Consider the following 72089-nt stretch of genomic DNA (forward strand, 5'->3'; position numbering starts at 1 on the left):
AACATTAGGAGTTCTACAAGGTCTCCATTATCTTTTGTCCTGAGAGCAAACAAATTCACTAAGAAAAAAAAAGTCTTAAAAAAATGTCAATGCAATACAGAAAGTCCATCTATGGCATTAAAATACCTCTACTAAGTTTAACTAGCATTAGGTATAATAACTCTGTAGCTTAACTGACCTGCATTGTTTGCTCTTATTAAAAAGAATGCATATGGTTTGTAATGCCATCAAGCTTATCAATGCGCTGCTCTAATGGAGAAAACAGGAACAGGAAGGTAAGTCCTTCTTGTCAGCCAATGAGGTAAAGTGCCATGTCACTTCATACTGTCTGTTTTACATTTATATCAAAGCAACATCTTCTGAGCTTCAAAAGACCAGGAGCTTCCTCTAAAGATGGTCAGGCTGTGGATGGCCACTATCCTTCTCTCTGAAGTTTGCGAGTAGCAAAAGTTCTCCATAGTTATACTTATCCTAGAAACTATCAGAGAACATGCAACCATCAGGGACCTGCAGCATTTTTTTTCTGGAAATATTTATTTATGTATTTGTTTAGTTAATCTATTTGTACATTTTTTTTAGTTAGTCGTATATTAACAATAGTTGTTAAAACGATATCAATTTAAAATGTAAATGCATTCTAATTCTTTTTTTTCCCCTCTCAGACACGATCATAACAACATCAGCTAGTGAGAAAATTCTCTTGATTACAGCTGAAGTTGGTGACAAAGTGACCCTCCCATGTTTTTTCTCAGAGTTAAATGACTTTGTGTTCTGGTACAAGCAAACAGTTGGACAGATGCCATGCTGTGGGGTTATTACAAGGAGCTTTGGTTCCCCAGTTGTTCAGTGAGTTCAAGAACTCACGCTTCAAATTGGAAAAAAACAAGACGAGTGTTTCACTAATTATCGAGGAAGCTGCTGCATCAGATGAAGGCAGTTACTTCTGTGGCACACGACCCAATTTTCACATTGAGTTTTCCAGTGGATTTCTTTTGGTTTTGAGAGGTGATCATTATGTCATCAGCGTATATGAAAATAAGTATAGATATATAATATATAATAACAACTTAAACAACATAAATATGTGTGAATATACTGTAACAGAGTTCTGTTACCATTATTTCCTGGGCTGGTACAGGGCATGCTGGGAGTGGATTTCTGTTGTGGTTTCTATTGGTAAAAGAGTTCTCTTGTTGAGATTGTGCATCGTTCTGTAATGTTCTGTACTGTTCTGTACTGTTTATGGTGTGTACTTGTTGTCTGTGGTTATCAACTGGGGAATGTCTGAGACATGTTGTGTCACCATTTTGTAGTTCAGTAGAGCACATGGGTATATAGCAGGGATGTGGTCAAGACAAGGCAAGTTTGTGATGTCAGATGCTGATATGTTGACATTTGACTGAGTGAAAAGCTCTCATCAATAAAAAGAGCTGTTCAGTCATTCTTACCCAAGTCTGCATTCCTGACCATTGTTACACTGGTGTCAGAAGTGGAATGGCAGATTCTACTGAATTCAGATCTTGGTTATCTGCTGTTTTGAAGCAGAATTTGAAAGATGAGAGAGCTGATGATAAGACCCATGATGCCAGTGAAAAAATTTTATTTGCACCCTAACAAAAACGCTTAAAGACAGAAGTCTATCATCCAGATGAGAACAACAGCGGTGGGGAGATCTGGCTCAGGTCATCCATGCTCCAAGAGAGAAGCGATATGGCGACCTTGGAAGCTGAGGTTACACCGTTGCTGGGAGCTGGTGAAAGCGCAGCACAGAGGAGGACGGGGCGTGCTAGCACCCAGAGGGACGGCACGCCCCAGCAGCAGGCGGAGATGGTACAGCGCCTGCAGGAGCAGATTAACAAGATGGAGCGTGCTCTCTCACGCCTCATGCTGCCACCAGACCACACAGTGAACCCCAGCCTGAGGTATCCTGAGCCGCCAACAACATTTCCAAAACTGGGGCGGTATGACGGTACCAGCGGCTGGGAGGCGTACCTTTTTCAGTTTAATCTGGTGGCAGCTGCCGCGAAATGGACTGATTCCCAGAAAGCAGCTAGCCTAGCTACAGCACTGGAGGGGCCGGTTCACCAAGCTTCGCTGGACATTAGCCACCAAGGAGAGGTCTCCTATGCTGAGATGGTGGCAGCCCTGCAACGGCGGTTTGGCGAGCCTGTATCTGTCCTGGGTTTGAGGGACCAGTTTCACCAGCGCAGCAGGCAGGATAAAGAAAAACTAGGTGTGCTGGCCGCTAATGTCTTACGCCTAGCCAGCTGGGCCTACCCTGAGTTACCTCCAGAATCGGTCCAGAGCCTAGCATTGGATGTGTTTTTGAGAGGTCTAAGGCCAGGTCAGCTGCAGCAGCAGGTGCGCCTGGCCCATCCTGCAACACTAGAAGAGGCACCGCACCAAGCAGAGGAGATAGAGGCCATCTTGATGGATGGGGCCGGATCAGCCATGCGTCATCCTGTGGTAAGAGCAGCAACCGAGATGCCAGACTGTCACCCTGTAGTGAGTGCAGCACATCCAAAGGAGCTAAAGCGGTGCTGGGCCTGTGGGGAGCTTGGACATCTGCGACGACAGTGCCCCAGGAACCGCCCTCCCCCAGGGTCAGTGCCGGGAAACGACAACGGGTCAGTATAACCGGGGACAAGCTGACCCGTATGCCCCCTCCTTCCCCGGAAGAACCAGAACGACTGAGTGTGGGCCGGCTGGGCCATGGAGGCACCCTGCGAGTGATGTGCCGTCTCCAAGGGGTGCACTGCAGGGCTCTTGTGGACACTGGGTCAGATATCAGTCTGGTGAGGCCTGGTGTGTTACCTCATGTTGAGTTCCATCCAGCCACTAGGGTCATGGAGACAGTGACTGGTGATCTGGCACCAATGCAAGGCTGGTGCACCTTGTCACTGGGTTTGGGTGATAGCCATATAGAAGCAGAATTCTGGTTGGCTGACATAATGGAGGACTGTATCTTAGGGGTGGACTGTTTGGAAGCAGTGGGGGCTGTAGTAGATGTGAGGAGGCGCATCTTGTCAGTGGGTGATGCCCTGGTAGCACTCAACACGCCAGATCCGGCATCTTGCACAGTGAATGCTTCCACGACAGTAGAGAGTCTAGGCATGGATGATGGACCTACCTGGGAGGATGTTTCTACAGAGGCCGCAGCCGCCTTGGAGGACCTGTTGAAGCGGAGCAGAGAGGGTCTGACACCAGAAGAGCAGCGGGAGCTCAAAAGCCTGTTAACGGAATACTGGCATCAGTTTGCAGCCACAGACGGTGAGTGAACCCGTACCAATATTGTGACACACAGCATAAATACTGCTGATGCTGCTCCAATACGACAACGTCCCAGATGCCTACCATTAGCAAAATTCCAGGAGGTAGAGGCCGAACTAGCAAAGATGGCAGCAGCAGGGGTGATTGAGCCAAGCGACAGCCCATGGTCGTCACCTGTTGTGCCAGTCACAAGGAAAGACGGCCGATTAAGGTTGTGTGTTGACTTTCGACGTTTAAATGAGGTGACACGGAAAGACTCTTACCCAGTTCCCAGAGTCGATGAGGCCCTCGATTCAGTAGCCGGGTCATGTTGGTTCAGTTCGCTTGACCTTAGAAGTGGGTATTGGCAGGTGGAGCTGACTCCAGAAGCCCGACCCAAAACAGCATTCTCCATTGGCCGAGGCTTGTGGCAATTCACAGTCATGCCATTTGGCCTCTGCAATGCCCCGGCCACCTTGAACGCCTCATGGAGAAAGTCTTGAGCCCTCTGTCACGCTCTGCCTGCGTGATCTATCTGGATGATATTTTGGTTCATGCTGCTGACTTCACTTCTGCACTGGACAACCTCTGTAAAGTGTTTGAGTGCCTCAAGATGGCAAATCTCCGCCTTAATCCCAGGAAGTGTACCCTGCTGCGAAAAGAGACACGCTTCCTGTGGCACATAGTGGGGCCCCACGGAGTCTCAACAGATCCCGACAAAGTCAGAGCAGTGCAGGAGTGGCCCATCCCCAGTAGCAGAAAAGAGGTTCGGGGGTTCTTGGCCTTGCTTCATACTACCGCCGATTCATCCGGTCCTTTGCTGATGTGGCCAAGCCATTGCATAGGCTGCTGGAGAAAGGGCGAGACTTTCAGTGGGACTCAGACTGTGAGCAGGTGTTCCTAGCAGTCCGGCAAGCCTTGGTAAATGCACCCATTCTGTCCTTACCCAAACCCGGCCAGCTCTTTATTTTGGACACAGATGCTAGCGAAAACGGATTCGGTGCAGTTCTGTCACAGCGTACAGATGGGGAACATGTGATTGCTTACTACAGTAAGTCTCTGAGCCCAGCAGAACGAAATTATTGCATAACCAGACGTGAGCTGCTGGCTGTGGTGCTTGCTGTCCGACACTTCCATCCCTACCTGTATGGCTGTCACTTCCTACTGAGGACTGACCATGCTGCCCTCCGTTGGCTACTCAGTTTCAGGGAACCGGAGGGGCAAGTAGCCCGGTGGATTGAAATTCTGCAAGGGTATGACTTCCATATTGAACACAGAGCAGGACTGCTACACCGTAATGCAGATGCGCTCTCACGCCGACCCTGTGCAGAAGGGGCCTGCCGACACTGCTTGAGGCTGGAAGAGAGGGAACAGCACAGGGGGCAGGTAGCTAAGGTGAGAACCCAGCACACACCTAGGCCACTGGATGGAATGTCAGTAGAAGAACTGCGAGAGCTCCAGGAGGCAGACCCGGACCTGGGGCCAGTGGTAAGGTGGAAACAGGGAGGGGTGAGGCCTGGATGGGAGGAGAGTGCACCAGTGCCCCCTGCCATCAGTGATCAGTGAGAGACTGGCTCTCTTCCACAGAGCTGTGTCTATAACCTCTCCAAGAACAACCTCAGCCTCTCTGATGCTGGTGCTTACTACTGTGCTGTGGCCACCTGTGGGAAAATTTTGATTGGGAACGGGACATTGGTGAACTTCTCAAAGGAACAGAACAAAGAAGGTAGTTAAAACCTCTCATCTTAAATGACAAACTAATGTACATTAGGTTCATTAAATGACCCTATCTAAATGTATACGCTTGCATGATATTTGCCTGAACAGGCCTTTTTTTGCCCCAAACAGATCAACCAAATCCTCTTATTCCAGTGGTGACTGCTCTATGTACAGCTCTCTGGATTTTTGCTGTCTGGATCATTTTCCTTCTTTCCTCCAGAAATAAGAACATGTCTTATAAGCACTGCTGTATTCTTGATACTGAAAAGATACTTGCAAAGTGTAAAGGTAGGCTTGACACAATCTGCTGTTATGGGACAAAAATGCAGTTTGATATTTTTTCAACGTGTAATGGACAGCTTTTTCTTCTTCTTCTTCTTCTTCTTCTTCTTCTTCTTCTTCTTCTTCCATGTGTCTATTGTAGTTAGATATCAGTCAGCTTCTTTCTATGAAATAATATTTCAAATATTATATGGAGTATAATATTACTAAGGAGTATAATATTATGGAGCACATCACTGTTTTATGACTTTTGAAATATATAAAAATATTTTCCTTTCTCTTGTTACAGCTAATCTGCCACTCAAGGTCTGTAACACCATGAAAGACAATTACTAGTGGTGTGCAGCTGGGTCACTGTTTGTATCCATATGTTTATTTGTTGACATGTAAAATTATTTGTATTTGGTTTTAAAATAGTATGTGTGGGGTTTAAAATGGAACTAGCTCAATCAGTTCAACCATCTATTTTTATATGTAAATGATGATAGTTTTCACACTTTATATGTACCTTATTCTAATTAAAAAGATTAGAAAAATTTCTCACATAGTAAAGTTAAACAAAAGTAGACTAAACCCTTATGTTAAGCTATGGTACACAAAAATATGGAAATGCTGAACAAACAGAAAAGGTTTTTTTTTTTTTTGTAACTGATGAATTCTCTTGAGATATATATAGTACGCACATTGACACACCAACCACCATTACCACCATCCTCACCTCCTACATTTTGGAAGTCTGAACTAGCAGATAACAAAATGTGTTTATAATCTTACAATGCCTGAAAAAAAGACCTTTATTTATTTCTGTCAAATATTGAAAAGTTGGTGAAATATGCAAACAACACCCCTCAATTGTCTACGTGAGGACAAAATGAGTAACATTAATTGTCTGGCCTACCATAGTATCAGAAAACTAGAATTAGACATGCCAAGTACAAATTAGGCAAAGTATGGTCTCTCCATCTTAATACTGCTTTTGGCAAATTTAGATTTCAGAGACGCAGGTGATGTGAGACAGTCCCAGGTGTCAGCTTACTCTGTCTGGGATATAATTACACACTGAACATTTGTGGTTTGCAGAGCTGGCTCTAATGTCAGGTATTTGCAGGGAAATGTCAGACTTTGATAGTATTGACTTGATTGCCCAAATAAATTTACAGTGATTTGTAATTTTGGTTTAATGTCGAAATAAATATCACCATACTCATTTCTGCTACTTCAGTCTTCAGTCTAATGTCACTCATATGCAGCATACACATATGCTTTTGAGTTATAGTAATACTTTTACTGAACTCATATGCCTTTAATTATTGAGCTAATTATAATATCTTTCAGCAGGTGGAGACTGACACAACTCTTTACACAGCTGTGGCCTTCACTGGAGAGAAAACCCAACCCTAAACACGCTAATGTCAAACGGAATTTCTGTGCAGAATTTCTTGTGTCATTGACTCAACATTGTTCACGTTTCATAAGTGTTGTTTGTGCATTGGCTGCAAAGATCTTCTATCTCTCTTTCTCTCACACCATTTTAAGTGAACAGCTCTGACATAGCTCTTGAAGATATTTTTTAATTTTGATTTCATTAAACGCTTTCTTTATAGCTGGAATACTGCAGTGCCTGTTGTCAGCTTGCTCATTTGATCATTGCTTGATTGTTTTCTTTGATTGTTGGTTGTTTGGACAGTTCTTGGATTGATTTAAGGCATATCGCTGCTTCCTCTCTAATTTTGTTCAGCAAAACATCAGTATTTGTGGAAAGAAAATACAGCAACACAGAACTATTCTTATCATCATATTACTGAGCTGAAAAAAGGTGATGCTCAGCCTGAGTCAGTCAGAGTAGTGCGAAAAACATATAAACATATACACAAATGCCTTCATTGCCTCTAAAGATAGAAATGTATCAAAATACTGCATTTCTTTTTGTCCCTTGAATATTCTGAGTTGTCTCCAAACATTAGAGGACAGGTTTGAAAAGCCTGTTTGATCACAGTTTGTTTATAAGTTCATATTTATATGTTACTTTTTGAGTAAATAAGTTTTTTGTACATGTACATGCCCCAGTCCTTAACACTGCGTGAAAAGTGGTGTATCTGGAAATATCGGGACAAAGTAAACTTCCGCCAAACCTGCTGTTTGCTGGAGGTATTCGGATGCCCGCAGAACTTTGTTATGCGGACCTGAAAACTCCCGCAAATGTCCGAATACAGCTGTTAGACGGAGGTTTTCAGGCATCTGCGTGACCACAGTCGTTAGCTGATGGCTTGGCCTTTCAAATGCTAATAACAGTCAGTGGTCTGGGTGGGACTGGGTACAGAAGCCTGCCCCCCTTCCTCGCTGAAACTTTCTATCAGTTAGTCTATATGTAATATCTAGGCTATATTTTGATAACCACAAAAACTTGTTAGGTGTTGCCTTGTGTATAATATAGCAGTGGTAGGCCCATATAGTCTTTGATGTCATTGCACTGCCGTGCAGCTAAATTAAGATGGACTCTTCAAATGGAGCACACAAAAACACACTGAAAACATAATTTAAAAAAAAGTCTAAATGAGAGGTTCATTAATTACATATTTGATGGTTATGCAACTGACCTTTACTTGGGATCAGGTATAGGGTGACCAGATGCAAACAGACCAAATGGGGGACAAGTAGTAAGTTTGTGTGGGACAATGTGGGACATGTTACCAACACTGAGAGAGAACGTAAAACTTAGATATAACGTCAGTCTAACTGAATAAGAAACACTTGTATACACTTGTATTGATAGACATCCAACATGCATTGGCCATTACCGGCCCATCAAAGGCAAATGTACTTAAGCAAAGCAGCAGGCATCATGCAGCTCAAGTCTTTCAAGTTAACCAAATGCAACTATAAGAATAAATAAGGCTCAGAATAAAAATTACATAAAGTAAAACAATTTCAATGCAAATCTTTATATCAAGCCAAAATCTCTACTGGATGAGTAGCATGGTCAGAGGGCATAAAAGATCTTTTTCCTTTCTTTTTGACCATGATGTCGGCTGACAGCATTTACCTTCATATCTGTAAAGTTTTACTAAGTTTGGTTTTTGTGACGTATCAAATGAATTCATCGGCCCCAGAGCCATGTACATGGCTCTGATTGGCCCCACAGCTGCACAGTTTGATTGACGGCCGCCACAGCCTCTTGATGACCGCCCTCAATGCTCTCCTCTCAGCCATTGGGTGAAAGCAAGGCTTTTAAAAAGACTTGGCTATGTTGGATTTTTACTGCTTTTGACGTAGCGCTATTAAATAGATTAGAAACTATGCCGCAACGGCACAAGAGGCTCATGTTCCGGGCAGGTTAAAGAATGGATCCATTTATTTTTATTTCTGACTGTTAAAAACCAAACGACCAGCGAAAATGCGGAACATTATCTCAATATGAGGGATGCGGGACAAAGGGTACAGGAGTTTTTGTTGTTGTTGTTGTTGTTGTTCCTCGCTTGTTTGCTTGGCATGTTTCTCCTCAGTACGAGGACGCGCCCCGTTTTCAAACCACCCACTCAGAATCTAAGGTTGAGTCCTGTCCAAGCAGTTTTCTGTGCGTGCATGGCGTAGAGTGACAGTAACCAATAGCATTGTGTGCAACTGCAGCGCGAAATTTGCTTTGGGGAAGGGGTTACCTGTACGTAGGAAAAGCAAGTCACAGAAGGATTACAGAAGTTGTACTCCGTATTCTGTCGATAGTGTGCATTTTGAAGATGACTTGCGAAAGAACATTTGAGTTTTCGAACGGACAGCGGAGTGGAGAGGCTACTCGTGCGCTACTCGTGCGCCGGGAATATCCCATTTTTCCAACGCCGAGTCCGAACGAAAACAAACAACTGGTGTCCCCGTTAAATGCATTTTTAAGAAGATGTCTGAACAGCAGTAAACGTTCATGGAGAATGTTATTCGGCGGTTGGACAGGATGGAGTCCCATCAAAGAGGCGCAAGAGGAGTCTGCCCCAAAAAAGAAGACGAGCGGGAAATAACTCTGCTTCGGTAAGTTTATTTCTGTAGCCTTCTGGCTTTCGTCTTTGACTGCCGCGCATTCTTATACGTTCACATTTCTTTATCTGCTTTATCCCTTAATGTGGTTGAATTTAACTCTTGTATTAATTTTGCTCCTACAGGAAGCTGTGCGGAGAATGCGTAATGCTGAAAACAACACGCGCAGATATGATCCCCGGACAAGGTAAGACAACGTGTTTTGTTGGTAGACTACATCGTCGCGATTGTTTCATAGCAGTGCTTGGAATTCTAAACAAATTTTTAATCAATCTTCCTTTCCTCTCCGCTTTTTTTCTCTCTAGCATCCTGCAAGACCTATTGAGACTATTCGAAAGAGTTACAGGATGAACCAAGAAGGGAATCTACACACCAAAGAAGGGGACAGGATCGCCACTCGAACGAGGCGAAGGAGGAGAAGAGTAAGTCAAAACAATCATTTCCCCAGTAGTTCTTAGACTTTTTCTCCATTTGCTATTTTCAGTCATCTAATTTCTGTTTTCACTGTGTTTTGCAGCGGCACAAGGCCAGGGCAAGGGTTCTTTAAACTGAGGAAGAGGCTGAGGAAGACCGCATATAGATATAATTTCTGAAGAGGAGGACGCCATCTTGGATGGAAGGCCAGCCTGGGTCTGCAGAATAGACTGAGTTGTCTGCACTGTGTGGGGTGCTACAGAATAGACTGGACAAAGACCAAAAATATGTTGTGAATCACCATGCACAAGTTGGTGCGGATAGATTCACAATGGAGACCACAGAAGCTGGGTTGTTCTTGGGAATGCTCAACATTTAGAGTTTCATTTATGTTCCCAAAAAGCATTTATATTATATACTATGATATTACAGTATATTCTGTTCTAATGTATTCTGTTCTGATATATGTTGTACATTGATTATATATATATATATATATAAATTGTCAATTTATATGCCTTATCATTTATATTATAAGGCATACACTGTATTTTCTTTATAATAAAATTTGTGTAATTCATTTTTGTTTGCCAGACTATCTATACAATCTACCTATGAGCATAAAACAACACCACCAATAATAATAATAATAACAATAATAATATTAATAATATAAACCATATGAAATCATGTCTGGGGACACACAATGGACCAATGGGGAAGGGTTTTAGAGGAGGGGCAAGACATTGCTCCACCAATCCAAAGTAAGATTTTTGACCAATTGCAGGATACCTGGTGGCCCAAGGTGTGAAGTGCAAACGTTCCCTTGCAAGCACTCCCAAGGGATTCTTCACCATGGCAACTAAGGGCTCTAGGCAGACCCCCAAACCTGGTACATATTCAGGAGTATTCCATTCCGCGTAACAAAGCTGCCGGATACAGCCGATTATCTGTGGAGTATCCGGGAATATACAGGAGCATTCCAGTCCGGATACACCTCTTTTCACGCAGTGTAACAGTGAGCTACAAGCTACAAAGCAGGGTGATCATCAGATTCAATGACTGACTTCATCATAACTGATACAACACCACCATTTAATGTCTGGTAATGAGCAATATGGGCTGAAGTAAAACAAAGGAAAAAGGTTAAATCACCACTCATAGGGACACATTACTTTATTCATTACTTAAGGGTCCAGTATGTTTGCTTATGGTACTTGTGCAGTTTTATGATTTGACCAAGCTTACCAATGGTTTTCAGGTGTAGACATATCCACCGGCTTTGTGCACCCCTGATGCAAAGTTTAAGTTGAAACTGGATAACAGAGTTGTATATTCAATCCTGTGGTAATTTTTTTGTTTAGCAGTTTTCTTGCTTATCCTTGTCCTCTATCTTAAACTTGCGACCATTGTCCTTTAATAATTCAGATTTTCCCTGTGCACCATATTTGTAGAATACAGGAAAACCATGTACAAAATATTAAAATGTTTTAGCTTTGAAAGCCACTTTGTTCCACTGTAATTGAACTGGTCGGTGACAGTACAACATGAGCAAATTGTCAGCGTGCTGCTGTAAAAAAAAAAAAAAAAAAAGTGAAATCAGACAAGAATAGAAAAAAAGAAGTAAACAACACAAAAAACAGAAGCCACTAGGGTGACCTCTATCATCAAATTTTAGGTGAAATATGATTAAATGTTAGTGGGGATGTCACATGGAATTATTAGTACTGTGGTCTATTTATTGTACTTACTACAGCTCTGCTGAATCACTAGAAAATAGATATCACTTGTATTATATCATACACACGATAATCTAAATACATTTTTTTTTCATTTTATATAAGGCTTAAACTCTATTGACAAATGTAACAAGATGGGTAAATGCTGTGTTATGTTCAGAGGTGGGTGGTAACCCCTCATGTTTACTCCGTTACACGTACTTAGGTAACTTTTCCCAATAAATTCTATACTTAAAGGAGTAGTTTTAATGCATAATACATTTCACTCCTACTTGAGTGCATTTACAATAAAAAATGTACTTATACTCCATTACATCAGACTACACACTTCTTGCTACTTCCTTTTATGCAAGGTGTAGTTAATTTAACTACATTTTGGGTTAGTTTATCATAATGGATTTCTCCAAACCACCTGGGAGCAGTATCGGTAGATCCATAGCAATATTGTGACAGTAGTTATTATCTTGTATTCCAAGAATTATTTGATTGCTGACACCCTCAGTCGAAGATGGCTGACGGTGGTAGCCATGCACAAAATGCTTCAGACATAAAAAAAAAAAAAGCAATATATAAAATATAGTCTTTATACTTCAGAAACCAACTGTCCATGCAACAAAGGAGTAAAAATGGGTATGAAGCCACAGCTGACTATAAGGAATATCATGTCTTTTTTAGGTTATGTTATGGATATAAGCTCAATTATTTAAAAAAAAAAATCAAAACACATATTTTAGAAACAATAGAGAGGAAAAAATCAAAGTGATATTAAGAATTGCAGTTTGATCCAGATCAATCAGCAGATTTGAGCTTGGAGTAGAGCTGCTGGTCCTGCGCATTGAAAGGAGTCAGTTGAGGTGGTTTGGGCATCTTGTCAGGATGCCTATTGGGCGCCTCTCTGTGCAGGTATTCTGGGCACAACCAACCGGGAGGAGACCCAGGACATACCGGACATGCCAAAGGCTGACCACCCCCAGTGTCATACTTTGTCATGGGGCCTGTGATTCTTGGTGGTGTCCCTAGCAGGACTCTGCTGACACCAGTTTAAAATACTTTGTAACATAATGTAGATTAGAACTGATCATAATTGATATAGATTAATACAGATTATAACTGACACAACTAATGGTATCTTTGCTAACACTAAAATGAATCTAACTACATAATCCACTGAATAATGCAAACAAGATCAAACGATTATATATTAGCATCTATGACAAAGGATATTGTTTTAGTAAAGAGTGCTTGCAGTTTCCTTTGTACTGCTGCATGTGGTTTTTGTGTGATAAAAACATCTATCTCACTTCAATTCTCCCATTGTAATGATAACTGTCACTGGTGGCAATTGGCTTCTCATTTCTAGATGCACTATAGCAAACCAAACCCTAATTACATTGTTTGTACTTAAAATGAATGAGTTTTAATTTTAATGACCTGTAGTTAATCATTGCAGTACAACAGGAACTTAAGTCCTTCTAGTCAGCCAATGAGGTAAAGTGCCATTTCACTTCATACTGTCTGTTTTACATTTATATCAAAGCAACATCTCCTGAGCATCAAAAGACCAGGAGCTTCCTCTAAAGATGGTTAGGCTGTGGGTGGCTACTCTCCTTCTCTGTGAAGTTTGTGAGTAACAAGATCTCTTCATAGTCATGCCTATCCTAGAAACGAGAACATGCAACCATCAGGGACCTGCAGCATTTTTTTTTCTGGAAATGTTTATTTATGTATTTATTTAGTTACTGTATTTGTACATTTTTTTAGTTAGTCATATATTAACAAGTGTTGTTAAAACAATATTAATTTAAAATATAAACGCACTCATTCTTTTTTTCCCTCTCAGACACGATCATAACAACATCAGCTAGTGAGAAAATTCTCTTGATTACAGCTGAAGTTGGTGACAAAGTGACCCTCCCATGTTTTTTCTCAGAGTTAAATGACTTTGTGTTCTGGTACAAGCAAACAGTTGGACAGAAGCCTCATGCTGTGGGGTTATTACAAGGAGCTTTGGTTCCCCAGTTGTTCAGTGAGTTCAAGAACTCACGCTTCAAATTGGAAAAAAACAAGACGAGTGTTTCACTAATTATCGAGGAAGCTGCTGCATCAGATGAAGGCAGTTACTTCTGTGGCACACGACCCAATTTTCACATTGAGTTTTCCAGTGGATTTCTTTTGGTTTTGAGAGGTAATCAGCGTATATGAAAATAAGTATCACAGATATATAATAACAACTTAAACAACATAAATATGTGTGAATGTACAGTGATTTTAGTGGACAAATGTAAGAAATTTGCCATATTCCAAATATTTTGTGCAGTTTGACACTTTTTATTCTTAGGTCATCATCAGTCCAGTGCCACATCAATTCTTCAGCACCCAGTAACTGAGTCAATTCATCCAGGAGACTCAGTGACCCTGCAGTGTACAATACTCACTGAGAGAAGTTCAGCAGAACTCAGTGTGTTCTGGTTCAGACCCACTTCAGGAGGATCTTATTCAGGAATCATTTACACCTATAAAAACAGGAGTGATCAGTGTGAGAATGGCTCTCTTCCACAGAGCTGTGTCTACAATCTCTCCAAGAACAACCTCAGCCTCTCTGATGCTGGTGCTTACTACTGTGCTGTGGTCACCTGTGGGAAAATTTTGATTGGGAACGGGACATTGTTGAACTTCTCAAAGGAACAGAACAAAGAAGGTAGTTAAACCCTTTCAATTCATGTTATAACCGTGTATACATCAGCAATCAGTGATTTTGACATAGCAATGATTTAGTTTTTGAGTACTTCATGATTAAAAGTATTTGTTCAAAATTTCTGATTTCTTTTTTTCTCTGAGATTTTGCAGATTTCAGGTTGGACCCTGTAGTCTTTGGGCTGATAGTGGCTTTGATTTTGTTTGTTGTCATAACTGTTGTTGAGGGATGTGTGATCTACAAGTTGAAAATTAGAAAGCAGTGCATAGGTAAGTCATTGTTAAATTGATATTTCTGAAGGAAATAGTTTTTTGTTAGCCGGTAATTACCAGTTTTTGCCTGTTAAAATTTACAAAAAAAAATGTTCAGTTAAAAACTTGCTGGTAAAAATGCCCAGTAATAATGCTCATACAAAATGTAGCTATGACGAAGGCTATCTCTAAACAGGACATTTGTGTTTTGACCGTGAAACGGCCTTGCAAGCTGCAAAGTCACATTGGACTCCTTTGATTTCAAGTCGGCAGCAGAGGACTTTGCCGCATTGAAAAAAAAGGAGAAAATAAAATGTTACCTAGTAGCCAATAGGCTAGGCTACATTTGATGCCATGCAGGTTACAGGCTACAGATGTCACAGGTTAGCCCAAATTTTAGCAGCTAAATTTTGAGGTTTTGCTCAATTGTTACTTTTCGTTTGGCTTAATCGTAAGGCCTACTGTTCATTAAGTAGTCAAACTGATTTGAGGTCGTTTTCATTATTTCGTCAGTCTAAGTGTATGTTATATTTGCATTTGCAACATAGATCATCATTGAAATGTGACAAGCAAGTTTCAGATTTGTCCGGATGCCTGATCGCCAAGAGAAAATCCTAGCGGAAACCCTTATATATAGGACATTTGTATTGAGGCTGAATTCATGATTTGTGACAAACTTTTCATCCCAACGTTGTTCTTGATTGATAGTCAAAATGTGAAAATACCATCCCTATGCTTTATTTATTTCAGACAACTCTTTAACAATATTCACAAATAAAGTTTTAAAGCATTCTGCATGCTACAGTATTAAGCATTTACAAAAAGAAAGCGTAAAAAAAATGTTTGTCATCATGATGAAATGACAGTTCTTTACAATTTGGATGATATGCATGGTAATACATGTTTACTATCATTATTATTCATATCAAGACTTGGTCTGTTTCAGAATTATTGGCACTGATCACAACATGAGTTCATTTGAATTGAAGCTGAAATTGAATTAAAAGTCTTACATTATAATTTCCTCTTCTAATCCCGAACAGGGTCACAGCATGTCAGACAAAAAGATCCGGTTGAATCACAATACATTGCACAGGTATGTGAAGAACATATCTTAATCTGCTGATTTATTGACAACTATTTAAACATCTTAGAATCTCATGTTCACATGATATGAGAATCTCATGACTAAGTTGTGATCATGGAATCCACTGAATGCTCAGAGTTTGGGCATTCTTCATACCCATTTTCATATTCATATTCTTTGTAAATCTGCTCAATATGGCTCTTTGTTGAAGTTTATCTATGTTCTCTCTGCTTCTCTTTAGGTTATTGATACAGGCGAGTTAAATTATGCTGCCTTGAACTTTCCTGAGAAAAAAAATAATAGGAAATGCAAGAAACGAGAAGAGCCTCAGCAGTGCGTGTACTCAGATGTGAGACGCCCCAGGATGTGAGTCTGTTATAAAGTTTACCTTTCAGATGATGAGAAGAGCTAATGTGTTGCATCCACAGTTATTTATACAACAACAAAAAAAACAATACTTTCTCAGTCATGGCTGTGACTTGTACTATTTAGGATAGACAACATTATAGGCAGTGCTCTTTTCTATTAAATTCTGCAGTCTGAAATTAGTGAGTACTACTTGGTATTTGGTGTAATATATTATGAATGACAGGCATAAATCATTGGTTAACATATTGAATATGAAGCTGTGATGGTGTGTGTAAGAGGCAATAATGGTGGCTGTGGAAAGTGTCTCTGTGGTTGTAATGGTGATGTAGTGTAGTATGTTGAGCATCTGGGGATTGTATTATAATTTATTTACATGGATGGACTCAATGGCCAAGGCCAAGTGGGTCTTTTTCTTTTTTTTTCTTTTTACCCGTGCTTGGGCTAAATTGGTCATGTTACTGCTTTTGTTGTTGTAATGTTCTTTTCTTCTTGTGCATTCATATAAAAAATAAATAAATAAAAATAAAATTGAAAAAGGCAAGATTTCTGTGTACCCAATATGTTTATATTGAATAAATAAATTAATAAGTAAATAAATATTTAGATTCCTTTTCTGACTATTCTTAATTCCCTTTGTCTAATGTGTTCCATATTAATGTGTATAGAGACAGATATTGGTCACATTTACATGTGTATAGTTGGCAGAGCATCTTACTTTTCTTCTTACCAAAAGAAAACATGTCATAAATGACTTACTCATGCATTTTTGTGAATTTAAATTCTTGTTAGAAGGTCACTTAAAAAAACAAGGGAAAAAAAAAGAAAGAAAGCATGTCATAAATGAAATGTTATCTTTTCAACTGGTCTAATGAACCACAATCAAAATGAACATGACCGTAGAAAACAAAATTTAAATTTTTCATCCAACTGATACCTAGGCAGTTTCTAATTACCTTGTTCTCCTAAAATACAGTACTCTAATTTTGCAGCAATCTTGGCCCATAAAGGTGTTGGGCATCAACGTGTTAATGTTAAAAATAGTAAACAGGCACAGTGTTTTTCAGTAGTAGTCTTCTCTATTAGTTCATTGATAATACAGCTGAAACAGGAGCAGAGAGGAGAGAAGAGCGAGCTCTCCTGCACACTGTGCACATGATGTTACCCAGACTGAGTCATGATGTTACTGATTAAAGAAAACAATTTCTCATTCAAAGATATACCCATGCTCCACAAGGCCTTTGACCTTGTCTGCTACAGATAACAAACACCTTTAACCCAAATCTGAGAGAAAATGAGTGATTTCTGGTCTTTGCTATGAGTGAGGGTAAAGAATTTGTGAGGACAAAGGCATGTAATTACGTGTGTGTTTATTCTTCTGACCTTAATACCACAGAGAGCATTCTGCTAGGCACTGCAAAGGTAACCTTTAGCATAATATACTGTGATTCTGATATTTTCTAATCAACAAATACAAACCACCATTTCATATGTACATATGGGCCAAATAATGAAAATAAATGTATTAAAATTTGCTTGCACAACTTCAAAAACAAATAAACAAATAAAAAACATTTTGTCTTCGTTCTGGTTTTATACAAGTATCCTCACTGTTTCCCACTCCAGTGGACTGGTGGCTCAGGAGTGGACGTGAAAAAACACATGCCTCTAAAATCTTGACTGACATGACCAAGTTTGTACTTTGTAGTCCTCTGAGGCCCTTTTGACCCAAGAATAATGCAATGTGGGTTTCCTAACAACTCTTATGAACTGTTATAAACACACTGTGAGAATGTGCACAAGACACAACATTGACAAAGACTCAGGGAGAAGGAGCCTTTCGACAATGGACACATGGACACACAAGTGTACACCGACACACGCACCTGAAATAACCTAAAGAGAACTGTCACTTTTGAAAATGAAATGACTTGAGAATCTCTGTAAGACTTCAGAGAGTATTTGTAGATTACAAAACATCTATTTCCTCTTCTTCACAAGCTTAACACCAGATGTTCAGTGACTCATTTAAGCAATAGAGCTTGATCCCTGCATATTAGCCAAAATGAGTATGGTGAACTCAAAATAGATTTAAAAAAGATGCAAGTATAAACTAGTGAGTGTTTGTTATTTAACCTCACACTGAAAACAGTTGATTGCTTCAATGGGTAGTACAGAGGAGGGCCACAGAGGGTGTTGTTTCTCATTGTGAATTTCCCGAGCTATATCTGTATTTTGTTATAATGCAGTTGAATGAGTGGCTTTGAGTCACAAACGTTACACACATTTCACTTAACTATCCCAAATCAAAGCTGAACAGTAGAGGCAACTTACAGTTTTTCTCTACTGAGAGGAACAGATAATATTAACTACTTAATGACAAAAGTTTTTTTTTTTTTTTGAGGAGGGGTCTACATTTCATGCATACAATAAAGCATACAATACATACAATGAAACTTCTTCATATCTACATGTTAAGTGCTGTGTGACCTGTTTGTGCCTATTTTTAGTTGTTTTCAATCTAGGGACTGACAGACATTTTTTTTTTCTTACAAATTTTACCTCATACTTCATATTTCAATACACATGCAAGCTGCACTATAAGTTATATATGTTTTTTTCTGACTCTCTGAATTGAATAATGAACTAATCAGTTAACCATCAATGATAGCTGACTGATAAAAGGTGTTTTTTTTTTCTTAATAATGCTGAGAAAAAGCAGAAATACTTCATAAGAGATATCAGAAGCATGTTCTCACAGCTTCACTTGGACAGAAATAATTCATCGACTCAGACTAAGATTTATCTATTGAAAATACTTCTTTTCCCTTTACTTTTCTTTTCTTTTCTTTTCTATCTTGCATGAACAGCTCCTCACATGCCTGACATTGAAAACAAGCTGGTTTCTTTTTTATGATATTTCAGTGCCATATCGATGCAGTTTCGTTACGCCATATATTTTTTTTCTTTTTGCATGGCACATTATCCTGAAGGAATCTTGACAGAGTTCTGAGACAGTAAGCAAGAATACATCTCTACAGAATATTCCCCCTGCAATGTTCACTAAATGTAGAATGATATGTGAAAACTAATATTGTTCTGACGAGTTGTGCTACTTTGTCAAGAAATGCTACCACAGCGCGAATCAATAGCAGAGTCTAACCCCGCCCCCAACCCTAACCCTAATCATAACCCAAGACTGTGCTCTAGGTAGCACATACCGATAGGTAGCACAACTCGACAGAACAATACCCAAAAGTGTTCTTATTTGCTCTCTGAAAAAGTATTTTGTGTGAAAATGACTTTGTGTCATCATGTCCCATGCTGTTTCTTGTTGAGTTTGCGACATCGTCTTATAGAGTATTATTTAGGTTATTGAGAAATGATTTATTGTGTCAAAGATCAGAAGACTGTGTGTGTTTCAAACAAAACATTATGCAATTGTCAGGAGAGTTATTTTATTTTCAACCTTAATATCATTTTATTTTGTCTCAGTATCATCCAAGAATATCCAAGCACAGCATATTCAAGATTTCATTACAGCTTAAAAACAGGTCAAACTTCATATATGGAATTAACGATTTTAAGAGAATTTTGTCCTCCTAAGACAAACTCAGATCTAATGTAATACCAGTGTACATGCTTATCTGAGGACTAAATCATTGCAAATAGATGTGCTAAGCTAAGCCCAGTGCCATCAGAATAAATCCACTGTTTGAACTCATGCTCCCAGTTGTGAAGCTTTACTATAATTTGAGTGACAAAGAGAGAAAATACAACTACAACTATTTTTGCACCCCAAAGCTTCAAGAGCAGTTCTTGTACTATCTACATCAAGTGGTTTCAACTGTCCATAAAGAAGTTTTTGCTCACACTGTACATCAGTATCACTTTGCTTGGGTTTTTTCAGCAGTGAAGGCCACAGCTGTGAAAGTAATGAGCCTATCTTCTTTTGCTGAAAGAAATAATAATTATCTTGTCAATAATTAAAGTGTTCACATGCTGTTGTGGAACAATTTATATAATTTTGTACTCTTCAGTAATATTTTAGTGGGTCTATGTGACGTTAATAGTATTGTACATGATGCTAACAGTAATATCTGGTGTTTCTTACACTCAAACACTTGACAAACGGAGCAAATGTTTAGATTTAGTCCATAAGATAAGATAAGACAAGACTTTATTGATCCCCAGGTGGGGAAATTTGGGGAATGATGATTTGATGACGATTTGACTGGTTAATCTTTAACAAGGTCAACATTTATATATTTTTATGATATAAACACTCGAGGAAGTCATTAGGACTGCAATTAAATTAGAGGTACTTACAATGAGTTCCATCTTTGCTGGAGCACAAGAGGAAAATGATCCAAACAGCACAAATCATGATGATCGCAAACTGAACACCAACCACTGGAATAAGACCATTCATTTCCTCTGCAGAGGGAACTAGGACAGAATGTAATGCCAGAGAATTCTTTGTCAAGTTTCAAAGTTATATAAACAGTTAGATTTATACACCTGTTGCTTAGCAAAACCATGGCACAGCAAAGCCATATGTCTGCTCACAAACACATCTGAATCTCTGCAGTCTGATTTGATTAAATGAATGGTAATTTTCTTACTCACATCAACACAGTAACATAGTATTAGTTATCTCTATTAAAGCAGCAACTCATTACTAGGCAAGGGCACCCGATAAAGGAACACTTTAACAGTGCAGAGGCATGTCCTATGACCAGGAGTCAATCTTCACTTGCTTTCTGCAGCCACAAATCAACAGTATTGCTGAGTGTACCCTTGGGCAAGTGAGTTGACCAGTTTCCCTCTTGTCCTTTCTCTGAAGGGTGGTAACAGACGGTTATGTACCTAGGGAGAGCTATGCAGCTCAAAAATGCTGCTCAACTGAATGGGGGCTTTGCGTATAATGAAACATGTGTTAACCTCACTCACTGGAACTGAGCTGATTGCTCTCTGAACAGGCGACCTACAGGAAATTTGTGCACTTCAAAGTGTTTTAAAGAGAGAAAATAAAACAAAATTTCAGAGTAACTGCAAAATGTGTAAATCTGTAAATCCGTCCATGGCACAGTTCTCAGAGATTTGCTTAGAGACAGGACTTTTTCTGCTGATGCTAAAATACTTACCAATGTTCAACATAGCTCCATCCCCTATTACTATCTTTCCAAGAGTGGCCACAGCACAATAGTAAGTACCAGCATCGGAGAGACTGAGACTGTTCTTGTAGAGATTGTAGACACAGCTCTGTCTAGGAGAACCACTCTCACACTGATCACTCCTGTTTTTATAGGTGTAAATCATTACTGGACGAGATTCATATGAGGTGGGTCTGAACCAAAACACACTGAGTTCTGCTGAACTTCTCTCAGTGAGTACGGTACACTGCAGAGTCACTGAGTCTCCTGGATAAAATGACCCAGACATCGAAATTTGTTGAACTGATATGTAGCTGGATTGATGATCGCCTAAAAACAGGTAACCCAATCAACAAAGTTTGTATTAAACATTCAGATTTTGAAGCCAAAATATTAAGAATAAATTTTATTAGTTTCTTGCTAAATGTGAGATAATAATTACCTTTCACAGCCAGAAATGTTCCATTAGAAAACTCAGTCTCATACAGGGATCTTTTTGCACAGAAGTACATTGCTTCATCTGATGGAACTGTTTTTCCGATTGTCAAAGACATGCTTTTCTTTGTTTTGTTTAATCTGAAACGTGAGTCCTCGAACTCCTTATAAAACAAGGGATTCATAACTTGATTTGTCACCACCACAACTTGAGGCTTGTTTCCCACTCTTTGTTTGTACCAAAATAACTGGTCATTGCTGGTTTCTTCTGGGAAAAAGCAGTGAAGAGTCACAGCATCACCGAGCTGAGCAGAAATCACTGTACTTGTCTGATAAACACTCATAGCTTGTGCCACATCTGAAAATAAGAGAGGAAGCACAGACAAAAGATACATCTTCATAAATTTACCATATGTGTTTCCTGAAAAAGTCATCATGAAGTTGAATTACAGATCTTGAAGAAATGGTGTCAGAAATGGTAAGAATAACAAGAGAGGTACTGGTAGTACTACTGCTAGCACTTCTATTAATTACTCAAATGTTCATTTGTAATATTGTTGTCAGAGTTTAAACATAACAAATTAAAAAAAAAAGTGTAAGTAAAGAAGTCAAGAGAAATTTTATCAGTTTACTTTAACTGTTTTAATTGTTTCTGGACCACTATGGTACTTACGCATTTTCTTGAGAAGTAAGATGACAACCCACAGTATGGCCATACCGATATGAAATCCCTGTTCTTTTAGAGTGCTTCATGCATATGATTAAATCTTAACCAGAATCACACGAGAAACTGACAGATTACACCAACTTCACAGCAATGCCTCACATCATTGGTTAGAACAATGAATGATACTTCCTGGTAATGGTATGCTTAGCTTATACTACTACACTGTTGCTGTTACAAAACTGTAGCAACTGATGAATCTGTTTAATTTCAATTCAATTAGAACTGCAGAACAGCAAGACAGTTTGAACTGTGGTGGGCAAAATTACAAAACTAATCTCATGTTAATATTATACAAGTACAAAACTAAAATGTAGTTAATATACACTCCATATTGCTGCAGTAGAGCTGTGGACTATCTTCACTTTACATCAAATCCTAACCCTTTATTTTATGTTTTCATTTCCTGTTTTCATTCCACTAAACCTTAACTAATTAATTCTAATATGCTGTTCTCTGATGCCGTGCTATTATTATTATTATTAGTAGTAGTAGTAGTAGTATTATTATTATTATTACCACATGCTCAGATAAGGATAAAAAAAAATCTAATTTTATAACATTCATTTAAAAGCTGCACTGGATCTTCATGCACTTATTGCTTTGAGGACATTTGTAGTGTGTCTTTTAAATGATGCATTTAGACTGTTTGCACTGAACTTTCCTTGTACATTATGCATTCGTTCTTGAACTAAACAATGCACTGTTTAGTATTCAACTTTGTTGTATTTTTGTATTTAAACATGACCCTCATTAGTAAGAGTTATGGTGTAATGCGTCAATATCCCTTCTTTAACTTACTAAAAAATAACCCTGTTTCCCACATTAACAATAATGTTTGAATAGATGATGTAAGCTATTGCCCAAGTTAGATCTCTATTTTTACTAGCCCCTCTTTGCTTAGTAATGCTGATATTTGTGGAGCATTGAGATGTCCAGCAGGAATATGATGGAGACTTTTTACGCAGCAATTTATACTGGGCTGTTGATTGTGAAACTAAATGTATGAAAATCACACAGGCTACACCCATACTCAGCCTCCCCATGCTTTATACCCAGCCACAAGCCCAGAGATTGATTTATAACAGCCAGAAGTACCCTATCTGTATATTGTCATGCCCAAAAATGACTACACTCATCAAGTTATCATCGCATCATCTGCACCATCTGATCGCAGTGTGCTCCCCTCCTCAGATCGCCTTAAAGGGCAGCACAATGGCGAATTGAGATCAGTGGTGACCACGATTCGAATTACAAATTCCTCCACTCACACAGATCACACACATAGCAAAAAAGAAAAATCAACCCAAGCGACACAAAGAATTAGCATATGAACTTAGTACAAACCCCATGATCGCACTTGACCTTGGAGTATTACAATTTCCATTTAAATACGGCATTTGGAAGTATTCTAAATTAATTAATGCAAAAGTACTGTGTTTGGTGTCTCTAAAATGGATGTTGTGGAACCTGTTATGCTCATGCTATTACATAGTTCCTAAGTTAAAACAAGTTATTTAGAAATATTTAGACAGAGGTCCAACTGACACGTCTCAGGGGGAGACACACACAATGGGATAGCAACCCCACTTTCTCAAATCAGTTGAAAACCCAACATCTTGTTATACTTATTAGAGTTGTAAGAGCATTCAACAAGCGATCAGTTTGCTTTGTCCTCGATTAGTCCCCCTAATTCTCTTCCTTGCGAAGAACTATCACTGCAGCCTCTTACTGGTTTTTATTTCTTGGTTCTGGTGTATGTTGTGGTTTACATTTAATTTACTAATCTATACTAATTTACAAATTTATATCTTATTCGACAACACATTTCATGATGTCCTGTTTGAATTTAAGTGTTGAAATAAACGTTGACTTTCGCTTTGCATACTCCAGGAAGGTGACGAATCATAACTTAGTTTAGGCCTACTAAATGTAGTAATCCTTGAACCTTGTTATCTGGTTGAATTTGAAAACTATTATTGCACTGGCTTTTTAATGATATCATTTAGTGTATTCTTAGGGTAATGAGGTGTCATTCTGATTAATTTCTAAGTTCAGTGTTCACTTAAAAGAGTTGTTCAATTTTGAGTAACTCAGTTTTGCACAAAGTAGCTGTATCTTCATTATTTATTTATTTATTTATTTTGTTACACATTGGTGTGTAGGTGTACAAACTGTAGACCATGTCAAGCCTTATAAAGTGAGATATAACAAATGATCAAGGGACTTTTTCCACAGGGCTTCGGGGACTAACCAGACAACAGAGGGGGCTGGTCACAGCTAACATGAGTGAAACTGGCTTTGCAATGGTACTGAGAGTGGGAGTACTTTTCACCTGGAAAGTAGCACTTCAAAGGAAAAGAAAAAAAGGCTGCAGGAAGATGCAAGGCCTAAAGCGCCCTTTGAAACATCAAAGTTACTACATGTCCTTCTCTCTCTCTCTCTCTCTCTCTCTCTCTCTCTGTCTCACACACACACACACACACACACACATACAGACACAGTGACATCCTCTGTTTCCATTATGTTTTTCTTACAACAATAACATTTGTACTACCATACTGATTTATACTCACGCTGCATACGCATGAAGTGGTATCTTTGTGTTGCGACTGGTGTATTTATAGTTTTAACTTAGTGAGTTATAATATGCATGGAGACAAACACCAGCCTCACCACAGGGATGCTGTTATCTCATGATTAACCATGCTAAGTCACAATGAGTAGATATGCCATACAGTATATCGGTGCATTCAGCTAAATAGGACACCAAAAAAATCAATATGCTCTCACAATTATTCTTTAAATTAATGGTTTTCATTACAATAGACAACATATTTTTCAGTTTTCAGTTTTTCTGCAGTTGATGTTAGCTCTACACAGAAATGATAGAAAGAAGCACATAAGTGAAACACAAAAAGTTTGAATATATGTAAAACAATGTTTTACAGTAGATTGCCAAATCAATCTCTGTTTCTTCTTCTAAGCTGATGTTTATTCCAAGAGACAGCAGACTGCGGTGGACACAACAGAATAGGTTTGTTGACTTTTTTACTGGTTATATCATGTATGCATTAGTGAAGGAAATGTGTGTAAAGAGCCTTGTTTCTGTAAGTAATGTTGAGATTAATGACCACAGTGCTTCATTTGACCTCCTCAGTTGAGTGTAGCCCAGGGTTTGCCAAACATCAGTACACTATTTTCAGCTACACTAGACTATGCTAGTCAACACAGACGATGACACAGGATGTGGTGAAAGGCTTAGGGAGGCTTATGCATTTACTACAGAGACAGAGAGGCCATAGTGAGTGTACAACCACCCATTCTTGTAGTTTTGCTGATAAAAATCCAAATAAAATATTGTTTTGGGGCATTTGCATTTCCAGACTAGATTGGATTGCATGTGAGATCTGACTGAGCACACATTTTGATGCCAGTTGTATCTGAGACCTTCATATAATGCATCACTGCGCAAAAATCTTCCTCTCCCATTCTCTCTCATTTTGAAACCATGGCAAAAATAGGCACACAAAGTGCAAACACACTGATATTCATTGTGATCAGATTTTGATTGGGCAAAAATGGCGTTGGAAGGGGGGGGGGGGGGGGGGGGGGGGGGGGGGCTGCATAGTCACTGAAATGAAAGCATCACCTAGAGAAATAGAGGGGGAAGATTCAGGTTGAGTTCTAATAGTGAAAACCCAGTTTTCTGTGTGTGTAATTACACTGTGCTAATTGTGTAACCAGAGCAAAGGTATATAACCAAACACACTAAGAACAAAGAAGAAAGAGTGACAATGTGTTGATCAAGAAACTTGAAAGGAGCCTAAGATATGTCACATGCAGGTGAATGCGCTGAATATCAAAAACTTCTCAGATACAATAGTTAACATACTACTAAGCATTAGTTAATAGTGTCTGAGCCACAATGTCAGAAGTAGGATGAGGATTATGTAGAGAATGTTTATTGCAATAACTCTCAATAATCATTTATACTTGAAATACATTATGCAGAAGAATAAAAAAGTACAGAGATGTAGGTATTCTGCCTGAGGCTGACTAAACATCTGTAAAGCTTGAAACATCAATACTTTTCCAAATAACAAAAGAAAACAAAAAAACCCAAAAACAAACAAACAACAACAAAAAACAGAGAATATTATAATAAAATTCCAAATCTTGTGTCCTTAAATCATGCATTTATTCAAATGTTAATTTTATTTCTTATTCTTGTGAAGGTCAATCTGTGTTGAGTTATGAACACAGAAAACTGTTTGTATTTTCCATTTCTGCAACAGTGCAAGGAAATCATTGTCAGACACTGCCAGGTTAGTTACAATTTAGCACCACCTATTGGCAAAAGTGGAGAATGGGTCATCAGATTTTGTACATATGTTATACACACACATTATCTATCTATCTATCTATCTATCTATCTATCTATCTATCTATCTATCTATCTATCTATCTATCTATCTATCTATCTATCTGTCTGTCTGTCTGTCTGTCTACCTGCATACACACATACATACATAAACATGTTCATTATTTAGAATATTTCACACCAGAGTACAAATACTCTTGAGGGAGCTTGTTCTTCTTTCTTCCTTTCTGGGCTTTTCTCATGGAGAAACTCAGGGCTGCATAATTCAGCATCTCAGCTTCAGTACTCTGAGGTAAAAAGAATATTTTATACGGAACTGTGTTGTAACCATTACTATCTCTCTCAGCTCTTTTACTGTGTCACTACCTGATCACTGGGCTGAACCACTGCTGAATCGTCATGTATTGCTTCAGACTGCAAAAAGTTGTCTCTGAAACCTGGAGAAATATCAAAATACAAAACATTAAGATATACTGTGCAATAGGCTTTTTTGTGGTTCTTTAAGGATACTGAAAATCACTCACTTCTGCAGTGTCCACACTTTGTCTGCTTACAATTCTGAGAGACTTGAAGAATAATTACAAGTACACACAAACACAAGGCCACTGACAAGCCGAGAACTAAAGGAAACGAAGACGACGATGAGAGTGAAAAATAGAAATAATGACAGCAGTTTCACTCATTTATAGGACAAAAAGTATGCCTTTCTTTTGATGTTGACCACTGCAAAACACCGTGTATTTCATCTATTTGTTTTACTTTCTTCACTTCATTTGTGACTTTAAGTATTCTGAGTTACTTTCATTTACAGTGGTGTTACTTGTATGAAGTGGTGTTTTTTTTCCCAGGATTGATGGTTAGTCGAGAGAGAGAGAGAGAGAGAGAGAGAGAGAGAGAGAGAGAGAGAGAGAGAGAGAGAGAGAATGTCATAGTTTACTGATGCTTTGTTTGACTTTCCAAATGACCTGTCTGACATCGATACTCCCACAATCTCTTACCCATGGGAGTATCTGTTGTGCAACTAATTAAAGTAATCTGAGTTATGTGATTAATGAATGATTAATTAATTGAGGTATTGCACAGAATACAAGAGAATAGCACATGCCAAAATCCAGATTTGTTCCTCTTCCAATAAATATCTTTCCACAGGTTGCCACTGCACAGTAGTATGTGCCAGCATCAGAAAGACTGAGGTTGTTCTTGTAGAGATTGGAGACACAGCTCTGTATAGGAGAACCAGTCTCACACTGATCACTCCTGTTTTTATGGGTATAAAGGATTCTTGGATGTGACTCTTCTGATGTGGATGTGGATCTGAACCATAACACACTGAGTTCTGCTGAACTTCTCTCAGTGAGTACTGTACACTGCAGAGTCACTGAGTCTCCTGGATGAACTGACTCAGATACTGAGTTCTGTTGAACTGATATGGTGCTGGATAATCGATGATCTAAAAGTACATCATGTCCAATTAGTTACGATCAGTGCTATAATGATTTTCTGTAGTTGTAGGGAAAGTAAATTAATGTGCTCTGGCACCTGTGTCTCTAAGACATAATGACACTGTTGTAAATGTTACCCTTACTACATTCTATGTAAAACGCAGTCGGCATAAATGAAATCCATGTCGTTCATTACTATTGCAGTTTGCTCAACAGATAATAAAAATATTACCTTTAAGAGCCAAAAATGTTCCACTCGAAAACACAATCTCAAAAGTGCTTTTCATACAACAAAAGTAGGTTCCTTCATCAGATAGAGTTGTGTTTCTGATAGTCAGAGACATATTCATCTTTGTTTTCTTCAATTTGAAACGCTGGTTGTTGAACGCCTTTGAAAAACATAGGCTCCGTCATTGCTCGTGATACCACTACAGCAGTAGGCATTTTCCCCACTCTTTGTTTGTACCAAAATATTTGGTCATAACTGGTCTCTTTTGAAAAAAAGCAGTGAAGAATTACTGTACTACCGAGATCAGCAGTTATCACTGTATTGTTCTGATAAACTCCAGCAGTGCGTTCCACATCTTGTACAAAAAATAAACAACAAAAAACAAACAAACAAAAAACCCAGGAAAACATCAGTACCAGTACCTTAAACTACCACTTTTAAAATCCTAACATAACATGTTCACAGGGAAGAACTGAGTGTTTAATATCACATCACGGTTTCATTTTGCAGCAATCGTGTTCTGAAGAACTTAGATTATATACAATTCATGTCAGACTCATCTCATTGGTTAGAAGTACTTCCTGTGAACTTTGCTGTGTCACGTACATGTGATCTAAAAGTTTAGGCCTATGGTCTGTCAAGACTCTACATGTGTACAATCTGATGCAATTCAAAAATGATATGTTTGTGTCAAAATGTCCAAAAATAAGGCAGATTATTTTTACATATGTTTTAATTAAGCAAAAGCATTGTGAATTACAGTGTGGAGTAAACCTGTTCTCAGTCCCAGTAAGCCATTCGACAGCAAAGAACAGCATAGTTTTTAAAGGTTAAAAAGAGCTTTAAAGTTGCCAGAATTAATACTAAATATCTTTTAGGTATTAGGTATCTCTTTTCATGAACAGAAGGTGGCTACTCAGTCTGACTGCACTTGAAGTCAGTGCCATTTAGGTCACACTTTGTGTTTGTGACTGTGGATCGTGACTCACTCCTTATATGCTGCTTTGACATTCTGCTGCTAAAAAGCATTAGCAGTTTCAGTTGGACAGTCCACAGGTGTTGTCACATGAGATTTTTTTTTTTTTTTGGGGGGGGGGGGGGTAGTATACTGTGATTACTCTGATACAACTGAAACACTAGTCTGGTCTAACTTCAAGTACTTTTACCAGACATGTTTAGACCTATAAGGCAAATCATCAGAGAACCCTCACAATGCTACAGTATTATTCCTATTATTGGTAGAGAATCATTTGTGCCTTGGCTTCACCCAGCAGCCACGTTTGCTCTGGCTTCTCATGACCCTCATGAAAATATTTAAATTATAGGATGTGTAAGCTGTTAAAGAGAAGTTGTATATGGAAGCTGTTTATTCCTATGTCATTCATAAACAATAAACTGCTCGTTTGTGTTTTTTTTTTTTTTTTTTTTTTGCAAAAGCGCATTGGCTGCCGTTATTGAGTTATTAATAAACCTGGCTATATGCGCATGATATAATGCAGTTCCAACCATCAGTTTTGGTCACTGAATTGCTCATTGATCACATCCATTGTTCATCACTAAAGCGACACAGAGATGTTGCTTTAGCCGCAAAAGAAGTCGATGTGGAGCTTCCACACATACTTGCAACTGAGTCAAATGATTGCCATGACACATCATTCATGATAATAATAGTAATGAGATAAAACTAGAGTCTGACAATGGCACAGAAGTAACTGGAAATTACAGAAAAAAAAGAATCAAAGAAACTGAACCTTTGTCAAAAGTAGAAAAAAAAGTTGTTACATTGGTTATGCAATACATAGAAATCCATGAAAATGTAGGTACAATCCCCTTTTGACCTTTCACTTTTCCTTTATTTCGGCTTCCATTGTTGTGAAGAGAACTTTTTGATAATCATCTGAATAAGGGTTCTGAAAAAAGATACAGATATGGATATAGATAAAGATATAGATAATTTGGGAGAAGAAGTGGAATATGTTTGTTAACAAAAACTGTACTGTACTGTACTTTTTGCACTGTGGGTCCTGTCACATGAAATCCAAAGACTACTACTACTGCCAGAATCCTTGGTTGACCTCATGCCTGGAGTGAGCGTTCATGTCATTTTCAATGCTAAATGAGTTTTCACCCAGCATAGACACTTAAATAAATTATTTAAGACAGTTGCTGTCTCTGGCCAGCAGTTTAAGGAATCACAGTGACTGTTGTCTCTTTGGCAGGAGTGACAATATTTACTGTCTGTATTGTTGCTAGGGTTATGTCAGTGTCACCCATCAATTTTATATCTAAAACTGAAGAACTGCCTTTGAATAAAAGAAAGTTTCATCCATATGATCATCTGTAAAATCATCATTTTGCGATAAGACAAGCAAAGTTATAAAACCATTTGTTCTTGTTCTGTATCATAGTACATAAACGCAATCTTTGAAGGAACAACAATGCTTTCTACATGTATGGACTGTATTCACATTTAATATTATAGCCTCTTGTAATATATGATATCTTGATCTCTACATAAATCTCACTTTCTAAACAATTTGTACGGTTCAAGCATGAGCTTGGCTGTCAGCAAACATCATAAACCTAGAGAATCTGGCTGACACCATTCATTCAAGTATCAACTTTTCATTGAATCCTGTAATCCACCCTTTCACTGAAATTAATTGAAGAGTTTTTTTTTCTCTGGCTTAGAGTCATATGATAAAACTGACAACTGTGAAAGAGATGCAATAAGTAATTGACTACTAGTCATTAGCTCTGGTTGTGGTACATGTTCACACAGCCAAGCTCATTTGCAATTAATGAGAGAAATCATAATTTATCACTACCTGCATACAACAAGACTGACACTCCCATCTTTAGTCCACACTAAAAGCAAACACAGCTGTATCACATTCAGTTAGCACAGTAACTGTGCTCTCCCTTTGTCCCATGTTTGTTGCAATGTTTGTTGTGATCAGTGTTAAGGTAGAGAAACTGTGCTACTCACATTTCTCTTCTTATTTCTGGTACAGAGGAGGAAAACAACCAACATGGAGCAAACAATTAAGATCCCAAACTGAAAAATCACAAGCAGGATAAGAGTTTTATCTGTTGACGAAAAGAGAGAGAGCAAAAGTACTTGTTAAAGCCAACATTTAAATTTATGCTATCATATTATGCCTTTCAGTTCTTTTTAAAAAGAACTCAAATTCTTGATTTCAGATACATAACTTGGTTTGTGGAATGATGTCCTCATTTGAGGTAGTTGCTAGTACTGTAATTCTTTGGAGATCACCAACTCATGATTAGTAACAAATTTTATTTTTAACAACACAGATGTCCTTTCATCCAGAAATGCCATAACAGCCTTATATGAAAAAAAAAGGTTAAGGTTCAGGATGGTAACTGTAATTTTACACACAACTCTTCCAACAGTTATTCCAAATGAGGATGACTACTATTGATTAATTTCTTGCAGAAGGCTTTCATGACAAAGGCAACGTAATCTCACATAAAATAATTTCAAAAAGGAAAACATTCCAGAATCAAATATAAAGTTTCACAAGAGTGAACAAGTTATTCAGCCTGATTAAAGGATATGTTTGAAGGATTAATTAAATTTCAAATTGACTTTGTCTTAGATTAGAATTATTGACAAATTATTTTGCTTTTAAACATATTGTTGAATATCATATCAAAATCCAAGAGCCTCTGGCATTCATTTGCGAAAAATGAGAAGAATTCAGATGATATAAGAATCAGGAGCAAAACAAAACATGCAGCCACGCTTCACAAGACACCTTAACTGGGCGTTGGCAGGATTGAAAAAGAATTTGCAATCTTTGTTAAAAACTAAAGGTCTGAATGTACATCTAATTAAATCACTGGGGCATTTTGCACATCTGTGTTTTTGTGTGACTTCTATGCCACCCTGCTTGGTGTACAAAACATATGATTGCATTTGTTTACAGAGATTTGTGAGGCCAGACTGCAATTGTTGATCAGGACTTGATTGTAAATAGAAACACATTTCATTGCATGGACTTTGAGGGACTAAACTTTCTTGTACAGAAGTAGAATTATTCCTTTTACAATCCACCAGTTATCCTACACTCGATTATGGTTACTGTTATCATTTTGCATAGCTGATAGCTGAAACCCAAATGGGAGTAGAGTATAAGGTTTTGGATTTGAAATGTTAAAAGTTTCATCAGACAGGCTAATAACCAGAAATAGAACGTATGACTAAATTCAAAACACAATATGCTGTTTATACATTAGGTTTGTTCACATATACATAACAGAGGAAAGCAGTCCTTTACCTTCTACATTCTGTTCTTTTGAGATGATCAGGTTTGTTCCATTTCCAAACAACACTTTTCCACAGATGGCCACAGCACAGTAGTAAGTTCCAGCATCAGAGACACTGAGGTTTCTCTTGGAAAGGTTATAGACACAGCTCTGCAAAAGAGAACCATTCTCACACTGATCACTCCTGTTTTTATGGGTGTAAATGATTCCTGGATGAGATTCTCCTGAAGTGGGTCTGAACCAAAACACACTAAGTTCTGTTGAACTTCTCTCAGTGAGTACTGTACACTGCAGAGTCACTGAATCTCCTGAGTGAACTGATCCAGACAACGGACTTTGGACAACTGATATGGCTGTAGACGTTTGATGACTGTTATCTGAAATAATGCAATAAAGAAAGAAAGAAAAAATGGTATTTCTATAACATGAATTAGTAAATGCGAGAAATAATAATGATTTTTTTATCCACACATTGTTCTTGATTGTTAATCAGCATGTCAAAATGTGAACATACCATCCCTATGCATTATTTACTTCATTTATATATAAATATAAATTATTTATTTATTATTCATTTATGTATGAAATTAAATGTATTACCTATTAAAGCCAGAAATGTTCCCTCTCCAAATGTAATGTCATATAATATCTGGGTCCCACAGAAGTATGTTGCTTCATCAGATGGTTCAGTTTTTGTAATAATCAGTGTAATTTTGCCCTTATCTTGTTCAGCTCTGTAGCGTGAATGATCAATGTTGGGATATGTAGGACGTGCGTGTGGCTGCATTTCCACTACAACCTGAGGCATTTCTCCCACTGTTTGCTTGTACCAGAAGAAAGCACGACCTGAATCTCTGGTTGTAAAGCACTGAAGAGTCACATTTTCTCCAAGTGCAGATGTGGTGATGCGATTTGGCTGATGAATACTTCCAGACTGTATTTTGGCTGTAGAAACTGTACGCAACAAAAAGAGACGATATTAAAAATGACAATATTAAAATTCTTTATTGCTGTGTTGTGAATGCATGTGAAATCCTGCTGATTCTATTTGGGGAGAGATCATGTCAGTTTGTCTCATACACATTTTGCATATGTGCTTGTAAGGAAGCATTTTACCATTTAACTTCAAATTGAAATGTACTGAAACCATTTGGAGAAATATTATGAACAATTTCACTGCCATTCTTCTTACAGAAAAATGAAGAACAGAAAAATGAAAAGACATATAAATATGACACGATAGTGCAATTTTATAATTGTTAAATTGTCATAGTAAGACATGCACTTACACACAGAGATGAGAGAAATTGTAACGATCCAGCAAATAATCATTTTTCCACAGAGCTTTGGTTTGTTTCAAATAGTATCAGTCTGTCCAACAGTGTGTGAGTAAAGATAAATGGTAAGAGAAACTCAAGATGAACAATTTAACTGGCATATTTCAGAAACTTACCTGATTGGCCAAGGTGAGGATATGTAACTTCCAGCTTATGGTTCCAAGTGCATGACAAGACTTCACACATCTGTGGCAGGTTTTGAATAGGTTTGTCCTGTGTGTAGGTGTGACTCAAAAGTTCATCTATGTCCATTTTGAAATGTTAAGTGTTCCTTCTGCATATCTATCTTTAGCATATTTAATACATGTTATCAAACTATGAGACTTTGATTTCAAACATCAAACAGTGGAGTCAAAGAAGTAAGTACCAGAAGAAAAAAAGCAGTGGTTGAATTTAGGGATGACATAAAATGTTTGTGTCAAAACAATCATAAAAGCCTTGTTATGGCTGTGATGTGGGGTGTGTTCTTTTTGTGCCTCTTCCCAGGTACTGCCCTCACCCGTGCTTACTGTTGCACTGAGTGATTAGGTGCACCGATGCTGAATTTTTCACCAGGACCAGTGCTAAATTTTTCACCAGGACCTGGTGACCCAGTGGGCCAGATGGCAGTATTCTGGCTGTGTGTGGTTTGTCGCTTTTACAACAGCGATTAGGCTGTGTGTGTGAATTGGAACTTCTATAATAGCGATTAGGCTGTAGGCCTATGTGTGGATTATAACTCTGTAAATATAGAACTTGAGTGTACCGAGGTCAGTAACTTCATACATTTACCCAGTTCGGTTTTCTTCTTTCTCCAGAAAGTAGATTTTGTTTTGTTTTTTTTGTGGTCTGTTGTAACCTTTTATTTGTGACAGAAAAGATGTCTATCCAGGGTGTCTGCAATAGCACTTCAAAACAAAAAGCAAAACGCACAGTTGGAGACTTCAAAGCCACAATGAATGCATCTCTCTCTCTCTCTCTCTCTCTCTCTCTCTCTCTCTCTTTCTCTCTCTCTCTGTATCTCTGTCTCTCTCTCTTTGTCTCCTACTGACACACACAGAAGCAGTATGAAGTGGTTGCTTCATAAGGTATTAAATGGAACTCATGTCATCTGGCTCCACTATCCATCCTTCATGAAGTGTAAGAATTTATGCCCTCTGAAGTGCTTCTTTCACAATTGTACTCAGCTGTGGCATGACTGCTAGTAGCTTTTGTGTTACTGTTCACATCACATCAGTGTCCACCTGACTCTTTTATCTGCTAATGAGTAGTTTCCGACCACAGTATTACAGTTGACCTACACCCCAGCTGTGCTTTCACTTTCAAACATATAGTTGACGCACTAAAGGTAAGTGAAATAACCAGAGAAAGACAACAAGGGATGTGGAGAAAGGGGGAAATAATAGGCTCATATTAATTCAGCTTGCAAAATTTTCAGATTATTTACAATGGAGTAAAAAAAAAATGGACCATTCACTGATGTGTGGTAATATCTGAAGTGTCTTAGAGCTTTACTAACGTCACTTCCTCACTTAACGCAATGCACATATTAGGAACTAAATCAATGAGAGGTTGAAGCTTTGTTCTTGAAGTACATACCACTGCCTGGTGCCACCACAGAAGAACTTGGTACAGCTGTGTAAGCTATATGAAAGCTGACCGGGGACATTTATATGGCATTATACTGGGTCTTCATAGAGTGTTCTTTTTAAGTCTGTTTAGGCTGCAAAGGAAAATGGACTTGATCATGGACTAAGATGGCGTCGCGTGTACATCACGAGGCTCAGTGTCTTACCAGATTTAGCAACACAGTGTTAATTTATCTGGTTGTTTTCTATGTGTTCACCTGATTCAGCTATGCGAACTTCACATACAGCAAACAGACACTTCTGGACCCACAGAAGTACACCTACATAGTTTTGGACTATCCATTCACCTTTGATGAACTACCACCAGAGTTAGAAAGGACACCGTGGTCTGGCGGACTACTCTCCCCGACTGGAAGTGTCCAGCGCCAGTGTCGAGACCGTAAAGAAAGAAGCGTGGAGGTCTGCATGCTAGGCTAAAGATAAATCCACACTGGCCAGCACTACCTAGCATCTTCCTTGCCAATGTACGGTCTCTAGCGAACGAGCTGGACAAACTAAGGACTTTGACCCTCACACAGAGAAGGCTTATGGACTGCAACCTCATGTTTTTTACGGAAACATGGCTAAACAATGACGTCCCAAACAACGTAGTGGAACTGGAGGAGCACAAAGTTTTCAGGGTAGACAGAACTGCCGTAGCAACAGGTAAAAGTAGGGGCAGTGGTTTATGCATCTATGTGAATAAATCATGGTGCACCGACTCTGCCATTGCTGACACTTATTGCTCTGCTGATCTGGAATACCTGATTATTAAATGCAGACCTTTTTATCTACCGCAAGAGTTTTCGTGCACCATTGCTGCCGCAGCTTATGTACCACCAGATGCAAAAGTAGCCATGAAAGACCTCAGTGCCACTATTAGCAACCTGCAATCGCTGCATCCAGATGGGGCCTTTATTATTGCTGGTGACTTCAATCACTGCAACCTGCATACCATGCTTCCACGATTCTATCAAAATGTCTCATGCATCACAAGGGGACATAAAACCTTGTATCATGTCTTCACAAATGTGGCTGATGCCTACAAAGCCACACCCCTCCCCCGCCTGGGACAGTCTGATCATTTTTCATTGTTCCTGCTTCCCAAGTACAGCCCGGTCATTAAATGTGTGAAACCCAAAATGAGGACCATCAAGACCTGGTTGGAGGGTGCTGACTTTGCTGTTCAGCACCAATTCCAGCACACAGACTGGAGTGTGTTTGCTGCCCATGCCACCACAGACTCTCAGACATTGACATTGACACATATACCATCTCTGTCTTGGATTACATCAACAAGTGTCTAGACAACACAAAAACAAATAAAAGCTTTCCCCAATCAGAAACTCTGGATGAACGGGGAGGTTCACTTCCTGCTCAGAGCCAGAGATGCAGCCTTCAGGTCTGGAGACCGGGAGGCTTACAGCTCAGCCAGGGCCAACCTGAGGAGGGGAATCTCCCAAGCTAAACATAGATACAAACAAAGGCTTCAACTCCTCGGACCCCCGACGCATGTGGCAGGGCATACAGACTATCATGGACTACAAACCACCCAGTACTGTGCCCCCATCCAGCTATGCCTCCCTCCCTCACAAGCTCAACCACTTCTACGTTCGCTTTGACTGGGGAAACAAGGGTGAACTGCCTCTCTCACTTTCCAGCTCTGATGTTAGCGCCACCCTGAGCAGGTTAAATGTACGGAAGGCAGCTGGTCCAGATGGAATACCTGGCCGTGTGCTCAAAGTCTGTGCAGCGTAGTGCAGCTGGGGTCTTCACGGACATTTTCAATCTGTCCCAGGCCTAGGAAGTTGTCCCCACAAGCTTCAAGACTGCCAACATCGTGCCAGTGCTGAAGCACCCCACTGCTATGGCCTTGAATGACTTCCGCCCAGTTGCACTCACCCCCATCATTGCAAAGTGCTCTGAGAGACTGGCTTTAACTCAAATCCTGTCTGCCCTTCATCCTGGATCTCCATCAGTTTTCCTACCACACCAACAGGTCAGCAGAGGACGCGGTCTCCATGACACTCCACTCTGCCCTGACCCACCTAGACAGTTCCAACTCTTACGTCAGAATGCTGTTCATTGACTTCAGCGCAGCATTCAACACTGTGATTCCCTCAAAGCTGATCTCCAAGTTTAGCCAGCTTAGTATTAGCACATCCCTTTGCAACTGGACTCTGGACTTTCTGACTAACAGACCCCAGTCTGTTAAGTTAGATTACCTCTCCTCCTCCCCTCTCACCTTGAACACTGGCATGCCACAAGGCTGTGTGCTGAGCCCTCTTCTGTACTCCCTCTTCACGTACGACTGCATCCCTGTCCATGGTTCCAACACCATAATCAAGTTCGCAGATGACACCATGGTGGTAGGCCTGATCAGAGAAGACGACGAGACGGCCTACAGGGACGAGGTCGAGCACTTGGCCATGTGGTGCGCCGATAACAACCTGGCCCTTAACACCCAGAAGACCAAGGAGATTATTGTGGACTTCAGGCGTGCTAGGAGCAAAGCACATGCCCCCATCTAAGCTTCAAGCTTCAAACTCCTTGGCGTCCACATCTCTGACGATCTCACCTGGTCCCTGAACTTCTCCATCCTCATCAAAAAGGCACAACAGCGCCTTTTCTTCATGCGGAGCCTTAAGAAAGCTCATCTGTGTTCCAGGATAGTGGTGAGCTTTTACCGCTGTACCATCGAGAGCAACTCACCAACTGCATCTCAGTGTGGTATGGCAGTTGCTCTTCCGCAGCAGACCGTAAAGCACTTCAGCGGGTGGTGAAACCTGCTCAAGGGATCACTGGCACCCGTCTGCCATTGAGAACATTTACATCAAATGCTGCCTGGGCAGGGCGAAAAGCATCATCATCACCATGTATAATACTGTACATACTGTAAGATATTGCATCACTTATGCTTAGTACTCACTTATACCTGCACTTATCTGTAAATAATACTATGTGTTTGCACTTCTGGTTAGATGCTACTGCATTTCATTGGCTTTGTACCTGTATTCTGCACAATGACAATAAAGTTTATCTATCTATCTATCTATTAGTTTTATCCCTTGTGCTCACTTGTAATAAACTCTGGTCTCTGGTCTTATTATTTCTTCATACTCACATTACTGGGCTTTTCTACAAGGTATTTCCTAATTTCAGATACAATCGTTTGTCTTGTCGTACTGCAAGCAGTGCCATTTTGGCTCAGTTGAGATGGCACAGAAGGTCATACAGAGATGTGTTATGTGAACTGAATGTAAACTGAAGACTCCTAAAGCTACAAGATAGTTGACACATGTTGAAATAGAAATGTTTAAGTAGGAACATTATTGGTTGAATTATTTGGAATAGTTATTAATATACACGTTTATAGAAAATGTTTAGTTTATTACAGATGAACAAAACATATATAATGAACAAAACATGGATAGACAGAAGACAATATTTTAATAGTTTTAACAGCTGTGTAGGGGTCGTCAGGCCCGTAAACCATATTACCCATAATTCCCTGCTTGACCGCATGGGTAATCTGTACCCATCTTCTCAGATTTCACTGTAACGGTATTGGATACAGCAATGGAGCCAGCTACCATACAGTGATGACGCAATTTTTCGCCATAAAACCGCGGAAAATTCCAAACTCTTTCTCTTCTTTCCAGCTCCGCAATTCTGCAACTCCCTAGCAGCGGCTCGCTCTAGCAGCAGCTCCCTAGCAGCGGGTGTCTCTTTTCTCTGCCGAAGAAAAGGACAAAGTAAAAACGAGGCGAGACATTTGTACAACCGAAGTTTAATTTACTTTCTCTCGCACAGTTGCAACTTTAACTTCTACCGGCTAGTTACACTGTAACGCACACAGTAGTCGACGGGAGAAAAGGCGACCGGATCCCTTTTTATTTCTTTAAACGTCGATTAACTAAACCAAGAACCCTTCAAGATCATTGTATGAGCCACCGAGCCCCGAAGATCTTCAAGTGACAAGGAAAGGAACTTCTCCCTGGACCTGCGAATCGCACTGCTCATCAGGCCACCACGCACCTTCGGTTGCCACGCAATGAGCTATTCAAAGTAAGGCTGGCATCTGGGCATACTTTCGTATTAAGATCATATGCAGTTAACGTGAAGAAAGTGTTATCATTTGAATTCTTTTATGATTTTAATGTACACACTGTATTTCATGTACGATGCTGTTTTTTTTTGCCGTTTGTTATTTTCTTTTAGTTACAACTAAGGAAGGATAGATCTGGCATGCGTTCTCTCTCTCTCTAACTCCCTTTTTCTGATTGCACACCTCCAACATTGGGATTGCAGCGTGACTTAAGGGTTGGGTAGAGTTGTTGAGTTTAGGGCCTACTTACTTGAGACTAGCTCTCAAGTTAGACATTCTTTGGTCTCTCGCACACATGCGATTCTCGTTGCCACCCCCACTCTAGTTGGTGCCTAGCACACACGCTTGCGCACTAAATCCTCATACCACGCATACCTCTTGCTGTGCACATGCACACAACCTCTCTCCCTCGCTCCTCCTCCTCTTTTCTGTGCGCCTGCGCACAGCCTCTCTTCAAAGAACTCCTCCCTCTCTCTTCAGTGCGCAGCTGGGCACACGCCCACATACACGCACGCGCTCTCTCTCTCTCTCTCTAACTCACACACACACACACACACACACTCACTCATCTCTGGTCTAACACTCATTCAGTCCTACACTGAATACCTGTACATAGACTCATTACCATTTTGTTACCATTTACCCTTTGATCATTCTATTTGCTGCTGATTATTGATTGTACCATATCAGTATTAGTTTGCCAAGTAGTAGTGATTGTGTTAATAAATAGTATCATTGAAATAAACTGTTGTCCTGTCTGTTTCTGCCACAGTATTCATTGAATGCCAACCTCTGCCATCAAAGCACTCCCAATTACCTTCACCAACCTGGTTGTTCATGAGTGTTATGGATTTAGTAGTGTAATTGTAATACATTAGTACTGCAATACTCTCTAAGACTGTAGCACAGTGTTACAGCTAGCTTATCCCATTGATCTTGGTTGTTTAATTAATAAAATATTGAACACCCAAATTAATGGTTAAGAAATTTTATGAGACTGATTTATTAATCCTATCACACCTACATCTTTTGGTGTCCCTGTGTTAGGACTGCAATTGCACCTACAGCTGGTTCAGTATCCATTCTGAATTGCCTTGTGTTTTTGCAGTTGCAATGATGGAAAGGGACTTTGATGGATTTCAAGCTCCTGCACCAATTAACAACAACAACAAGAACAACAACAACAAAAGCAATAATAAAAGTACTGTTGAAAATCATCCATTCATATATCATTGTGTATATTACCACAGTAAAGGCTGATGCTCTACACATTAGAAATCAAACTTTGGCCGCTTTGCAGCTGCTTGATCCTCTGTTCAAGATGTATTATTTTCTTGTCGGTGTGAAAATGACCTCAGTGTGTGATGAATGACAACCCTATACAGAAACACAGAAGGTAATGATTCTGGTAGAAACAGGATTAATATAAATTTGAATTTGTATAACTTTATTTGTTCACTCAGTTTTATCTTGCCAGACAGTGTTTGAATTTTGCATAACTTTACAATTTTTCAATTGTAAATGACATGTTAATGTTTCAATGCTTCAATGCAAAGTCATGTCTCTTAACTTATGACTGCTTTTGAACCAGTGACTTGATCAACAACAACAACAAAAAAAGTCTATTCAAGTCTTCCATTTATATGTTAATCAATTATTGTGTAATCATCATTATTTTTTGTGCATTGTAATGTTTAGATTTGTCATGATAATGAAGTACATTAGTGTTTAAAGTTGGAGGATCAAATCTGTTGCTTATAGTCATATCCTTACCTTGGAACTGTTTACGTTTTTTGTTAATTCATGCAAAATGTATTCAAAGACATAATTGAGCATAATATTTTTGGTATTTATGCTATGATCATAGTCAGGCATGTACAATAGTCGCTTATTAATGGTATTAAATACGTACAGTGTACTGATTATACTCACATATCTTGACTTGTCTCTGGTACAGAGACACACAGCAAGCCAAATGAGGAAAAACATCTAAATCCCAAACTGTAAAATGACAAATGGAAGAAGAGGGTTTCCCTCATCTTCCGATGTGAAATAAATTAAAGGTTAAATGAGGTCAAATTTGTTTGAATTCACAAGAAACTGTAGTAATATTACATTACAGTAGGGGGTGTACATATGACCATGAACGATTTAAGTAACGCTGATAAATCTGATTATAGTAGTACATAGAGAATAAAGAATACACAGAATACACAATGCCTAACTTTCAGACTTATTTCAGTTTCTTTTTCTTGTTGATTTACTCGGTGACATCACTATTTCAACTGATTTTCAAGTACTTACCAGCCTTTAAAATAGTTCCATTACCAAAGAGTATCTTTCCACAGGTGGTAACAGCACAATAGTAAGTGCCAGCATCAGAGAGACTGAGGTTGTTCTTGGAGAGGATGTAGACACAGCTCTGTGGAAGAGAGCCATTATCACATTGATCACTCCTGTTTTTATGGGTGTAGATGATTCCTGGATGGGACTCATCTGAAATGGGTCTGAACCAAAACACATTGAGTTCTGCTGAACTTCTCTCAGTGAGTACTGTACACTGCAGGGTCACTGAGTCTCCTGGATGAGCTGACTGAGACACTGGACTTTGAAGAACTGCAATGGTGTTGGACTGATGACCTAAGAGTAAGTCATATTGAACAGATGAAAATTAAAGGTTAGTAATACCTTTAGTATTAGTAATACTAAATATTAGTAATATTTAGTGATTTAATTTGAAAGTGTCAAGCAGAATTTAATGTCTATGACAGCATAATGTTCTCAGAGATGTAATTCTGTAATTTAATGTATACGTTTTTTTTGTTATATTTTGTTTTGTTTTTTAAATGCACTGTGGCATACTGACTATAACAATGTTCTTTGTCTATTGCAGGCTGTCACAGCTTGCACCTTAAGTTGGACTTAAGTTGGACCCCTCACCTGATCCTGCTTGTATTAATTAACCTCGTTCCCCCCTTGTTAATTTTATCCAGTCATGTTAGCCCTCTTTAGTTTTCCTCTTGTATTTAAGCCCTTGTGTTTCACTTGTCCTTTGTCTATTGTTGTTTGTGTTTTTTATGCACACTGTTGTGCTGCACCCTTTTTGTTATCGGTTTTGTTCCAGTTTGCACACGCATTTTGATCTTCATTTTGTCAGTAAAGTCCTCCTTTTGTCACCTTCATCATCGTGTCCTGCATTTGGGTCCTGCACCAGTCCACCAGCGTGACACAGGCAGAGATGTGATTACCTTTAAGAATCAAGAAAGTTCCAGTGGAAATTCAATCTCGTGAATGGTTCGTGAACCACAAAAATACATTCCTTCATCAGATTTTGTAATGTTTCTAATGGTCAGTGAAAGAAATTTTTCTCCATTTTGAAATAGTCATTTTTGAATTCATTGTAATATACCGGGCCCATAACCCCTTTCAAGGCTGCGACAGGACATAGGTTTTGACTCAATGTTTGTTTGTACCAGAATATTTGGGCTGCACTCCTTTCTTCTGAGAAGATGCAATGAAGTTTCACTGTATCACCAAGGCAAGGTGTTTCAATGGATGTGTCTGATCAACACCCACAGTTATGCCCAGATCTGAGAAATTCACAAACAAATACATTTAAACATATTCTAGTATCACAGATATATGTTACAGCTATGAAAATGTGCTGTATGATTATAGTTAAAATAAAATGAAACATTCTGTGCCCAAAACTGTACTGTACATACTTGTTAATAAGGAAACCCAAAGAATCACCATGTTGATTTTAAATTTTTGCACAGCGTAGTTTTATTTATGTCACAGGCAGTAACACCTTTTAAGAAATCAAATGAAACTAAAGGTTTCACAGACTCAGCTCAAATAATGAGCTTTCACTTCCTGTGACATTTGCTTTGCAGCTCTGGTGAAGACTTAACCTGTTGTGTAGACTAAAGGGTCATTTGATGGTACTCAAATGCATGATGGCTCCAACACCTTTACACTGCTCTAATTCATTGTAATGAACACTATCCAAATTCAAGACTGTAGTCTTCCCTGATTAGCTATTGATTACAAATATGATAGTTTAGCAGATTTGAGATCAATGCCAACATTTAAAATGTGTATTATAAAGGACTGAAAGCAGATAAAAAAGCCTCAGTCTTGGCCATTTTTTATAAACAACGCCTACCTCTTTTTCCCCACCTCACCCAAATCTATGTGTACTCTTCAGTAAAGGATTTATTAGTAGTATTAGGTAACTGTGTCGGGATTGGTATGTTAATGATTCCAGTTTCCTAAGAAGATTAGAGGCTACCTATGCAGTTATGTTCCAAGGTGAGTTCCATCAAACAAATCCAGCAGCATGAAAGGTGAATAAAAAACTATTTAACAGTATACCTGATTCCATGTGTGAAGGCTTTGTGAGAAAAATATGAATTTATGAATACACGCACACGCACACACACACACACACACACACACAGAGAATAAATAAAATAAGTTACAGAATCTCCTTCATTAAGTTCATGAGGAGATCTCAATGTTATTTTCAAAATGATCACCTTTACTGGTAACAAACTACAAAAGAGTAATAATTTATTTTGCTGTCAACAGTCAGGGCACAAATCCATGACGAAATATATTAAATGTACTTCAAAACTTTGTAACAAATTCATATCAAATAGTTTTAATTAAGAAAGTATACACAGCAGTCATCAGGGCAATACTTACTAAAGAATTATGCAAAGTATAGAAATGTCAGTGTCAATGTTTAGTACAAGAATCATATACAAACAGCACAGAATTAATCTATTGTTGAATAATGTGGTCTTCTGATGGATGTATATTAAATTCTATCTGTACAACAATAAGATTAGTCAGGAGATTATAATGCAGATGTAGTGCCCCCTTGCTGTACTTGCCTTAAACTGAGGGAGCTACCCTGAGTTCTTTTTATCAGATGATCTATATTGTCATCTCCTTTAATTGTTTATGAACTAACTCTATTTACGAATGCATCAGTTAAAATTATAACCTTATTTCCCATTGGTCCACACAGACAAGCTCACATATAGCAAACACAAATGTGCATGCCAGTACACCACATACCTCTCTGAGTAAAGTTACGACCCAAGTAACCTACACCTCTTAGGAAGATTTACAAACATAATAGTGCATTATTATGTTCATCAAGGAGCATTAGGATACTGGAGCATAAACTGTCATATGCATTACGTGTGAACCGGCAAGTAGCATAAAGGGGGAATCACACACATCTGTATAAGCTATAAATAAAACACTCACACAATGTTCAAATATATACAAAATACAGTTCTTCATATATTATTACGAAATAAGCAACATCTGTAACTCAGGAATTTCACTGGTGTCATGTCCGAATATTCATGACCGTTACATTTGTATAGTTAATCTGTGGGAAAAAAAAAAGTCTCTTCAAGTGTCTCTTACAATGCTGAGGGAGAGTCAAGTCTTTATAGAAACTTAAAGAAATTAACCCTCATTTATGCACAAAATGATGCATAAGTTTGAGTTCAAAACATGCATAGTGGTCCCTGCAAACTTGTAATCGCTGCACAGCTGTAAGCACCCTAACATCAATCTCAGTGATTTTACCTGGAAAAGGATAAAGTGGATAAAAATACTCATAGCATTTACAAATTAAATAATGTATGTGACAATTTCAAGATTTACTCCCATCCAAAACCTTTGACATGAGAGTACACACACTCTTTATCTTTGCTATTATTCTTCACTTCTGTGTTCATTTGTGACCTGGCCAAATTCACAGTTGTGTATTGAATATCATCTATATCATCTTCAGCTTCGATCTGAAAATGAAAGGCGAGTATTATTTTCATCATTTATTACCTTTATGTTACCTTTGTTAGAATTTAAAAATGAAATTTCTGTAGCTATAGTTGTAATTATAATAATAATAATAATAATAAGAAGAAGAAGAAGAATTTTGAAGTAAACAAACAAACAAACAAGCAAACAAATATTTGAAAAATACATACCTCCTCATCTGGTGTTTCATTTGAAAGATCCCGACCAATCTTCAGAGGCCAACACTCTGATAAAAAACATATTCATCATTTGATTCTTTGAAACCCAGCGTATGCTTGGACATACTCTGCAGGTATACAATATAATATAATTTACTAGGAATGCACTCATGATAAGAACATCAACTCAGTCAATTTAAATGAACTCACTACGACTATCGACTGTAATGCACAACAAAATCGTCCTTTGACCCAGATCCTCTTACACATTAATATGACTAAGTATTCACTTACTGTAACAAAAGGCACAGGCATTCCATGTGTTTCTAGTACAAATGAGATAGATATTGAGAATGATGGACATTAACAAGGCTTCAGAGAGTGCAAACACAACAGGGACGTTTATATTGCCGTTGACACCATCATCTAGTTAGAAACGGAAAACAACACATTGACAAATTATGACAAAAACTGGAAACTGACTGATGAAAACCAGCAGGATCCTCTTTTAATTTATTTATTATTTCTGGCAGAATCCTAATTTATTTCACATTTCAGATGCATTCTCCATTTACACTATTTGACAAGTGGTGATCTTTTCTCTGTGAAAATACGTATATATGTGCTTGTTTTAGAGTAACTGAACAATTCACAGCATATCGTCATCGCTGACTGTACTAGACAGCAGTGAACACACTATAATCTGTTATTTTAGGTATGATAGCATCTATATTACTACTAAATACAAAATAACCTGTCAAGGCCAAAGTAGTGAAAGAGATAAATATGACCAAGCATCAAAAGTTTGCCCACTAGTTTGAACATACTTTTATTACAGTCCAGGATAAATGACTTGTTGCATGTTGTGTCATTAGGATCAGAGGCACCTGAGAGAGATTGAAGATCTTGATCACACAATGAGTAAAAACTATTTTTAAGCAATGTTAAGAGTGTACTTTCTGTACCTCAGCTCAACAAATGTGTTCATTCTGAAATGTTGCTTTTACACTGTGTTAACACAGGTTCAGCACATGAAAACATGCGCTGCACCACCACAGTAGAAGGTAGAGAACATTGAAATTTGCTTTCACTCATGTTTACTCTTTTGACTGTACATTGAATTCTACTTTTTACTTTTTGTGAAAAAATACAGAGGCCTTTTCTCTTACAAATTGTTTTCTATAGCTGTTCTTATTGTTGTAAAACATTATGTGTTCTGTATTTGTCAAACAACCAAACATTATAATTGTGAACTGAATACTGAGTGACTTGGATGTCTAGATGTAATCTGTTTTAATACTTACAAACGTAGCTGACCAACAGAAGAAAACTGAGAAGGTGCCTCATGCTGGCAAATTTCATCTGTGAATTAAAAGTTACCACCCAAACACATATGAGATGGCCTTGCTGCTTCATGTTACAGTGGAAAAAGAGAGGCGGGGACAACTTTTCAGCTGAACTCAATGTCCTCATGATGGACATTTCAGTAGCACCTATTCTGCATGTAACACATTCTATTGCTGATACATTTTTGTGCAGGTTTTTGTTGTATAAAACATATGCATACATAAATATCTATCATAAGTCTTAAGGAGTATTTTCAGTCCAACACAATCTGAGGAATTTAATGGACTTCAGAGTGAAAAAAAAAATATAGAGTGGACATTTTAGCTGCAGAAGCTTAAATACCATTTCAGAGTAAAGCTTCGCTCAAGCCTACGTTTGTCCAGACATTTAGTGACATGGCTCAAAAAAGCAAACAAACAAACGACAACAAAAACAACAATGGAAGCATGCCAAAAAACCAAAAAGGGTTTTGCATGCAGGTACTACGTACAAAGCTTATGACTCAAAAGTGAGATTCAAATTGCTGTGTTTGGCTGAAAGGTTGTTGACACATCTGAATAAAATTGTGTGCTTTCGAGATGTTATATGATAAAACTTCAACAGAAAACAATTGCATGGTCAAAATCTTTGAGCTAAAAAAAAAAAAAAAAACTGGGTCACAGTGTATGAGTGGTTATCATTTCCTCAAAACCATATCAAAGGAAGGAAGAACTACCTAACTATATTTTTAGTCCTAGTGAGTCACAATGGCTTGGAAGATGGCTATAGTTTTTTTTATGGGCTTGGCTTAATACTTGTTTGCAACATTTCACTTCTAGTATTATTTTTAGCTCTGGTGGGTCAAGTGCAATGCTAATACCCATTGTCAAAAAAGCTACCATCAACATCGTGACCCACTGTTTTTTTGTGGTTGTTGTTGCTGGTGTTCTTTTTTTCTTTTTCTTTTTCTTTTTCTTTCTTCCCTTTTTTTTGGGTTTGTTTGTTTTATCAAGTCTGTTTTCATACTGGCTTGTGAAGGATGCATATTCAATTCTGTGGACATATTTAAAGCCTTTGTATTGTAAATTTTAAGAGCTATTCTGTTAAATATTCTGCTTTCTATGTCAAGGAAATTCCATTTCCAGCCACCAATCCAATTTTTCCATATTTGGCATATGTTGTGAAGATTTAGATGACATGGTTGTCCTCAACACATTAAGATATTTCTCTTTCTTTAGTGACTGACACACTTATAAATCTGTCACCACCTATTTCACTGCTTTTAAAATCTTGCATTACGGCCCATTTTGATAGCACACACACACACACACACACACACACACACACGCACACACACACACACACATTCACTTGCTAGCCATGTCCAAGGATCTTATTAGGCCTGATCTGGTCAAGTCACGGGAAAAGACCTGCGGGCGACAGAATACAGCAATTACTAAATAAGTTGCTAAATTTTACTAAATCAATTACTAAAATCAGTCGGTTAATTAAGCACACACAGCATTAAAATCTAAATAAAACAAATCATCATTATGGTGTTGTTTCACAAATGTAAACTGTTGCACTGAACAAGAATTGGTTTGTGTACATTAAAACCCAATCAAAACAAACAAAAAAAAAAAGAAAAAGGAATGAACACTCTTCTTTTTTTATTTTAGTTATAAACACAAAAATAGATTGCATCGACCAAGGCTTCGTGCACTTCCGACTAAAATAGATGTGGGGAGAAAGTAAAGGAACAGGTAGATGGATAGGTGCTGTCTCTTTTATAGCAGTTGCTCCCAGCCAGGACAACATCATCTCCTCATTCCTGTGCACTAGAATCAGTAGCAACTGTTTTACAGTCATTGTCTTGGTGTTTTCTAGTTTCCTGATATATCAGTAAAGCTCAAACTGACCTAAACTCAACCATAACATATTGGTTCACAAAATTTAATCTGCATGCGTGTGTATGTGTGTATACGCGCGTGTGTGTGTGTGTGTGTGTGCACGAGTGTGTTTGTGTGCACACACACACACACACACACACACACACACACACACACACGCATACAAACATTCTCTCTCTCTCTCTCTCTCCCTCTATCAATGTGTGTGTGTGTGTGTGTGTGTGTGTGTGTGTTTGTGTGTGTCTGTGTGTGATGCTTTTCTGTTAAGTAGTAATTTTGCGTTACGATTTCTGTTACTATGGCGATTTGTAGTACAATAGTGAGAGGTGTACAGTTTCGTTTTCAGTTCATAGTGAGTCGGTGAATGTGAATGTACCTCGTGGTTGAAAGCAAATATTTTCTCACATGTGAACCTTGGAGACTATTTGTCTTTTTACAACAAATCATTGCTTCAGTAAAATCAAGAGAAATCACGCTTTGGTCTTTATTGAAGAATGCTAAGTTGTTTGCTAGCTGTCTAGCTCTGCAGCATAGTGACACACTGTGATGACAGCATAGTAAAAAGACGAGATCAAGGTGGGCTCCAGCAAATACAGGACAATATTATACAGCAACCATGAGTCTTTGCTCAGGAAAACAGTATCAGCTCACTCCACAACCACAACTAGAGGATAGTGATCAGCCAGAACAAAGAGTGGAACAGTCAGAGGAAAGTAAACTTATACAAATTACTGACAATAAATCCATGCATTCTAGATCATCAAGAAGGAACAGTCATCTGTAAGTTCTGCTGCTATTAGGGCCCGTGCAAAGGCACAGGCAGCTCAAGCTCAGTTGTCCTTTGCTGAAAGGGAAGCAGCAGTGATAAGACAGAAAGCCAATCTAGAGGCAAGTTTACAGCTTCTTCAAGGCCAAAAGGCTGCTGCTGCTGCCAGTGCCGAAACTGCTGTTTATGAAGAAGCAGAGGACATCAAAAGTGGCGAATTCTCAGAGGGGCCACAAGTCCAAGAGACACCTCTAACTGCAGCCCAACATACAAGTGAGTATGTCAAAAAGCACTCACAGCCTTACCTGATTCAAATGCCATTTAATATAGAGCCAGAGGACCCTCTCAGATCCGCCAGACCTGATTTGGCTCCTCATCATGGCAGACAAGATGTCGGTCAACCTGACGCTACTGAGCTTAAAGTTAAAAGAGAGGAGGTAAAGAACGAGTCAGATGAATGTCCGTGACCAGTCACAGAGCACCATTAAGAGAGAAAACAAGCTCTCTTCTGAGACCAAAGCGGTGCAAGACTTCACAAAGTACCTCATTCGCAAAGGGATGGTGAGCTCTGCTCTTCTGAAGTTCGACGATCACCCTGAAAATTATTGGGTGTAGAAAGCTCCCTTTCTAAGTACTACAGAGGATCTGGAGTTGACTGCCAGAGAGGGACTGGATTTAATGATTAAGTGGTTGGGACCTGAGTCATCAGAACTTGTGAAAAGAATTTGCTTTGTGCGTGGCAATGATTAGAGGAATGCTATGGAGTGATGGAGGTGGTTGAGCATGCATTGCTGAAGAAACTAGAAGATTTTCCCACACTAAGTAATAGAGACAACACTAAACTCCGAGAGCTGGGCTATATTCTTCTAGAGCTAGAATGTGCAACGGTGGAGGGCTATCTCCCTGGCCTTGCATATCTGGACACAGCACGCAGGGTGAAACTAAGAGTTGAGAAGCTCCCACCCAGTCTTCAAGAGAAATGAGTAATCCAAGGGTCCAGATACAAAGAGGAGTTCAAGGTGGCATTCCCTCTGTTTGCCATTTTCTCCAAGTTCATGAAAATTCAGGCCAAGATTCGAAACGACCCCAGTTTCTTCATCTCTGCAACTAACAGCCAGTTTTGTAAAGCAGATAAACCTGTGAGACACAGCAATTCTTCTCTGTTTGTGCACAAAACAGATGTTCCGTTAGAATCCCCAGTTAAGACAGCGCACAGTACAAAGAAGAAGGCTGATGGCACTGAGTGATAATGTCCAATACACAAAAAACCATACTCATTGAAAAAATGTAGGAGCTTCAGAAATAAGCCTATAGAGAAGCACAAGACCTTTCTTAAGGAAAACAAGATCTGCTTTAGGTGTTGTGAGTCAACCCAGTGTGTTGCCAGAGACTGCAAAAAGCCAATCAAGTGCTTGGAGTGTGACAGTGAGAAGCACATTGCTGCCTTGCATCCAGGTCAACCTGCTCCAACCACAGAAGCCATAATAGCAGACAAAGAGGTCGGCGGGGAGCAAATCGATGACACATCTTCTCCTGTTAACGCGAAGTGCACAGAAATCTGTGGAAACTCTAATGTTCGCTGTCCATGCTCATGGGCCAAGATTTGCCTCGTGAAAGTATATCCCGCAGGGCAAAAAGAGAAAGCTGTGAGGATGTACGCAGTTTTAGATGAACAGAGTAACCAGTCTTTAGCCAAGACTGAGTTTTTCAATATCTTTGGCATCAACACAAGTGCCAGCCCCTATACATCGAAGACCAGTTCAGGGACAGCCGAGACATTAGGTCGAAGAGCTGTCAACTTTGTGATTGAACCCATTAGCGGAAAACTGCGGCTTGCCTTAGTTGAGTGTGATATGATTCTGGACGACAGGTCTGAGATCCCTAGTCCAGATATTGCTTTACATCATCCACACCTAAGACAGAGAATATTCCCACTGTGGACCCTCATGCTCCAATACCTCTGCTCTTAGGCTGAGATATTTTGAGAGTGCACAAAGTACGTGAGCAAATAAATGGGCCCCACAATGCTCCTTACGCCCAGTGTCTAGACCTCGGATGGGTGATTGTAGGGGAAGCTTGCCTCAGAACAGCCCATTGGTCAAAGAACATAAATGTTTTCAAAGCAAACATTCTCTGTAATGGCCGCACGTCCATCCTCAGCCCTTGTCCAAACTGCTTCCAGGTGAAGGAAATCCTCAGTGGCACAATGCAACCCCAGGGTTTATGCTCTTCAGTCTGTGTGGAAGATGTAAGCCTATTCTTGAACACAGATGGCCTCAGACACTCAGTGTTTGAGCGAACAAAAGATGACGACAAGCCAGTACTCTCTGTGGAGGACAAACAGTTCCTGGATATCATGGAGAGAGAAGTATATCAAGATGAAGGGAATAGCTGGGTAGTGCCTCTGTCATTTCGGTCTCCAAGACGATGTCTGCCCAATAACAAGGACCAAGCAATGAAGCAGCTCTGCTCTCTCCGAAAGATGTTAGCGAGAAGACCTGAAATGAGAAGTCACTTTGTAGCGTTCATTCAAAAGATATTGGCTAATGACCACACTGAACCTGCCCCACCCATAGAAGATGGTAAAGAGCACTGATGCCTACCTATGTTTGGTGTATACCATCTGCAAAAGCCAGATCAAATACGTATTGTGTTTGACTCTAGTGCTAAATGTGAGGGAATGTCTCTGAATGATGTACTACTCAGTGGGCCAGATCTGAACAACACTCTGCTGGGGTTCCTGCTGCGTTTTAGGAGAGAACTAATAGCATTCACAGTATAGAGAAGGACAGTATAGAGACTATCTCTGCTTCCTGTGGTATGAGGCCAGTGACATGGACAAGAAGGCGATGGGGTATAGAATGAAAGTCCATGCATTTGGAAACAGCCCGTCACCTGCTGTGGCCATATATTGCATGAGAAGAGTGGCCCAGGAAGGTGAGAGTGAGCACAGTTCAGACACTAGGTTGCTGTTGGAAAGGCAGTTTTATGTCGATGACGGCCTTGCTTCGGTTTCTACACCTGAAGAGGCTGTTGGCATCTTAAGATGAATCAAGCAGATGTTGACGGAATCCAGCCTACATCTGCACAAGGTGGCTTCCAACAGTGAAGAGGTCATGGAGGTCCTTCCCAGCAGAAGATAGCAGAAAGAATTTGAAGGACCTAAATCTTGGTGTGGACTCTCTCTCAGCCTAGTGGAGCTTGGGACTCTCTTGGGATATAGAGACAGACAGTTTTACCTTTCAGGTATCATGTAAACAAAAGCCATATACATGTAGAGGTATCTTGTCTACAGTTAACAGTCTCTATGACCCTTTTGGGTTTGTGGCGCCCATAACCATTCAGGGCAAGGAAATAGTTAGAGAACTCTCATCTGAGCGAAGCGACGAACCACTCCCTGAAGAAAAGAAAGAAGAGTGGAATCTCTGAGAAAAATCACCGGAGGCTCTTGAGCATCTTAAGATTCAGAGATGTTACCTTTCAGTATTATTGTCATCCAGACTGAGAAAAGAGCTATGCATCTTTTCAGATGCTTCCACAATGGCGATAGGAGCTGTGGCCTACCTGAGAGCCTGTGACTTTGAAGGACAGTATCATGTTGGATGTATAATTAGCCCCAAATCCCACACATACAGTTCCACGGCTTGGGTTATGTGCTGCTGTGTTGGCCATTTAGCTGTACGAGTTGCTCAAAAATGAGATGGATGTCAATAGAGATGATGTGAAGTTTTACACGGACAGCAGAATAGTTTTGGGCTATATACATAACACCAACAGAAGGTTCTACACTTATGTATCCGACAGGGTGTCTTGTATCAGAAGATCTACACATCCTGATCAGTGGTACTACGTCCCAGCTGAGAGAAACCCTGTGGATCTTGCCACCAGGTTCACAAATCAAGCCTCCTTCAGCAAACTAGCTGGCTCTCAGGCCCACCTTTCCTATCATGCGCCAGTATGGATGTGTCTCCTGAAACAAACAGATCCAGAGAGAGATGAAGAGATCCATCCTGATATCATAGCTATAAAGACTCAGAGTTCTGAGGTGCAATTGTGCTCCCATCGTTTCTCGCATTTTTCAAGCTGGAGGACACTTAGTCACATTATGGCCAGACTCATTCATGTTGCCATATCCTTTCGAGGTCCAGACTATGCAGGCCGCAAGGGATGGCAAAGTTACGGACAGTTGTGTAGCACTACAGAAATGGCCAAATCCAAAAATCTAATCATTGGATGTTTACAGCGGGAAGTCTTCTGTAACGGAGCTACGATCCGTTCCAGCTAAAAGGAATAGGCGAACATTTAATTGTGTACCCCCGTAGCTTACTGGCAAGCGAAACCGGAACTGCAATGGCGCCATCTGCACCGGAAAAATATACCTACAATCATCGCTTTTCAACCGTTTAGGGTGGCCAACTAGACAGTTAGGAAATTTAGTCGGATGTTATCATTTCACACTCTCTCTCAGCAATAAGGTATTCTGGTCAAATACTTACGGTGTAGATGTCGCCATTGGTTGTCGCAGGTGAAAGACCCGACCGCAGGGTTGCGGGGATATTTGTCATTTTAAGGAGATGATGTCATTCCCGTGGACTGCAGCAGTTTTGGGAAATACGGGGGGATTTTAAATTGGTCGTAAATCACAGAGTTCTAATTTGTAAAGTATCAATGAGTACATTTCTAATTGCATAAATTATTATAATTTTAAGTTTTGTAAGCGCTTGTGTCCTTATGTTTCTTTTTCTTTCTTTCTTTTTGTGGGTTTAAAGGTAATTTTTTCTGTTTTCCCTCAATTAGAAATGGTTTCTTCCCCCAGCTTAAAACCGCAACGCAGTTCACACAAGGGGGATGGGAGGAGAGCGAGAGGAACACCTATAATTGAGCTGGTGAATCTAGACCTTAAAAAAAGAAACGAGAAACGTTATTGGCACTTGTAAATAGAGATCCTTTTTTTTTCCCCAGTTATCATCATCATTATTATTATTATTTTCATTTTTGGAGGAAAATAGTTTTGGCTTTTTGTTTTTGGTTTGGTGGCACATGTTACTGGCTGGTTGGGACCCTCATCACTGGGAGAATCACTGACGGAAACAAATAAAATCTACTGTGTTTGGCATCACACAGCAGCTGTATTGCCTTTTATTCCGAGACGCAAGGTCATCCTTCACATCTTCAAAGAAGAATACAGATGTACTGAGAGAGGGCAGACAATCCCAAAGCGAAGTCCACTAAAAAAGCTTAACCCTGTGGCGATAAGAGCCATGTCCCCCTATAATAAAATATTCTTTTAAAAAACATGGCGACTGCATACGGGTCCTGATCCGTGTCTATAAATACCTGGCCCAGGTAACATTGCGCTCTCTCCTCCACTTCCTCTGCCTGGTGTGTCGCGCTTGTGCGTTTGAGAACACCTTGCGGTATCTGCGCTGTTAGGACGCGCTTGGTTTTTTTTTTTTTGAGTATCGGAGAGAGAGCGAGGTTTTCTTTTCCTCCATTCTTAGCCTTTTTTGAACCAGAGCAAGTTCAACCGGTAAGCCGTGTTCAGTTCCTGCTTACGATTTTATTGTGATTTTTTTTAAAAATCGTATTTAGCAGGTGACACGGCAGCGGTGAGACAAATCTTTTTTTTTAAAAGACCGGTTCCATACTGACCGCTCTTTAGAAGTCGTAACCTTGGGCTACGGCTTGGGGGTTTTTTTTTTTCGAAAGGGGTTTTTGTTAACCTAGGGATAGCTCTTCTGTTCTCCGTTTATTTCAGTTTTGTTTTATTTTATTGTTATTTTCCTATGGCGCCCGGGTTGCCCTCTTATTGTTGATTTATTTTGAAATTGTGTTTAAAGTTATTCTGTTACGGCAATTTTAAAGGTCGGTTTGCCGTAATATTACGTGTATTATTTGAACGCAATTGTTTGGAAATTGTTTTTTTTTTTTTTAAAGCTTGCGGTCAGGATTTCTTTTCTTTTCTTTAGACCAATAAAAAAATAATCGCATAACTGTGCCTGTTGTGTTTGGCTCACTGTGGCATCAGTAACACTTATTATTATAATATTCTTATTTTTTTAACTACTCTGTCTGAGTGGTGGTGGATTTCACCTGGCGCCCGAACTGTTAAATTAAAATAGTCCCACTACCGCCACAGATATTGGCGCCCGAACAGGGACGGACTTGAATTGGACTTGAATTCTGGAAATGATTTTTATTTGCAGTGTCCTCCGAATTTCATCACTGAAATTTATACATGAACCGAGGGTAAAAGGCCACTGTGATGTAATTTAAAATTGAACCTATTGAAGTTTTGCAACAGTGTTGATTGTAACATTTTGTATTTGTATTCTCTTTGAATTTGGTTACCCTGTTTTCTACTGTATAACTTTAGAGAAGAAAGCTGGAGGTCATGGCAGAAAACCCAGAAGATCTGCTGGTCTTTGGTGAGACAATTTCCGATTCTATAGATATGTCCCTTACTGCCCCTTCAGTTTCTACTGTTTTTACACCAAATGCACAGCCAGACTCTGTATTAGATGTACCTGTCCCAGATGAGCATATTGATTTGATGCCATCCCTAGCTCCTGACAGTGACCTCCAAGTTTTTTCTCATGCCATTGAGTCAATGAAGCAAGTGTTTGAAAACACAATTGAATGTCAAAAAAATGGCTTTCAGAGGGCTTGAAGCATGTATCCAAGGAGGCTGTTGAAGCCAAAGGTGATGTTACTCGCTTAGTTGAGAAGGCCAATGATGACCTCCTCAGTACTGTCACTGAGCGCAACAGAGATTTGATAGCAAAATGCTTAGAAGGTATTCAATGGAATTCTAAACAGATGGTGACTGAATTTCAGGCCATGTTAAAGGATTCAAACACTGTTTTATTCAATTCTCTCTCTTCTTCAATCCCAGAGCAGCTGGATAGATTAATTAAGTGTGAAATGCAGGACCTGCGTACACAGGTTCATGCCATCAGAGATTCAGTTGAGACCTTGGTTAAAGAAAATCCATGAATTAGAGGCTAAGCAGACTCTTCATGGGTATAGCCAGCTACCACAGAATGTTTCCACCCCTCTTGTTGATGTTGGTTATCAACAGTCTGCTGCTTCTGAGCCCGTACTTCCTGTCCCTTGTCATACCAGTGAGGTTTCTCATACAGTTGATCGGCGGTTGCCAATTAAATTAATTTTCCCTTCTTTTGGTGGTACAGATGATGACACTGACCCCCTCTTGTATATTTCTAAGTGCAAGGACTTCCTCGCTCTGTGCCCAATGTCTGATTCTGAGATCTTGGCCACCATGAGAAATGTCTTGCATGGTACAGCACGTCACTGGTGGGAGATAGCCAGGGAAAGAGTGTGCACTTGGCCTGATTTTGAGAAGCAATCTGAAGATTATGCAGATGAGCTGGAGGAGAGGATCCGAAATCGAGTTCAGTTACCCAATGAAAGTGTGAGGGACTTCACCTTTTCCTTTCAGGCCTTGTACAAGAGATGGAAGCCTGAAGCAATGGAGGATGAGATTGTTAAAATGCTTTTTAAAACAATGAATCCACAGTTAGTTAGCCAACTGCGTGGACACGCGCACACTGTGGAAGGAATTGTTAGACTTGGGCAACAGCTAGAGAAAGATCTACTACATCAAAAGATGTATGAGCAAAAGGTCCTTATGGCTAAAGTTCCTAAGGCTGAACCATCTGTCCAGATCTCGGAAACATCTAAGAGAAGTCAAAAAGCTGACTTTAAACAAACTATGCCTCTCCTGTGTTGGCGATGCCAGGGTGCCCATCCTCCTGGGAGCTGTCCACAATTCCGGTCCCAGGGTCTATATCAGTCTGTGAAAAGTTCTGGCCCTCATCAAGCTAATCCTGCTAAGGGTACTGTTTCTACAGTCACAAGTCATAGTCAATCTTTCTCTAAGTCTCAGCCTGTTTTTAAACCTAAGACAACCTCCATACTCCCTCCTCATTCTGGTCCAGTGGTAGTGTTGAAGCAACTGGCTGTGCCAGTGGCTGTTCGACGCTGTCAGGGCAAGGCACTGGTGGACACTGGCGCCACCTACAGCTTAATGAATTTTGATTCTGTACCTTGCAAATGGCACAAATACTCATCCTGTGGGTTGTAAGGCATTAGAGTACGGTATGCATGGCCATAGTTGGAGTGTTCTGACAGCAGTGCTTGCTGCTAATGTCCTCGCCTATCCTCTGGTCCTTGGACTGGATTTCATCTCAGTCAGTGGGATGCAGCTTAATGTGAGAGATCAAGCCTATTCGATTTTAGGTGACAAACAGGGTAGAGTCTTCCCTTTCCAAGTTTTGACAAGACCTGGTGATAGCTGGGGTATTTATTTTTCTCCTACTACCACTGCTGCTTTGCTTATGATCTCTTTGCCACCTCCCCTTGTTTGTTCATCTGAGTCCATCAGATCTGCTTCTGCTGATGAATTTTATGATAGTTGGGGTATTTAGCCGCCACTCTCTCCAGCCGCAACTATTCCTACTACTATAATAACCTCTGTGCCTCCTCTTTCCACTCTGCCCGAACCCAGTAGGTCTACACCTGCTGAGGAGCTGCAGTCCCTGCTACAAGCAGCTGTGAGCCAAAGTAGTTTAAATGGTGAGAATACAGGGAGGTTACACCGTCTACTGCGGAAAAACCCAGAGGTATGTACCACCAGTCTCGGTCACACCTCCCTGCTGAAGCACAAAATAACTTTAAAGGGTGATGTTGTGGTGACGCAAAAGCCATACCGTTTGCCTGTCCACAAGCGTCAGGAGGTAAAGACTCAAATTGAGGATATGTTAAGGCAAGGCATCATAGAGCCTTCCCATTCTCCCTGGGCCTCACCTGTTGTTATGGTACCCAAAAAGGATGGCAGCACCAGATTTTGTGTTGACTATCGACGGGTAAATGCTTATACTGAGCGGGATTAATTTTCGTTGCCCACTGTAAATGAGATCTTGGAGTCTCTGGCAGGGTCGGCAGTGTTCACCTCTCTTGACCTGAATAGCGGCTACTGGCAGGTAGAGATGGATCCTGACAGTCGACCCATTACTGCATTTGTCACTCCATTTGGCTTATATTCTTTCAGAAAAATGCCGTTTGGGTTGAAAAATGCACCTGCTACTTTCCAGCGGCTCATGAACAGGGTTCTTCAAAGCTGCCTCGGAAAATGTTGTCTGGTATATCTAGATGACATAATCATATACTCCGCTAACCTTGACCAACACTTTGTAGACATTCAGACTGTGTTCGACTGTCTCAAAGATGCAGGACTTACTCTTAAGTTAAAAAAGTGTCACTTCTGCATGCCAGAAATTAAGTTTCTAGGGCATGTTGTGAGCAAAGAAGGAGTGAGAGCAGACTCTGAGAAAACGAACGCAGTGAAAACATATCCTGTACCCACCAATCTGAAGGAGGTCCAGTGCTTCCTTGGCTTAGCTGGGTGGTACCATAGGTATGTTCCTAATTTTTCTGTGATTGCTGAGCCTTTGAATGCTTTAAAAAGAAAGGGGGTAAAATTTCAATGGACTGCAGAGTGTCAAAGGTCGTTTGACACCGTTAAACGACACCTGACCGCTCCTCCCATTCTTGGCCATCCTAATCATGAATGTACATTTATTGTTTACACAGATGCAAGTGCCACGGGTCTAGGTGCTGTTGTTGCTCAGAGGTCATCAGCATTGTCTGATGAGGAAGTGTTGGCATACGCAAGCCGGTCTCTCTCTGGTGCAGAAAAGAACTACTCTACCACTGAACGTGAGTGTTTAGCGGTAGTATGGGTGCTGGAGAGATGGAGGCACTACTTAGAGGGGAAACCTTTTGTAGTAGTGACAGACCACTCTTCTCTTCTCTGGGTATTCAACACCACTAAAGCAAACTCTCGTTTGGTCAGGTGGGCTTTGCGTCTCCAGGAGTTCTGCTTCACCATAGAGTACAGGAAAGGCAAGCTTAACTCTGCCCCTGATGCACTCTCCCGTGCAGCCTGCACTGGTGAAGAGAGTTCTTTGGCTTTGTGTAGTGCAAATCTGGACAAGGTTGTTCCATTTCCCTTGTCAGATGATGCTGTTTGGAAAGCTCAACAGGAAGACCCTGAAAGTCAGGGGCTATACAGAATGGTGACCGAGGCAGAGAACACCCCGGGTCAGTGTGCATTAGGATATGCAATTCTGGAGGATAAAGTGTATCGGAAAACTGAGCACCCTCAGCAAGGTACACATTATCAAATTTTTGTCCCTAGGGCTTTGCGTGACACTGTGCTCAGGGCCTACCATGACAGTCCACTAAGTGGTCATTTGGGGCGTTACAAAACATTGAAAAGAATAATGGATGTGGCTTACTGGCCAAAGATGTGGAAGGATGTAGGAGACTATGTCCAGTCCTGTCACATTTGCCAGACCTATAAGCCAGAGTCTGTAAAGCCTGCTGGTTACTTGCAGCAGACTGAAGTCTCAGAGCCATGGGAGATGCTTGGTCTTGATCTCATGGGTCCTTTACCACAGAGTTCTCTAGGAAACACCCAGTTACTTGTAGTGGTGGATTATTACTCCAGGTGGGTTGAATTGTTCCCACTGCGTAAAGCCACTGCTGAGGCAATTAGTAGGTGTCTGCAGAAGGACATTTTTACTCGCTGGGGTGTCCCAAAGCACATTTTGCCAGACCGTGGGCCACAATTTGTGTCTGAAATCATGAAAAATTTTTGTGATCGCTGGGGTGTGGTACAGAAATTAACAACTGCTTATCACCCCCAAACCAACCTTACTGAGAGGGTGAACCGTACTCTTAAGTCAATGTTGAGTTCTTATGTGGGTGACCGGCATAAACTATGGGACAAGCACCTTCCTGAACTGCGCTTTGCAATAAACACTGCTGTTCAGGAGTCCACGGGCTATTCCCCTGCCGAGTTACTCCTGAGAGGTAAAGTAATGGGACCCTTTGATAGAGTACTACAGCCTCTGCCGCATCACAGAGGTTTGCGAGATCTTGAAGATCTTCGGGGGCTGGTAGCCAAAAACTTAGAGAAGGCAAAGGAAAGGCAGAAAAGAAACTATGACAAAACTCGTCGCGAGGTCACATATGAAAAAAATGAGAGAGTGTGGATGAGAGCTTATCCCCTGTCTCAAGCTTCACGTAGTTTCACTGCCAAGCTAGCTCCTAAGTGGGTAGGTCCCTATCGCATTGTGGCGAAGCTAGGTCCTGTTAACTATCAAATTGTAAAGGAGGACTCTGGAGAGGACTTGCGTACAGTCCATGTTAGCCGCCTTAAGCAATGCTTCCCCACTGCTGCAGATGTTGATCGCAGAGAGAGAGAGAACAACTTATGAAAATATTTTGCGAACCAGATGATGCTGAGGAATTCCTTGGATTTTAAATCTGGATATTCTCAAAGGAAAGTTGTTCTTGTTGTCCTTTTTGCCATTAGGTGTTGTACACCTACTCACATTATCGGTCTTTTTATATGGGAGGTCCATTTGCTCTTTCTCCAAGTGGAGGAGAGTGTGGCGATAAGAGCCATGTCCCCCTATAATAAAATATTCTTTTAAAAAACATGGCGACCGCATACGGGTCCTGATCCGTGTCTATAAATACCTGGCCCAGGTAACATTGCGCTCTCTCCTCCACTTCCTCTGCCTGGTGTGTCGCGCTTGTGCGTTTGAGAACACCTTGCGGTATCTGCGCTGTTAGGACGCGCTTGGTTTTTTTTTTTGAGTATCGGAGAGAGAGCGAGGTTTTCTTTTCCTCCATTCTTAGCCTTTTTTGAGGCTAAGAAGTTCAAGTTCAACCGGTAAGCTGTGTTCAGTTCCTGCTTACGATTTTATTGTGATTTTTTTTTAAATCGTATTTAGCAGGTGACACGGCAGCGGTGAGACGAATCTTTTTTTTTTTAAAAGACCGGTTCCATACTGACCGCTCTTTAGAAGCCGTAACCTTGGGCTACGGCTTGGGTTTTTTTTTTTTTTTCGAAAGGGGTTTTTGTTAACCTAGGGATAGCTCTTCTGTTCTCCGTTTATTTCAGTTTTGTTTTATTTTATTGTTATTTTCCTATGGCGCCCGGGTTGCCCTCTTATTGTTGATTTATTTTGAAATTGTGTTTAAAGTTATTCTGTTACGGCAATTTTAAAGGTCAGATTGTCGTAAATTTTACGTGTATTATTTGAACGCAATTGTTTGGAAATTGTTTTTTTTTTTTAAAGCTTGCGGTCAGGATTTCTTTTCTTTTCTTTAGACCAATAAAAAAATAATCGCATAACTGTGCCTGTTGTGTTTGGCTCACTGTGGCATCAGCAACACTTATTATTATAATATTTTTATTTTTTTAACTACTCTGTCTGAGTGGTGGTGGATTTCACCTGGCGCCCGAACTGTTAAATTAAAATAGTCCCACTACCGCCACAACCCCATTATGGATGAGAACAGATTACTCAGAGTAGGGGGTTGCTTAGTCTCGGCAGACATACCAAGAGAAGAAAAACACCTTCTTATCCTCCCACGCTATCACCACATCTCTACCCTTCTTTTGAGATTTTATCATGAACATGTGGCACACCAGGGGCGTCACATTATGGAAGGGGCGATCCGTGCTTCAGGACTGTGGTTCATAGGAAGCAAGCGTCTTGTATCTAGTGTCTTACACAAATGTGTAACATGTTGCAAGCTTAGAGGATGCCTAGAGTGTCAGAAAATGGCAGACTTACTCGCTGAAATACTTGCTCAACAACCTCTGTTCACAAATGACTCGATGTCTTTGACCCATGGACAGCTGTAAAACGGTGCACAAGAGGAGGCAGTGCAGAGACCAAACTCTTGGCAGTGATCTTTACGTATCTGTCCACCCGGGCCATCCACATAGGGCTCATTGAATCCATGTCTACATCCTGCCTGATCAATGCACAGAGGAGGTTCTTCTCAATCCATGAGCCCGCGAAAACCCTATGCTCTGACAGAGGAACAAATTTTATTGGAGCATGCAGGGAATTGAATATTGATACCACTGACTCATCATTCCAAACTGATCTGCAGAAGAGAGGCTGCACCTGGCTGTTTAACCCACCGCATTCATTGCATATGGGTGGGTCATGGGAGACACTAATAGGAGTAGCCAGGTGTATCCTAGATGCAATGTTGCTGAAATCAAGGCCTACCTGTCTTACCCACAAGGTTTTGAGCATTGTAATGGCTGAAGTCATGGCAATAATGAATGTGAGACCTCTACTGCCAGTTTCTACAGATCTGGACAACCCTATAGTCTTTACCCCAGCAATACTCCTGACACAAAAGGTGAATGCCTTGACGGCACCCTCTGGAGACTTTGACACATCAGCTCTTCATGGAAAACAATGGAAGTGTAATGTAGTGTGTCCGGCTTATGGAAGGAACAGGCGCACAGGTGAGTTTTGCAAGCAAGGTGATGATATCTTTTTATTCTGGTGATTGAATCTGCAAGCAGGTGAACAGCAACAGGAAAAAAACAAAACAAACAAACAAAAAAATAATAAAAAAAAACAACAGGACTGATCACAAAATAAAAGAATCTCAAAATGACAAAGAACTCATCTTGGCATTCATTTTACGCATACACCGCACATTCTCACGCCAGAGCAGCCTCTCACCACATGGTCTCCTCGTAACCTTTAAGTAGACTTAGACAGAACCATTCTCCACAATGCGTTTCAAAATTTCTTACACAAAACTGCAACACAAAAACATAATTCACTATACGTTGATTACAGAATTCACTTGTCATTTACACACATGATTGTATTTACCGCCATTCCAAACAGTGCAAAATATTATTCTGAAACATGGACGCGTGCAATCAAAGCGCGTACATAAACTATTTAAAAAGCCACGTCAACTATTGCCAATGTTTGTCACGATGAAACAAGACTTTGTGCAGTCGGGTAAGATTCACCACTTTGTTCAACAAACTCATATTTTCATCAGTCCATTCCAATATTGGTATGTTGGTAAAGTAAGGTTTCTTTTAATGTCGACTGTGCATTATACCAGCGCAACTGCGCAGTCACAGGAAGCAAGTCCAAGCTCTTGCAGATACCTTCTGGAAACGGTGGCGTGCAGAGTACTTGTCCTCCCTGCAAGGTCGCAGGAAATGGACAGATGTGAGGTCCAGTGTAAAGGCTGAGGACGTTATCTTGATGAAAGCACACAGAAATGAATGGCCTGTGGGACTCATTGTGAACACGTTTCCAGGCAAGGACGCAAAGGTCTGCAAGGTAGAAGTGAGACTAAGCAAACAAAGGACAGTCAAAACATTTCTGAGACCAGTGTCAGTAATTCTTCTCTCTGAATCCCCCTAGAAAATTGTCATTGATATACGATATTGTGTTTAAAAGTAAATAGTGACACAAGGTAAATGTGTCAGGCGGGGAGTGCGATGCTTTTTCTGTTAAATAGTAATTTTGCGTTACGATTTTTGTTACTATGGCGATTTGTAGTGCTCTTGTATACATTAAAATGAGAGGCGTTAAGTTTCGTTTTCAGTTCAGCGCGAGTCGGCGAATGTGAATGTGGTTCATTCGCGCGAGCCTTGGACACTATACGTCTTTTTACAACAAATCATTGCTTCAGTAAAATCAAGAAAAGTAACACCTTGGTCTTTATTGGAGAATACTAAGTTGTTCGCTAGCTGTCTAGCTCTGCAGCATTGTGACGCACTATGAGGACAGCGTAGTGTGTGCTTGTATGTGCGTGTGTGTGTGTGTGCATGTGTGTGTCTTCATCCTGTTTTCTGAGCTAAACACTATAACACAAGGCTTCCTCAAAACCAAACACCTGAAGTATTGAAGACTTCACCTTCACCTTCACCATCACTTTCACTCACACACACACTCACACACACACACACACAGACACACACAGACAGCACATCTGCACACCATGCTCAATTAATCATGACTTGTAGATATATTTGTTTTTCAAAGGAACATAAACTATACACATAATCCATGCATACATTTCATACAATGTAATTTTAACGATCTTTTACACACTTCACCTTTCATTAGAACATTTCATAATTAGGTTTATTCCTGTATTTGGGATACACAGCATGTTCATATATATTTACCTTTCATCCATAGAAGTGATGTTGCCAAATTTGAAGCATTTAGTTTTGTGGGAGATTAAGTAATTAAATCCTACAATATGATTCAAAATATACACATAATGAATAAGATGACCTTTCCATCCACTCTTGGAATTCTCATCATGCCTTCCATTTACCTGCGTTCCATTGCCATTTCTTTGTGCCTCCACTGCCCTCATGTGGAAGCTTGAAAAACTACATCACAATGACATCTCATAACTGTATACTACCACAATAAATGTGTGGTTATTGAATGTTTTAAAACCACACCCACACACCCACTCAAAAACTCTTATTTCATGTAGTGATAGGCAATCTGACAGTCTGACAGAATAAGACAGGGCTTCTCGTTACATGGTTTTAAGAGCTAATGAGATTTCCCTTGACACAAATATGGATTCATAACTCACAATACATTCATCCTATTTTTAAAACAGAAATGCACCAAACAAGCTTGTGAAGCATGAATTCATGTGTAGCATGAATTTGATAAATTGTTTACTTTATCTGAGATTTTAGTTGTCATGTTCTGTGCTGTATGTGCGCATGTGTGTGCATGCTTGCAAGGTGTGTGTGCGTGTGTGTGTGTGTGTGTATAATTTTGAACTCTTTAAACTTTGATCATCTGATCATTCAGAAAGAACTGAACTTCTGTTAAGTCAATGCTTTCTTCGTCTGTTTAAGTAAACATTTACAGAGACAGTTAGTTAAACTCAACAAAGGACAAATGGGACAAATGAGAAGGATTTAATGTAACAGCATGACAGAACTCTTAGTTCTTGCATGTGTAAGAACGATTATACATATTAATCTTATTCATGTTATACACATTCATCAGTCATTCCATTTCAAACATTCAAACAAATATCTGACTGTAAATTGCATTGTGTGTATACTACAATGACATTAATTACAGGTAATACCACTCTCTCAAGTCAAAGTAACAGTTGTGGACCTAATGTTTTATTTTAACATTGGACGCGAAATACCACAAACTAATAAACTTGTTCTGTTACTAAATCTGTGCTGTACTACTCAAAACACTGTCAGAACCGTCTTCCCACTTTATCAGTGTGGCTATACCAGTTGAAACTTTTCCTTTCTCTCACAACCTTACTGTGTACAATTATAAAACTAAATGGCATCCCCAATGTCTTGAGAAAACAAAAATGAAAACTAAGAAATAATGTAGAGAGGACATATTTAATCTGTAACACACTTGTCAACATCATGATGTCTCCAGTTGAGAAGTCATAGAACTGGAATTTGGCAGGGTTTATTTTCACTTGTTTATTTGTTTTACATGGACACAAATGTCCAATTTTAAGATTATTACCCACAGATGTATTTCTCCAGGCCAGTGTAAGTTCAGGTTTAGCATCTTAAATGTATATTTAACAATATGAGAAAAGCAATTACATAAAAAAAAGAAAGAAAGAAGGAAACACATTGTTAATTAATAAACTGCATTAGACCCTTCATATTGGTTCAAAGTAGACTGACTATAACAACAGCAATTTGAAAATATAAAGTTACCCATGTGTAATAACTACTGTATCCTCATCATAATGAGTGGGCCATCCTTGATCACAGCCCAGAGTGATTCGACGCATTTGCTTACTACCCTTATATTGACAATGGGGACGTGTTACTCCACTTTTCAGAGTACATTTCACCACTTGAAAGGGTTGTGTGCTTTCATACAGGTCTCTACCAAGAGGGCTTCCAGCACGCACGCACACGTCTCTGATGTGCTTTTTATCGGCCACTATGAAACTATTTACCTCTTTACATCTATTGGAATTAGTCTCTGTTATTTCCCTTTCGTGAATCACTTGGGTACAGATGTGTTGATTCATATGTTCATTCACGTGTTGACTGAGAAACTTCCTGTAGCGTGGCTGTACATTTGCTGGTTGAGCATCACAGGGCAGAGCGGCACACAAGATCACTGTCAGGATCAAGGCACAGCGAAAAATATCCATGTCAGTGGCCTTTGGAACAACAGCCGCTCACTGTCACACCTGGAAATCTGAAATGAAAATCAAATTCAAATTTCAACATTCCCCATGCCATGCTGTGTTTAGTTATATATCTATTTATATATAATATATATTTAGCCTGAATCAGACTTGTACCACATGTGAAGGTGCAAATCATTTGTACACAGCATATTACAAAAAACAAAAAATATATTAATGAATAGACAAGAAAAGAAATAAACGGACCCAACAAACAAAATGATTATTTAGCAAAGCACTTAGCTCTTTCTTACCTGAAAATGTATTTGTCTTGCTAGTAACAGCACAAGCACCGTGCAAAGTTTAACCAAATATGACAGTCCAACAGTACAAAGCAATGCCTTACGAGCATGCAGAGCTAATGTTTCTGTCTCAGTTCAGCACTGTTTTTATAGAGGTGAACCTTAAACCTTGAGTGACCCTAATGAACCAGTTATATATTTATCTGTGTGCTCTGTTTTATTTATTTATTTTCTGTAGTTAATTATTCATTCAATGTTGTCCAAGATGACCAGTGTTCACTACTCTTTTTTTAAAACTCACTTTGGGGAGTGACACCTGTAAAGTAACTGGAAATGCTGCTATTTTCTTCTACATACTACTTTAAAACTTTCACTACTGTAAGGAGTTCTTGAATCACTGCGTACACTTAATTTACAAACTATGTAAAAAAGAAAGAAAAAAAAAAAACGACAAGAACAACAACAACAACAAACCCAAAACAAAAACAAAAAACAAAAACCCAAACAAAACAAAACAAATAAACAAACAAACACACATTTTTGTTTCTTTCCTTTTTCATCTCTCTTTCCATTAATATGAAATCATTATAAACATAGCATTTATACAGCTGGATTCTTTGCCAGAAGCTATTACGCTATGCATAACATAGAATCTCAGACAATCATACAAATATTACCTATTACACAACATTGATGGATTCTACAAACCTACACACCCTGCTTGCTTCAAGTATCTCTGAAATTAATACATTTCGTCAAAACTTAATGAATTTTAGTCTTGAAATTGGTTAAAACTGGTTTACCACTGATTATAATCATAACTCTTACCATTACTGATTGATTATATTTCATTATTTATTTAATAATATTCAGATCAATCAAATCAATCATAGTCAACACAGTCAGATTATCGATATCATTAGTAGTCATTTGGGGTCACAGTCTATTTCAATGGAAAATTATGTCCATGGGAATGCCAGTTCTTAGAAATGTAGTTGTGGTAATTAAGATCTGAATCAACATGTGCAATCTTTGAAGTACTGGATCTCTAAATTTTCAGTGTTCACATTAAGCCCTAAAGCTGCTGTAGCTCTTTTGGAAAACATCTATGTTTATACCATGCTATTCATAAAACTATAGTCGAGGAGTCCATGAATCAGTGGTCACCTGATTCTGACTCACATCTACCTGTTCTTCACCTGAAGTAATAAGTCTGTACCAGTTAACAGGCATCCTTTCAGTCTCCATACACGCGTCAATGCAGGTCAAAGAGTGGTCATTAATCTCTCCATGTCTGTGGCTCTGTGGATACTGTTGCTTTTTAACCATTAAATTTTGTAATACTTTTGCTATTATTTTGTTTTTTCAAGCATATCTGCAAGGAATATGTTGCTGACAATTAAAATAATTAAAATCCAAGGTCTTGTAGGAATTCATTGGAGACTTCTGGGATTTGGGACAAAAATCTTCCTTTAATTGGGAAGATTAAAAAAATGACATACACAATATATCACTGAACACTTGGTGTGTATGCTTAATTTTTTCTGTGGCTGTAACGACCTTGCCTCCTCCCTTGTCTGCTTTAGCCACTCAGCGTTCAGCGTCGCTGGTCTACTGATCACCGGTCTGATCACCACTCACCACCTTCACCTGTTTGCTCGTTAATTTCGTTAAGTTTCCTCCTTAATTAAACCCCTCACTTTTGCACATTCTTTGCGAAGTCTACTCTCGGTTACACACCACAGACCTTTGCCTGAGACTACTTGAGGCGAACCTGTTTGTATTGATTTTGAGACAGACCTTGTTGAACTTTCCAAGTTCCTTGTTTCCTTCTGCCTTTTGTTTGAATAAATTCCTGTGTTGCGCACTTGCGTCCTGCGACAGTTTTGGTTTCTGACAGTGGAATAGTCTGTGCCTCTCAAGGTTAAGGTTTGTGCTGGATCAAGCCAAGGATGCTAATTGTTCGAATCTTGAATGCCTGAAACAGCAGAGCAGTGGTATGAGACCATTAACCTTAGATAAAATGCACTTTGTCACTCTTCTTATAATGCATAACCTGGGGCTTGCTGGAGACACATTATTCCCTTGACTCCAATTAACTTGGAGAAAATGCACAAGTGACTCATACAAGACATAGAACAAAATTGCTGCAAAAGAGTGATACCACAGAGGACTACTGGTAGGTACATCTCACTCAGCAGAAGCATTTACAGAGTGTCCTCTGTTCCTCATTCTTTTCTTTTCAAAGAGAGAGAAAGAGAGAGAGAGAGAGAAAGAAAGAGCAAAAGCAAACAGAATGAAACTGTAAAGTAAATAACATTTGGTGTAAACAATTTCAGAAGTCTTTGACGTGGAACTCAGAGTCAAAAATTGTGCATTCAGCTGTATCTTGTCAGTTCAGAAGCCTAAAAGGGTATTTGTATTGAATTTACCCATTGAATATACTCATTGTTTTCATTGTTCTGATATATGTAATATCATAAGTAGGCTATATATGAAATGATATGACTGCAAAGTTAAATATCGCCTCCATCAAGCCTTACTGTGGCTGCTCATCTGACATATCTATATATTATGCTGTTTTGTCCTTTTATCCTCAAAACACACTTTATCTTTTTGAATATTTGATTAAACAGGAGATAAGCAGGAGAGTTACGGGAAATCTACTAACCTGTTATTTCAGGTCAGTGTTTACAGAAATTAAACATTAAAAAGTTGTGTAAAACAGTGAAGGTAAACAGTTATGAAGATTTGTATTCAAGGTCACAATTGAATTATACATAAAAATATATTTCAAATTATAACTGCTAACTGGACTGTATGAAATGGCAAAGGTGTGGCAAGTTTATGAAAGTCATGTAACTGGTCTAATAACACAACTCAAACTACATTTGCACAAAAGAGAATCATGCAAATCTCCAAGACTGAACTCTTAAACATATGCCTGTAGTTTGGTCAGCAATGAGGGGTTAAATTAAGCTTCCTTTTTCCTTTATGGATACATCAAGGAATTAGATCAATTTATCTCAATAAGTGGCAAATTTGTACCTCAGCAGCAAAAATCTCTTCAGTGAGTTGTTAGAGTGTGTGTGTGTGTGTGTGTGTGTGTGTGTGTGAGTGTGAGTGTGTGTGCGTGTGTCTGTGTGTGTGTGTGTGCATGTCTGTGTGTCTGCATGTGTGTGTTTGTGTGTTAGAAAAGCTATTTTTCGTCTCTCAGGTTCTCTCTCCCTTACCAATAACTGGCACACATACAAGATGGTATACATGTTTTTTTCCCTTTTTGGACAGCTATATACCATGAGAGTTGACTTTAATGATGGCTGTACACCTCAAGAAACTACCTTCACAGTTGTGAAATCAAGCTCACACGTTGGCAGCCATTTAATTTAATCACAAGTAAGAATTCTATTGGCTTGATGAAAGACATTGTTTAAAGAGAGAAGTTAATTTTTTGCAGACAATATTGTAATAAATAAATAACAGCATTGATATCAGGGTATGTAGTGCAAACAAATCACATGAATATTTCAGATAGGGCCCCGTATCTGCACGAACCTTGGCCTTATTAAGAACCCTCCCCTATGAATTCTTCTCAGTGAACGAGGGGGAGAGAGGACAATAGATGCTTTAAAAATGGCATCTGTTACCTACCCTGCATGCACATGAATGTCAGTGTTCTCTCAAAGGGCCTCTGATGAGGTTAGTCTGTCCACTCTAATTGCAGGAACCATTAGCCATCTCACATTCCCCTTTGTTGTTGGGGCAACAAGTAAAGGCAATGGATGTTAATGAGGTCTTCATGTGTTTTACTTTCTCTTTTTCTAATATATTGTTATTATGCCCTGAGATATGCATACAAGTGTGCACACACACAGACAAAAAAAAAAAAAAGAAAAAAGAAAAAAAAAAGAAAGAATGGAAGGGAGAGTGATAAAAATGGATAAAGTGATGGGGTCAAAAAAAATTTGGTGCGTTTCTGGTTAGGGCACAGGATACTGAGACCTTCTGAAAGCTGTTAGTAGCTGACTAGATGGTGTTGGTACATTGTGATATATTGTTTGCTTGAAAAGCATCTAATTAATGCCTGGTGCTGTCACTGATACCAGTTCAAGAAGAGTGTGGATAATGAATTCAGTGCCTTTCCTTGAGTAACCTGATCAGGTCTCAAAAAATCAGACAGGAGTTTGCATGGAATTGCATGTGTCTATGCATTTGTGTGTGTGTGTGTGTGTGTGTGTGTGCGTGCTTGTGCATGAATGCAAAGAAATTCTGCTGAGCAGAGATAAAAGGTAATCTTATTTAATCATATATGTTATGTGCGGTGCACTGTACATTTTATTTTTGTGTCTTGTTTCGTCTGCGTCTCTCTCTCTCTCTCTCTCTCTCTCCCCCCCCCAGGTACCCATCTGTGGCGCGAAAGGCTGTCAGTCCCATTTGGCCTGATGTTATGTCCCGCCTCCCCGTGCCAGCCTGACCAACCAGGAACGGAGTGCCCCTTTTGGCTTGGCTAACCGGACGCGGAGCGCCAACATTTAAAGAGGCTAGATGGGTTGCGTTTGCAGATTCCGATCTCGTTGTTTGCCTTTGTGCTTTTCGTGTTTTCCTGCTATAATTACAAACTTGCCATTCTGTATACATCCCTGAATTCTCATTTATTGACTTCGTTTGTGGATTGCGCTTTGGCTTTGGTGATTTGGTTATCGCGGGGAGAAGGACAGGTAAGGTAGGGGATCCCCGCGGTAGTGTTCATGCTGTATAGGGTTAGTTTAGAGGCGGGTGCCACTTCTGTATTTTTGTTACTAGACAGTTAGTGTAGTTTGGTTTCCTTTGGCCCTGCCACCTTTTTGCTTTGTAGTTCAGTGTGTGTTTTGGGGTAGGCATTTAGGGTGGTTTTGTTTACCAGTTTCATATCTTTGGCACCGTCTGTCATCCTCTCCCACCGTTGTGTGTTTCTGTGTGTGCTTGTAAATATACCTGTAAATATTTTGTAAATCTCATTTTGTAAATATTCCAAATATATCGTGCACTTTTGTTTTCACATTGATTCCACACCGTCCCAAACCAGCACAGGTGGTGGGTTTCCTTTATCCGACGTCCCCTCTACACACCCCTAGACACCACACTCCACCGGGGACGTAACAGTATACGTTTAAATTATGTGCCAACTTTTGATGAAGAGGATGTGTTAAAT

At 39.5% G+C, this 72089-nt stretch overlaps 3 protein-coding genes across 3 annotated transcripts; all 3 read right to left on the reverse strand.

Annotated features, from left to right (window-relative positions):
• Nucleotides 1–20570: 20570 nt before the first annotated feature.
• On the reverse strand, nucleotides 20571–28316 carry LOC115818253 (uncharacterized). Its single transcript, XM_030781626.1, has 6 exons — nucleotides 28199–28316; nucleotides 26891–26961; nucleotides 26706–26811; nucleotides 21424–21774; nucleotides 20973–21311; nucleotides 20571–20665 (listed from the first exon to the last, which is right to left on the reverse strand). The coding sequence occupies exons 1-6, from the start codon at nucleotides 28314–28316 to the stop codon at nucleotides 20571–20573; spliced, it is 1080 nt and encodes a 359-aa protein (XP_030637486.1).
• Nucleotides 28317–30036: 1720 nt separating this feature from the next.
• Nucleotides 30037–34077, reverse strand: LOC115818346 (uncharacterized). Its single transcript, XM_030781738.1, has 5 exons — nucleotides 33942–34077; nucleotides 33082–33442; nucleotides 32500–32849; nucleotides 31185–31285; nucleotides 30037–30105 (listed from the first exon to the last, which is right to left on the reverse strand). Exons 1-5 carry the CDS (start codon nucleotides 34075–34077, stop codon nucleotides 30037–30039), a joined length of 1017 nt encoding a protein of 338 aa, XP_030637598.1.
• Nucleotides 34078–65363: 31286 nt separating this feature from the next.
• On the reverse strand, nucleotides 65364–67032 carry rnasel3 (ribonuclease like 3). Its single transcript, XM_030767876.1, has 2 exons — nucleotides 66911–67032; nucleotides 65364–66667 (listed from the first exon to the last, which is right to left on the reverse strand). The coding sequence occupies exon 2, from the start codon at nucleotides 66618–66620 to the stop codon at nucleotides 66168–66170; it is 453 nt and encodes a 150-aa protein (XP_030623736.1). The 5' UTR covers nucleotides 66621–66667; nucleotides 66911–67032; the 3' UTR covers nucleotides 65364–66167.
• Nucleotides 67033–72089: the final 5057 nt, after the last annotated feature.

Source organism: Chanos chanos, chromosome 1 (genome assembly GCF_902362185.1).
Source record: "Chanos chanos chromosome 1, fChaCha1.1, whole genome shotgun sequence".
In the NCBI taxonomy this organism is placed as follows: domain Eukaryota; kingdom Metazoa; phylum Chordata; class Actinopteri; order Gonorynchiformes; family Chanidae; genus Chanos; species Chanos chanos.

Excerpts from the sequence above, each read along its gene's own strand:
- rnasel3 (XM_030767876.1), bottom strand. The coding sequence starts at position 66,620 with ATGGATATTTTTCGCTGTGCCTTGATCCTGACAGTGATCTTGTGTGCC.
- LOC115818253 (XM_030781626.1), bottom strand. The coding sequence starts at position 28,316 with ATGAATATGTCTCTGACTATCAGAAACACAACTCTATCTGATGAAGGA. Across the intron at positions 26,962-28,198 it reads AACATTTTTGGCTCTTAAAG|GTTTCAGAGACAACTTTTTG; the intron begins GTAATATTTTTA and ends ATATTTCTCCAG. Across the intron at positions 26,812-26,890 it reads TGGTTCAGCCCAGTGATCAG|AGTACTGAAGCTGAGATGCT; the intron begins GTAGTGACACAG and ends TTTTTACCTCAG.
- LOC115818346 (XM_030781738.1), bottom strand. The coding sequence starts at position 34,077 with ATGGACATAGATGAACTTTTGAGTCACACCTACACACAGGACAAACCT. Across the intron at positions 32,850-33,081 it reads CTGGCTTTAATAGGTAATAC|GTCTACAGCCATATCAGTTG; the intron begins ATTTAATTTCAT and ends CAGTCATCAAAC. Across the intron at positions 31,286-32,499 it reads AAAAGAACAGAATGTAGAAG|ATAAAACTCTTATCCTGCTT; the intron begins GTAAAGGACTGC and ends TTTCGTCAACAG.